This window comes from Rutilus rutilus, assembly GCF_951802725.1.
Source record: "Rutilus rutilus genome assembly, chromosome: 15".
Lineage (NCBI taxonomy): Eukaryota > Metazoa > Chordata > Actinopteri > Cypriniformes > Leuciscidae > Rutilus > Rutilus rutilus.
In genome coordinates this window covers 33,852,250-33,924,338 of record NC_140220.1, presented here as the reverse complement: position 1 = coordinate 33,924,338, position 72,089 = coordinate 33,852,250, and the positions used below count along the sequence as shown (strand labels likewise).

The following is a 72,089-nucleotide window of genomic DNA, read 5'->3' as shown; positions in this document are numbered from 1 at the left end:
TTGTCTGCTGAAGGAAGCATGAAGTGCTCTGAAGATGTCCTGGATTTAATAAAGCACAGTGGACCAAAGTCCTCTTTTCTGATGAGAGCAAATGTTGCATCTCATTTGGAAACCAAGGTCCCAGAGTCTGGAGGAAGAATGGAGAGGCACACAATCCAAGATGCTGGAAGTCCAGTGTGAAGTTTCCACAGTCTGTGTTGGTCATCGGCTGGTGTTGGTCCACTATCGTCTACCAGGACATCTTCAGAGCACTTCATGCTCGTCGGTTTCATAAGCTGTAAGCCATAATCACCAAAATTATAACAAATAAAGGCTTGAAATATCTCACTTTGCATGTAATGAGTCTATATAATATATTAGTTTCACCTGTTAAGTTGAATTCTTGAAATAAATCTACTTTTTGATGATATTCTAATTTTATGACCAGCACCTGTACATTTACTCCAAACTCACTGAAGTGGAGGACAACAGGTATGCCATTAAAGGGAGTTGTATCTTCTGAAATGACTATTATGACTATAATGACTACCATATCAGTCTGTGTCCAGTTTGTTTCTCTTTACTATTGCAATATCAGATGAGGAGATTTCAAGTATCTAAGAATGCTCAGTTACCATTACTCAGTTACCATTACCCATGAACCCACTGGAGGCAGGCAGAGGCAGCAACAGTGGAGTCCATAATGAACAAGTCTGCACATCCTCTCTATAATGAGCACTGTAATAATCTGGGAACACCTTTAGCCACCAGCTTATTCTACCATGATGCTGTAAGAAGCACCACAGGTGATCCTTCCTGCCTGCTGCTATCAGGCAATACAACACTGTCTCCTCCTCTCCCCACAGTCCTCGGCCACACATTACACTTGACAGTAACCCCCATGAGGAGTGACAACATGGCACCGCACCGACAGTTGTTCTCATTTCAGGGCACAATGGCATTACCAGATAATTCACTCGCATTTCGCATTAAAGTGTAATGCAAATGCATTTGTATTTTGCACACATGCCATGTCAGTGTACACTGTTTTGTCTTGTATGCATTGTGGTGTTTGTTTTACTTTATGTTTGATGCATCTGTTGTTTTGTGCTGGAATTGCTCCTTTATCTATTAATTCATCTTATCTATCCAAGTGGAACAATACAAATTCTATGAATAACAACAGTCAATTTATTCTTTGAGTACCTCTTATATCAGCAAGAACCACAAAGAATTTGATTTTTTTTTTTTTTTTTTTCAGAATTAGTCTCATCACTGCCTGCAGTTTCTACTGTCGTCAGCAGAGGTCACAGTTTCCCAGATACTGCTATTTATATAGAGATATAGATATAGATATAGATATAGATATAGATATAGATATAGAGGAGATAGAGATATATAGATGAGATATATATAGAGATAGAGAGAGAGAGAGATAGAGAGAGAGATAGAGAGAGAGAGAGATAGAGAGAGATAGAGAGAGATAGAGAGAGAGATAGATAGAGAGAGATAGAGAGAGATAGAGAGAGAGAGAGATAGAGAGAGAGATATAGAGATACACAAATTATTGTGTATATACACAACCCTTATTTATTTTATTTTATAAATGTAAAATATACATAATATTATAACAATTTTCATGTTTATTTCACCAGGATTATAAAGTGTATTTAGCCACGTAACAATTTTGGTAATGGTTGTTTTAATTTAAACCATATAAAACTAATAGAAAATGAAACATCTCATAAGATTCGGTTTTGATTATTCAACCTTATGAACCTTTCAAGGACTATTTTTTAATGAAATGAAATTAAATTAAAAATAATGAAATTAAATGATAAAATACTATTAGAAACCCAGTCCACTGGTTGATTATATGATAGCTGACTAAATGACTATTAAAAGATACTTTTGATGTCCAGCCTGATATCTGACTTTTATCAAATTGATTGCAATATCAAAGTACCTGTTGCTGCAAACAAAACATTGCACCCGATGAGAAATGAGATGTGACCTTTTGTTGTCAACATGCATTAAACAGTTTTTCTCTGAATTCAAGCAGAGATCTATTTACAGTAATAGTGGAAAAACCTGCCACCTGCATGCTTTTCTTGTTAAAAATATTGCTGGGTTATGCAGTAGTAATGTATCCGTACACAGCTGTATACAAATTGGATTAGCATTTGTTTTGCTCAATATAACAAAAAGCATAAAATATTAACATAATGACTGAATCGCAGATAAACCTATCAGTAAGAATATAATAAATATGTTCAACTTGATCTGAAGCAAACCTCACACTGTTAAAATAACAATACACTCAATAGCCAACGAGGTTTAAAATGTGCTTGTCAAGGATGATAAGACAATAGCACCCTGTCTCAGTGCATCACAACCCTTTACACTTGCTGTCATAAAAGACGGCTTTCCACTGCGCAAGCTAATATTAGTGTTTTTGTTTGTTCCCATTTGGCTTTCCAGTGCCATACAACATCCAATCCTGGAAACTGCTCCATACTTTACCTCGTACTGGGTTGACCTTTGAGAAACAAATTGTTTGTGGACCAAAGTTTATAAAGTTTAAAAAAATGAATTATTCATTTTTATTAATAAGTTTTCAAGGTTAAGACTTGAGACATGACTAACGTCATGATTGCACCCCAAATATTATGTTACATATGTTATAGGCTTAGTCAAGATTCATATTTGCTAGGCGGGTTAAAGTCAAATGTGCACTACTATTTCTATTTTGCCTGCTACAATAATTCTCCTCTGTTTAACATGCCACTATTTTTTATATATGTAATATTGTTCGCGTTTTGAATTTCCCTTTGTGGTTGATTGTTACAGTGGCTGCCATTTTGTTGTTTGACACTCTAATTTCCTCCATTATACTCAGTAATATATTCATTATTAGTGCAGAAAGATTCTGCACTGTTATCGCAGTGTTCTGCTCTCAGGGAGTTTATTTAAATTGTTCACCGTGAGTTTAAAAGGTAATCAATTTTAGTTTTAGGAAAACTTCAAAACAGGCGCAGTCCTTTGCAAATAAAACAAAAACCTGATTTATGCAAAATAAATGTAAATGCATGGTAATTGCTATACTTTGCTTTTTAATTGAGATATTAATTCTGCTGTCAGTGTAGAGCATTTTAAAGAAGAAATATAACTTTATAGGAGTTATCTCCTTTTTTTTCTTTCTTTATAATAAAGACATTCAGAGGAAGAATATAAAAAGCCAGAATGTCTAGCCGGACTGGATAAGGATTAATGAATTCCATGTTGGCATATAGAAAAAAAATTTTGAACAAAGATATTATGGTGCTGGTGTTCCTACTTTTGATATCCTTTTGAAAGCCTTCCAGTCACAGAAAATTTAAACATTTAACGAGTGTGTTTGCACAGGGAGGCTCAATTTCAGAGATTTTATTGTCACACTAAAAAAAATAAAAATAATTATTATTATTTTTGCCTTTATTTCCAGTAAAAAAATAATAATATTTGAACATCTTTAAAAAAAAAAAAAAAAAAAAAAAAACTAAAATTGCATAAGATTTCCTTTTTTTTTTTTTTAAATAATATTTGAATTATTGAATTTTTGTACCTCAATATTTTTTTCTTTCTTATTTTAAGCATGAACAGCAATTAACAATACAATATAAAGTGAGGTTTATTCTTAAAAATAAGAGAAAAATGCAATGCAGAATAAGTCACACTAACATGGACGGGTCCCTTCTAAATAGTACTGGTCTGAATCTGATTTACTAATGTCAGAGTCACTAACGTTTTCAATTTAGCTTTGCAGGTAAGGCGGAGAGAAGGAAGGGTTTACCTTTAAGAAACCCATTACCCGTTTGTCCACTGTGGCAAGGTAATGGAGTGAGTGCATTATAGCAATTGCTCACACACCCAAGCACCAGATGTCAGGAACCCCCTCAAGCACAGCCTATCAACCCCCCAGACAAAGTGCCTTAAAAAGTTTCTCCGACAGGCCAGCCCCAACTGGATATATTTATATGTTTTATTAATAAGTATAGATGTTAGTGTTATGTGAGTTTATATTGAATTCCAAATGTGCCATTTCCTCGCGAGGTGGACGGGAGGAATGTGTTTCAGCCTGTCTCCTGCCCGTTGAATTAGAACCTTCTCGGCACACTGCGGTTTTGCCTTGGTGCTCGTGGACCACAAGGACCTCGCCTGTGTGTAGCCACACATCCCATTCCTTCCAGGATCCCGCTCCATTCTCATCAGGGAGATTGGGACGAGATAGAGGGGTAATAGGGTGTGAAGAGAGGGGAAATGCACCACATCTCACTGCTTCTCTAAAGGGAAGACTGGATTTTTCCATCTGCCTCCAGATGCCTGTCAGATTATGGTCTGTTTTCCATGTCTCCGGCTAAACATTGGAGGACTGAGGTTGGGAATCTAATTAAAAGGGTTTGACTCACACCAGACACCACTATGTTCATAGCGCAGGCGGGAGTTGGAGAGCCAACGTCTGTATCATGGGATGGAATTGTTTTCAAGCAGTTGTTAAAGGATAATTCCGGTATTTAGCACTTTGAGTCTCTTTTCTGGTTTGTTTTGGTGGTGGACATAGAAATTTTGACGATGGGTCCTGTCTCGACTTTTTGACTCGTTTATAATCGCCTTTGACCGCTTCAGAGTGGCTGTCTTATGCACGAACATGTCCTTAAAACAACCCTTAACGTTCGTTTTCAAAACCGTGCAACTCACCGAGTGGTTAGTGATGTTCGTTGATGATTAAAAACAAATATATCGGTGCAATGTATGATTTCAATCTGTGTTATTTGCTATATTGGAACTATTTTTTCAGATACCTCACAACCGCGTATAAACTTCCGCTCGATATTTGAGTCTGAAGCACAGTAATATCAACGAGCAATGAGTCCTCCAACAGAAATCAATGGGATTTTTCAAAATGCCAAATAAAACACGACAGAAACTGTATTTCGCTACGCTTCTTGTTTTGGAACATCAACCAATGTTGTTTTCGTCAACGATGACGATAACGAAATGATTTCGTTGACGCACCTTTTTTTTATGACGATAACGCGACGATGACTAGCTAAAAATGTCTCTAAGGTGACTAAAACATGACGAGACGTCGAGTTTTCGTTGACGAGACGAGACGGAACGAAAATGATTATAAGTCTGACGTTCACAATGCATATGTCATTTCTGCCTATTTTGCGTGAAATCTGTCTGTTTTGAGCTAAAAAAGTATCAGCAATGCTGCCGCTTCCTATCCTTGTTTTGGGTAGGCTACGGCTACGTCCACCACCCGGCTGCCGCCATGCCGCACACCAGATTCCACACAACAACAACACACCTGCGGCTGCGGCTAGTCACTCACCACACATCTTCGATATGAGAGGCATATCGGACTGGACAAAAGCGAAACGAACTGCGCGAGCGAGCGACAGTGCGCGAGAGAGACCGAGTGTGTCTGCGCGCGAGAGAGACCGAGTGTGTCCGAGCATTAGTTTAGTAGGCTAATTGGTACAAAGTAATATATAATTATTATATAACTTAGATTATAACATAAATTATTATTTAACTAATTATATAATAAAGCCACAATTCCCAAAGTAAGAATGTTTTTATTCCTGGCTTTTTTGGAGTAAAACAGTGATTCCACTGTTACCACTTTATCTGTGTGTAACGTTGTAGTAGCTCAAAGTTTTTTGCTGTTTAAACTGTAAACCATTCCTTTATTACTGTGATTACTGGTGAAAATAGCCAATGTGATGAAATTTTAGAAGAGCATCAATTCATGGAAAAAATATAACTTGAAATATGGGGATAAAAGGTTTTTGCTCAATGCAACAATGAAGTACAGCTTGGCAGCACTGCATCTCCATCAATGAGAAAGTCTAGTTTATTATACAAAGGTTTTAAGGTTAACTGTTGTTTTATGAATTGCAACACTTGCTACAACCTGTCAAACCTAAGCCCATTTCCAATACTTTTTAACCTAAATTAATTTGATAAAGACTACTTTTTTTTTTTTTTTTTACTAAAATTGACTAAAACTTGACTAAATCTATCAAGTTTATAAGTGACTAAAATGTGACTAAAACTCAAAAGCATTTTCGTCCAAAAGACTAAGACTAAAACTAAAAGGGCTGCCAAAAACAACACTGACATCAACGAACATCACTAACCACTCGGTGAGTTGCACGGTTTTGAAAAGGGTTGATTTTAAGGGTTGTTTTAAGGACATGTTCGTGCATGCCCGTAGCCGGACCCATCGTCAAAATATCTGTGTCCACCACTCTAGTTCATCCAAAACAAACCAGAAAAGAGACTCAAAGTGCTAAATACCGGAATTATCCTTTAAGGAGTAAATCTGAAAATGAATCATTTCAAGTGCAAGTCATACATTGACAAAAAGTCTTGTTTAATACAGTAGTACTGGGCTATAATTTTAATCAGCATTGACAAGCAAACAATGCTTTGTTTTGTTTTGGTTTCATTAAAATGCTAAATCACAATGCTTCATAAAAGCTTCTAAGGTGGTCTGAACTACTTTGTTTCTTCTAGCTAATATTCACAATATGCGGAGATAAACATGATAAATGAAAAAGAATCTGTAAGGGAAAAAAATGCTGTTCTGCAACATCCCAGAGTCTCATCTGTCAGTGAGTGATAAATGTGATATCTAGAGGCTATATGCTAGGCTAGCTCCTTTTGTACCACACAAGATTAATCACTTTGAAATCGAAAGGGAATACTACAGATTTTATGCTGGTTGATTGGTGTCGAGATTGAAAATATAAATATTTAAGCATAACTATAACTTTTTGTAAATTGTTATGGGTAAATATATCCCTATGCAGTGCTGTGGGAGCAATGAGTGTTTTGAATGAATGAACAATCACAAGTAGGGCGGCAGCATCAAATGCAAACTGAATGCAAGCCTACTGTGAAGACTAACTAAAATACTCACTAATTTGTAGCTATAACAAAGTCAAATACATTTAGCTAAACTAAATATTTTATTAAAAGGCGTAAATAAAATGTAGCTACAGAATCAATGAATCTGAATCTTTTCATTTAGACGCCCTGTCCAAATGAACCAACTGAACTCACTAGAATGATTCGACTTTCCACTGTGAATGAGAGTTTTTTATTTTTATTGTTTTGTCCAATTCAACATTTTGAGAGTGAGAGCAGCATTTCACTAGGAGGAATCAGACCTGTCAGCAATCGTTTATAACGAACTAATTCACTAGAATAAATCGGACGTTCCAGTGAATCATAAGAAAGAAAAAAAAATTGGCATGAAGAAAGTTAAGCCTCGAAACCACTAAGATTTTTAGCATTGTGATATTATTTGTGTGACATTTAAGCATGTTTTCCCCCAAAATATTCTTATTATAATAATGTAACTTTTTTCTACTGTTTTGTCAATGCACATTCTCAATGGTAATTCTTGTTACTGTAATATATATATATATATATATATATATATATAGGCTACACATACATATATATATATATATATATATATATATATATATATATATATATATATATATATATATATATATATATATATATTATATATATTACTTTATTACAATGCAATACTGTAATTCAATACTTTTCATATTAGCATGCATTAAAATGAATGTTTTTTTTTGTGTGTGTGTTTTTTTTATTTATCTATCACACTACCTTAATGGAAATTAAATTTGTTTTCATATTACTGATTTTTTTTCCCCTTTTTTTCACAATGGCAAAAATTGTAATGATCTTAAGCTTCATTTTCTTTAGGCAAAACATTTATTTATTTTTTGAGAGAGAGAGAGAGATTTTTTCAAAGTCAAGTCGCTTGCACAATACAATGTATCATTCAAAACACTGAAAAAAACCCAGCTAAAAAAAGTAGCTTGTTCTGGAAAAGCAGCTGAGCCATGTGTCACACACACTATGTAGTATACTTAAGTAAAGTTCAAGTATATTTTAAGTACATTTTCTGTAGGAAGTATTATATACTAATATCAATACTAGAGGTATAGGCCTACTTGTAAGTTTACTATTTCAAGATTATGGACTAAATTGGCCCACTTTTTAGGGTATAAAAGTATACTTTTAAGTGTACTTTAAGTGTTACAGGTTGAGTACACGACTAGTTTATAACTGTGTTTTTCATTTGTACTGCAACTATCCTACAATTGAACTTAGCCTATGATCATTTACTAGTTAAATATAGCAAATTTTTTAGTTTACGATTGTAGTTTTATACTGTAAGCATACTTTTAAGTTTTCTTTAAGTGATCTTAACATCATACTTATAGTTTGCTATATGTATTTTTATTTTATTTTTTGCACTTTGAATATATTATATGTTCCTATTTAGGAAGGCTATTAATTTTACACCCGCATTTAAAAAAAAATCTTTTTTCACAAAACTTTCATGACCCCCAGAACAATTTGTTGTATGACTATCTGAACATACCGATATCAAAAGAAAGAACAGAGCCTTTTAGTTAAAAGGACAAAAGAAATATTCTAGCTTCATGCATTCTTTTTCATCAACATTATCGAGAATGTGGTTAAGTTTCATAAAAAAATTTTTAAAAAGCAACATTTTGAGCAAGAAGCGGAGAAAATTGTGTTTTTGTACAAGGCTAAATCTGTATGGGATTCAGAATGATGATCAAAGCACAGAAGGAGTAGATCGAGTCCATCAACACCCCTAAAGCTTCACAGTCGTTTCCTCTTCATGGAGGAATACATTTCATTCAGTAACGTTAGGCAGTTTTATTTATATGCTGTTTAATGTTTAATGATCGTGTTAGCTTATACGTGCGTAAGCAATGCTTATAACTGCAGAACCACACGTCACAGCAGTCTGTTTTCTTTATAAATCAATATTTTCAAACAATGTATGCAAGTAAAACTATGTGAAAAAAGTGTTTAAAAGGCGTATACACTTAGAATACTTAATCATAATTTAAGTAGATCTCGATCAAAATATTGAGTACAAATAGAGGCTAAAAATACTTAGACTTAGACTAGATAGTGAATGTTATACTGACATACTTAGACTGTCAGTATAAGTCAAGTATACTTAGGTGTAATTTTTTGTATATTTCTGAGAAGCTACTTATTTTTAGTTTATAAGAAGTATACTAATAGCACACTTATAGTTCTTATAGTTCACACTTATAGAATAAAGTAATTTTTTGTAAGGGTCCCCACCACTCCTTAAATGTAAATGCCAAAGTTGTTTTACTTATAGTCTTTGGTCCCTATTTAAGAAAAGTAGTGATTCTTTTTTGAAAAGTAGCGATTCTTTTTTGAAAAAGTAGCGATTCTTTTTTGAAAAAGTAGCGATTCTTTTTTTTAAAGTAGCGATTCTTTTTGTAAAAGTAGCGATTCTTTTTGTAAAAGTAGCGATTCTTTTTGAAAAGTAGCTTTTTTTAAAGAATCTTAAAATCTTTAAAAGAATTTTTGAAAATGTCCTCACAAATTCATTCACTATTTGAACTGCTTCCATTTAAGGGGAATGCCATAAACCCTTCAAATAAAGGTGAGCCATTATGCAAGTCATGTTTAATCTACATGTACTGTTTGCCCTCTAACACCAACCAGTGTGCAAAGATACTCTAAATTTAAAGCATAATAAAAAGCCTCTAAAGGTATAGGAGACAGATAAGGTGTGTTGGAACGGAATGAATTATAAACAGGCAGAGATAAGCAAAACCTTCCCCACAGGGCTTTCATATCCCGCAGTTATTTTCTACCAGCCTCTGTAACATGAATCAGTATTTTGAGACTCTGTGAATCATCGGAGTTTTCCAGACATGCTCTCGGGGAATACCGAATGTGTCACGCTGTTATTGCTGTCGGTTTCTTGATTATGCCTTTGAGTGATGGACAGCTGCTACAACTTCCATTTGTGAAACAATAACACAGACATGTACTGAATCACCACGCACATGTTTGGATGCACATCCTTTTCTGCATATTTTACAGCTAACATTCTTGTAAATCTGAAGCAATGTTATCAAACCGATATTCCCGTCATAAAGCTCTGGGGTCAGGAAAATGAAATGACAGGTGCCAAAAGCATGGGTTATTTTGGGATGATTGATTTATCATGACTCAATCAACCATCAGCTCCACCCCTCCTCTCCTGTATCTCTGCGCAGATTAAAAAGATAGAAAAAAATTGCGAGTGTGTGAGGTGTGGATAGAACGAAGGGTCAGATATGATGGGAGTTCGTGTGGAGTAATAGAGATGTATTATTTTGGGCGATTGGAGAATTGCTTTTTATCCCTGCTGATTGAATTCGAGGCAGGGAGATATTGATCAAATGAGCCATCTTTTTTCTTGCCTCTCATATTACACTTTCCCTTCATTTTCTTTGTTTTTTCCTTTTGAAAAGAGACACTATAGATTTCTTGATTCATTTAATTAAAACAACACTGACCCAGTGGCGTTTTGGAGAAAAATACTTTTATTTCTACTTTCGTTCAATTACAGTAATTCAAGTTTGATCCGTCCATTGAGTTGAAGGTCGATAGGAGCGTTCTTTTAATAAAAAAAAGCATTTATTTACAGACTTTTCCCCTCAAGCTCTGTTTAAATGGACATTTTAAGGGATTAACCCATGGCTCCTAACTCATAAAGGTATTACACCCTGAAATGTAAAAAAACAAAAATTCTATATACTAACGGCATACACATTTTTTTCTTTATCTTCTCAAATACAAGAAGACCATCAGAGGTCTCTGTCTTACTAGCCCATGTTTCACACCGTCGACAAAAAGTAGAGAATCTTTCAGTGTGTGTGTGTGTGTGTGTGAGAGAGAGTATGTGCAGCTGTCCACTGACAAGCCTATCGCAGCATGAATTCATTTATTTATTTTGACAATAACACTATTTTACATGTTCTGATTTATAGTATTACAAATCTTGTACATGTGCTGTGTATTTCCTCGCAAATTTCACACTGATAGCGGGAGACAAGAAACAAGAAGAGACAGACCAAGAAAAGGAAAGAGTGGAGCTGATGGAAGAGGGAAGGAGTTTGCTAATTGATTTGGATGTGTTTCAAAAGGGAATGCCAGCACCAACTGGGATTGTGGCGACACGGCACAAGTCGAGTGAAGACGGAGAGGAAAAGGAGAATGTGACAGGAGATGATGCAGAAGTGGAGCAAAGGACGAGGTGATGTAAAGGGACATTACTAATGGCAAACTGAGGAAATGTTGCGAATATCCAGAAACCAAAATCTAGAAAGATTTCCAAATAAAGGGAAAAAGAACCCATTTTATTATGTACTTTACTCTTGTGTCATTTGAAACCCATCTTTTTTTTTTTTTTTTTTTTTTTTTTTTTGCAAAACAAAAGGAGACATTTCGAAGAATTGTTCCATTCGCGAACTGGTGCATAATTTGTCACCCCAGTTACAGTTGTTTAGGGGAGGAATTTCATGATTACCTTTTTTTTTTTTTTTTTTTTTACATCTTATGTTTTTGCACAATTCATATGAAATCGCCACAATGTAAAATTTTCCTGTAAGATCGAAATCCCATGCAATTACAATGAAGCTTTCAGGCTTAAAAAAGGATGCAAAACCATCTTGTAAAAGAGCAACCAGGACATTCTTCAAAAACTGTGTTCTGCAGGGGGAAAAATAAAGTCATACAAGTTTTGATTAAGACTTGCACTTATGTACTTACCAAAGTATGGTTAATATAAGGTAACTACATTGGTTAAGTTTAGGTTTAGGAGTAGGTTCAGAGTAAGCCCAGTTATTGTAGTAACTATAATAAGTACATATGTACATGTGGAATGGGACGGTAAAATAAAGTGTTACCAATTTCCACGCTGTCTCAGTATTTGTTGTCATTATAAGTACCGCATGAGTTAACTTGTACCTCAGACTTAACACACACTACTAATCACAGATGTGATCTCAGTGACCTTTACAATATTTTTCCAATATTTCTATGATGTTACTTTTATTCTTTTTCCTCCCTCTCTCCTTCTTTTAGAAGTACATCCTTCTCCAGGGCAATCTCTGGAGAGAGATAGAGAGAGACAGCAGAGTCTCTGAGTGGCAGAGATAAGCCGGCATCAATGCTACAGGTTTAACCACAGCCAGACACAAACCAAAGAGAGACAACCGCGGGGCAAACAAACGATTCACCCAAACATGTTTGACGACGAGACGCTCGCTCTCCGGTTACATTCCTCACACTTTGAAGTGCAAATGACATTGACAGACAAACAGGCATGTTCAGGGACAGCTATATTTATTTATTTATTTATTTATTTATTTGGACTTACTCGGGTACGGGATGAGAAGAGAGGCCTGATGTTCTGAGATGATTAGATGTTCGAAGGTTGAGTTGTAGATTTAGCTGACTGCTGCGGTTAGATAAGGCGATTGGCATGGCATGGAAGGTTGGTCCTCCTGACAGACCCTTTCATTCTGTTGAATACGGGCATTCATTTGAAATGCATGAATGTGTGAGTTGTCGATAAAGAGCGAGAACTGTAGAAAAACCTAAACATTGCCTCAAATCCAACATATTGCATCATCATTTTATTCAAAGAAGCTGTACAGGTGAAATGTCTAATGACACCACTTGTATTACCAAACAAGTAATGACTAAAGTAATTACTTCTTTTTTTTTTAAACAGGTTTTGTGAATAGTCCCCCTGACTGCCATTGATTTAAACTTATTAAATCAACCTGGAATGTGAGAAAGTATTTCACATCATCTTTATGAAAGTATAGTCAGAAAAAGAAAAGAAAAAATCTACTTTTTGAGCTTAAATGACAACAAAGAATGAAACCAGGTTAAAAAAAAAATGTATATATATACACACACATACACTGTATAAATAACTGAATTGCATATATATTAAATATTATGAAAACTATTATGAATCAAATAATATTATGGTAGTGAGAATTGTTATAGCGGGAAATTGAATCAATGTGATTTTAATAATAAAAGCACAGGTTGCCTATATAAAAATGCAAATAAATATCAGTTCCCACTCTAAATATTAGTAAAATGACATTTTTTATATTAATCTAATTAAATGTATTAATAATGTTTTATTGTGATGGCTATATTAGTTACATTATATATAATATATAAAGCCCGCACCGCTTTAAAAAGGTTATTTTGTCTTGCTTTCGAAGCCGCCCGTCAGGGTGGGTTTTTCCTTTCAGTAATTAAATAATTAAGCCCCGGCTTCTGTGGTGAGAGATAAGTGCTAGAGGGAAAGTTTTAGCATATTAATTAGCAGTGATTTAGTATCTGCTCCTGCTCCAATAAAGACCTGAAATCAATCGCCCCCTCACAGAGGACGTACTTAGTACCAGTTCTCCCTATACACACACTACCTAAGGGACATAGCATATAAACATCGTTTTTATATCATGCTAATTACAGTGCAGATTCAACTTTAACGGAGTCATGTGGAAATGTCTTTTTTCTGATACTGGTCACTTAAACCCTATTGTAATTGTTAACATTTCCAGGGATCAGCATTCTCCCCTAAAAGTGATCAGGCAGACCAAACTGTAAGTCGGGTTGTTTTTTTTAAAAGCTACTTTTGTGCACTAGTTCTGTAGGCTTTTTGCCCCGATCAGAACCAAACCAGTGCAGCAAGATTCTCTGGAGTCTGGTTTTCAATAATTATAAAAAAAAAAAAAAAAAAAAGTATTTCCTTGGTAAACTGCCTGTATTAGCTGTAAATAGTCTTTACCATCTATGATCTAAGTGAATACATGACTGCTAAATAAAACATAATGGCCCGGTTTCACAGACAGGGCTTAGACTAAGCCAGGAATAGGCTTTAGTTCAATTAGGGCATTCAAGTAGCTTTTATAAATGTGCCTTAGAAAAAATTGTTACACTTTATTTTAACGTGTCAGTTTTACAGTGTAATTAAGTACTGAGTAATAATAATTAACTACATGTACTTACTATAGGGTTAGGATTACAATGAGGGTTAGGTTTAGGGTTAATTGCATGTAATTATGCATCATTTATAGCTATTACTACAGTTATGTGTAACATATGTAACAATGACACTGCAAAAAAAAGTGTTACCAAAAAAAAACATTACTGGTTTGCATCTTTAGACAAAACAATGGCAGTGACATATTTTAAGATGTGTTAGTGCAAGTTTTTTTCAGCTCAAACATGCATTTTAGTCTGGAATAAGCTTAAGCCTTGTCTGTGAAACAGCTATATATTCGCTGCTATATTTGTCTGGACTCGGACATCATGCAGTGCAGCAGACAAATTGCTATGTGGCTTCCCAACGAAGCTATCATCTGAAGCAGAGAAACAAAGAAAGGAAGACAATGTGCCCAGAATGAAGTAGTAATTTGTAACATTTACTTATTTAGTCTTGACAAACCAATAAAGTCATAAAAACAGAGTCCAGATCTCTGGGTTCAATATTAGTAAACTGTGTTTCTTTAGAAATGCCCCATGATGAAATGTAATTTTCAGTTTGTGTCAGTAAACATCAATAATCAACACGTTCTTGTGCATGGTTTAATGTGTAACACATTCCTGTGCAGTCGTGCAAGTTGTCCTGTGAATCCTGCCAAGTGCTTTAAAAAAAGAAATAGTGTAAAGTTGGTTCATTTAGAGAATTATTGAATCACGTATTTGGAAAATCATTTCAGCTGTGTGATATCTGACAGCTAGATGTTCATAAAGCACTTCCCGCACTTTCATAAAGCATTTATTTAGCTGTGTCAACGGAAATTTGGATTTAATTTAAATTGTCCTAACTGGCAGTTTAATGTTTTTAAAGGGTTTTTCTTTACATATTTACAGGTGCTGGTCATAAAATGAGAATATCATCAAAAAGTTGATTTATTTCAAGAATTCAACTTAACAGGTGAAACTAATATATTATATAGACTCATTACATGCAGAGTGAGATATTTCAAGCCTTTATTTGTTATAATTTTGATGATTATGGCTTACAGCTTATGAAACCCACGAAATCAAAATACCAGAAAATTGGAATATTACATGAAATCACACAGTAATTACACAGTAATACCATGGTCATTGAACCAGGTTTTGGTTCTTTTGGCAGTGTGGGCAGGTGCAAATCCTGCTGGAAAATGAAGGAAGCATCTCCATAAAGCTTGTCTGCTGAAGGAAGCATGAAGTGCTCTGAAAATGTCCTGGATTTAATAAAGCACAGTGGACCAAAGTCCTCTTTTCTGATGAGAGCAAATGTTGCATCTCATTTGGAAACCAAGGTCCCAGAGTCTGGAGGAAGAATGGAGAGGCACACAATCCAAGATGCTTGAAGTCCAGTGTGAAGTTTCCACAGTCTGTGTTGGTCATCGGCTGGTGTTGGTCCACTGTGCTGTCCACTCAACGCAGCCGTCTACCAGGACATGTTCAGAGCACTTCATGCTTCCTTCAGCAGACAAGCTTTATGGAGATGCTGACTTCATTTTCCAGCAGGATTTGCCTGCTTAGGCTAGAGTGCTTATTAGGACCCCAAAATCAAAGCTTTATCTAAAAAAAACAAGGGTGATGGCTGTTTTGGACATGACTGGAGCATATGTTTCTAACTGAGGCCTGATTGTCCAAGAGGTTGAAGTTAAAAAACTCCTACGGTTCCCTGATTTCCACTGAGAGTGATTATGTGGCCCTTATGACTTATGTGGCCCTTTAAACATTCATGGCTCAACAAAGCTTCATGAGCCTGATTAGCCTGGCTCACACTCCACGGCAAGTCCCTTTTTGCCACATAAAATGTTTTGGGGAGGCAGTATAGGCTAGTTTTTTTGTTAACCCTGAATCCCTTCCAATTACGCCCAATCAGCCATTTCGCAGTGTGAGAGCTCTGCGTGTCCCATGGTAATCAATCTGAAAAATACCTCACCGCTGGCATGCCGCTTAGCTTGGGACTCATGCCGTCTCTCCCCCTCTCTTTTGTGAAATTGTATTTATCATTTTCCATATCGTTCCTCCCAACCACTTTGTTGCATCCATCTCTCCACTACAGCACGCCACCTCTCTTAATTTGAATTTTCCATGCTGTTTTCTGGCTCTCCGCATCCGTTTCCCTCGCTCTACATCATCATGTCCTTCTCGCTCTTTTACTATCAGAGCTGTCATCTCTCTTTGTCTCCAAACACACTGATAGTGTTCCCAGTATGTTTCTTCAAGCCCATTACACAGACTGTGTGTGTGTGTGTGTATGTGTGGGTGTGTGGAGAGATGCGATACGAGAATGCAGTTGCACAGTTTGGAGGGTCTAACAGCTGAGACGCTGTTAGATAGGCCATTTGGGGAGGGCGATGAGAGCTAACTGGTGTTCATAAGATGTGGCTGTCAGACACGATGTTGATGAATGAGTGTGTACAAGAGGTGGCTGAGCAGGATGGGTTTTAGGCAGTTGATAGAGAATGTTTGATGGTTGCTGAGATGAAGTGCAGTTGTTTCAAGCCGATTGTCGATCGGTAATGGGTTGGGTGGGCTGATATGACTCAAACAGACAATAGAGGAAGGCCTGGCAGAGTTATTTGCAGTGTGCAAAGGGCAATATGGACTGTGAAAAAGGACCGAGAACTAGTCAGGTGCAACCTCACTAACAAACAGCGTGCATGGAAACGCTATGAAACTACTGAAGAAAGTAAATCGATCAACACTTGTTGATGGGGGAATTATATTTAAACCAGTTCGATGTGTTTTGGCACACACACACCTTTATCAAGATTTAAAGATTACAAATGAAGACAAACCTTTTAATTAGAAAACAATAGGAAAGTCCAACCATCGAATAAAGGCTGACCTTTTCTTCGAGGCAGTTCCTTTGACCTCATGATTCTCATTTGCTCTGACATGCACTGTGAGCTGTAAGGTCTTATATAGACAGGTGTGTGGCTTTCCTAATCAAGTCCAATCAGCATAATCAAACACAGCTGGACTCAAATGAAGGTGTAGAACCATCTCAAGGATGATCAGAAGAAATGGACAGCACCTGAGTTAAATATATGAGTGTCACAGCAAAGGGTCTGAATACTTAGGACCATGTGATATTTCAGTTTTTCTTTTTTAATAAATGTGCAAAATGTCAACAATTCTGTGTTTTTCTGTCAATATGGGGTGCTGTGTGTACAATAATGAGGAAAAAAATGAACTTAAATGATTTTAGCAAATGGCTGCAATATAACAAAGAGTGAAAAATGTAAGGGGGTCTGAATACTTTCCATACCCACTATATATATATATATATATATATATATATATATATATATATATATATATATATATTAGGAGTCAGTTTTTTTAATACTTCTATTCAGGATGCATTAAACTGATCCAAAATGAGAGTAAAGACTTGCGAGCACTCTGCCCGGCCGGGCGGAAGTGCTCGCAGGCGCCGGCGAGATCGTAAACAAAGGCGGGGGAAGCGCGGAGGACTAAGAGCTAAGCTAAAGCTAACACCACACCGGCTCTCTTTACCCAGCATTTTCCTTGCCAATGTACGGTCGCTGTTGAACAAAATGGAGGAGATTCGACTCAACATCACATACAGCAAGAGACTTTTGAACTGTAATGTTCTAATTTTCACGGAAACATGGTTAAACAGCGGAATACCGGACAACGCTATTGAGCTAGCGGGACGCCATACATTCCGGGCGGATAGAACATTACATGGCTCCGGTAAGACCAGAGGTGGTGGATTGTGCATTTACATTAACAAAGCTTGGTGCACAAACTCTGCTATTGTTGGGAGACATTGTTCAGCTAACCTTGAGTTTCTCATGGTTAAATGTAGACCGTTTTATCTACCGCGGGAGTTCACTTCCACTATTATAACTGCAGCCTATATTCCCCCGGATGCTGATGCCAAGTTTGCTATGAAAGAACTTCACGCAGCCATCAGTAAACAACAGACCGTTCACCCGGAAGCTGCGTTTATTGTTGCGGGTGATTTTAATCATTCAAACTTAAAGTCAGTGCTACCGAAATTTCACCAGCATGTTTCCTGTCACACCAGAGGAAACAAAACCTTAGACCATGTTTACACAAACATGGCTGAAGCTTACGTCGCGACACCCCTCCCCCACTTGGGACAGTCAGATCACCTTTCTTTGTTCCTCACCCCCAAATATGCACCTCTGATCAATCGCGTGAAGCCATCAGTGAAGACCATCAAGGTGTGGCCTGCGGGGGCAGATTTCTCACTCCAGGAAAGGTTTCTACACACAGACTGGAGTATGTTTGCTTCTCAAGCCACCAGTGGCTCTCACACGGACATTGACTGCTACACCTCCTCTGTACTGGATTACATTAATACCACCATTGACAGTGTTACAACCCAGAAGCAGATCACCACATACCCAAATCAGAAGCCATGGATGAACAGGGAAGTGCGACTCCTATTGAAGACACGCAATACTGCCTTCAGATCAGGAGATGCACAAGCCTATAGCACATCCAGAGCAAATCTGAAAAGGGGCATCAAAGAGGCCAAGCACTGCTACAAGCTTAAGATAGAGGGACACTTTTCCAACGCTGACCCTCGGCGCATGTGGCAGGGCATTCAGGCCATCAGTGACTACAAACCCTCTCACTCCACCCCCGCAGCCACTGATGTCAACTTCCTGAACGAGCTAAATGACTTTTATGCTCGCTTTGAAAGAGACAACAGAGAAACTGCCACCAAGCTCAAATCCTCAGCTGACCACCCACCGATCACACTCTCCTCCACAGATGTCTGCAATGCACTGAGCAGGATCAGCGCGCACAAGGCTGCTGGACCAGACAACATCCCTGGACGCGTACTCAGGGCATGTGCGGAGCAGCTCGCTGGGGTTTTTACAGACATTTTCAACCTGTCTCTTGCCCAAGCAACTGTACCAACATGCTTTAAATGCACTTCCATTGTGCCAGTGCCAAAACACTCCAGCCCGAAGTGCCTTAATGACTACCGCCCTGTAGCACTCACACCCATCGTAATGAAGTGCTTTGAGCGGCTGGTCCTGGCACACCTAAAAGACTCTCTACCATCCACATTGGACTCACACCAGTTTGCCTACCGTAGCAATAGGAGCACAGAGGATGCAGTCTCCATGGCACTGCACTCTGTGCTCACACATCTGGACAATAAGAACACTTATGCACGCATGCTGTTTGTTGACTTCAGCTCAGCATTCAACACTGTCATCCCAACTAAGTTAATAGCCAAACTTGGCGACCTGGGCTTCAACACCTCCATGTGCAACTGGATTTTGGACTTCTTGACCAACAGACCCCAGAATGTTCGATCAGGCCCCAACTGCTCCACATCCATCACACTCAACACTGGTGTACCACAGGGCTGTGTGCTAAGCCCGTTCCTCTACTCCCTCTTCACCTCCGACTGCAAGCCTGTGTACGGATCTAATTCCATCGTCAAGTTTGCGGACGACACTACGGTGATTGGTCTCATCAGCAACAACGATGAGACTGCCTATAGGGAGGAGATCAAGCACCTGGCCACATGGTGCACCGAAAATAACCAGCTCCTCAACACCACCAAAACGAAGGAGCTCATCGTGGACTTCAGGAAAGTGTCAAGAGGCACACACGACACCATCCACATCAATGGAATGGCTGTTGAGCGTGTCTCCAGTTTCAAGTTCCTGGGGACCCACATCTCGGCGGACATGACCTGGACAACCAACACCTCCAGCCTGGTCAAGAAGGCTCACCAGCGCCTCTTCTTCCTGAGGACACTGAGGAAGAATCAGCTTTCCTCCACTATCCTGGTGAACTTCTATCGCTGTGCAATAGAAAGCATCCTGACCAACTGTGCTACAGTGTGGTATGGGAGCTGTTCTGTTGCAGAGCGCAAGGCACTGCAGCGGGTGGTGAAAACCGCCCAGCGCATCACTGGGACTCCACTACCTGCCATCGAGCACATCCAGAGGAAACGCTGTCTGCATCGAGCTCGCAGCATCCTTAAGGACTCCTCTCACCCAGCCCACAGACTGTTTTCTCTCCTGCCTTCCGGCAGGCGTTTCAGGTGCCTCCGGACCAGGACCAGCAGACTAAAGAACAGTTTTTTCCCCAGAGCTGTCTCTTTATTAAACTCTAACCCTCATTGATCCCACTCCCCTTATATACTGATTGACTCTCCTCTCCCTCCTCACACCTGCCTCCATTTTGTTATTTGCAATACTATAATGTTCATTTGCACTGCTGACTGTTATTACAGTAACAACTGTTTACATATGCATCTTGCACTACTACCTTGACTGGAATATGCTCATTTGCACTGCCGACTGTTTATTTACAGTACCGACTGTTATATATACATTGCAATATCGTACCCTAACTGTAATATGCAATTACTTTCCACTGCACTCACTCGGATAGCTTCTGTCCAAACTTTATTTGCACTACTTTAAATCCATTGTTATACTGCTCATTAGCCTAACTTATACATATATCTATTTGTAAAATTCTGTTTATAGTAATATCCATCTGTATATTATGCTCACATTCTGTTTATAGTAACAGCCATCTGTATATATATTCATAGTACATATCTATCTGTAAAATTATGTTTATAGTAACAGCCATCTGTATATTATATTCAGTACATATCTATCTGTAAACATTCTGTTTATAGTAATAGCCATCTGTATATTATTATATTCAGTACATATCTAGCTGTAAATTCTGTTCACAGTAATAGTTATCTGTATATTATATTCATAGGACAATCTATCTGTAAATTTTTGTTTATAATAGTATTCAACTCTATATTTATTCAGTACATATCCATGTTCTGCACTTATGAACCACTGTATATCCTGCACTTGCTGCTATTGCACTTCTGGTTAGACCTAAACTGCATTTCGTTGCCTTGTACCTGTACTTGTGTAATGACAATAAAGTTGAATCTAATCTAATCTAAATTTCAAATAAATGCTGTTCTTTTAACCTTTCTATTTATCGTCAGATCCTGAAAAATATGCATCATGGCTTCCACACAATATTAGGACAATTGTTTTCAATTGTGATAAAAATAAGAAATGTTTCCTGAGCACCAAATCATCATTTAAAAATTCATGTAAGCTGTAACGACTGAGACAAGTCAGACACAAGTATTTGTTATAGTTTAACAAATGATATTTAGAGCTCACTCTGGGATCTGTGGCCCCATTCCCCCTAAACAGGGCAAGAAGGTCTTAGTTACCATGACCACGATCAGATAAGTTGGCTTTATGACTCTTAGCAATGTGAACGGGGCCACAAGACCTACAGATATTAGAACAGACTCTCCTGCATTCATTTATCGATGAACTGATTAACATGAAATGAACATGCATCCCAGAACTTTTTGTGGATGATTTACTATCTTGTGTTGTGTCTTTTGATACTATTATCTCTTTGATACTATGTATTTTATTATAGAACCAACGGTCAAGGTATCCTCACCTATACCATGTTTGGTCTCTATAAATTGGTACTTTGAAGATCGAAATGATTGTGTACATGATATGCCGATAGCCGCGCAACATATTAGTATTACAAGAATCTTTCTTAGTTTCGTCATCAGAAACCAATCCAGCTGCCATTGCAAATGAGCACGCTTAGAACAAAGATTCATAAATCAACCACAGAGGAATCTTCCCGCTTGGAAATTCCACCCTTCTCATTGGTCAAGCAAACCCGGAGAGGTGGGGCCTTTCTCAGGCTTTATTAGAGACAAATCCACAGTGACTCCCCTCTCTCTTCTCTTCTGGCCTCTACTGCGGCTTCTTCAGGTTGATTGTCTGTGGGGACCCAGAAATTTGTAAAATTGTAATTAAATTTAAAAATATTACTGTTTTACTCTATTTTTGATCAAATTATTGCAGCCTTGATGAGTATAAGACTTTTTTTTTTAAATCGTATGTTATAGATTAACTGTTTCAAGGCTGAAATTTCAGAATAAACTGCTTATAGCACTGGTAGACAGATGAGTCCGTTCTTAATGCTTCTGTCTTCCACATTTGTTCTCGCAATTGATGCCACTATCCTTCATAGCTGATTATAGCTTTAGGGTTAGACTTACTGCAGTGGGAAAGGTGTTATGTTATGGTGAGTGCTCAACCTAGACAGCACACATTACTAGCCGCTATATGCCAGCATAGCACATTTTTCACAGCTTGCGTATCAAGGGCCTTTTAAGCTGTCAGAGCACTTTTTCTATCCAGCAGCACAAATCTGCAGAAAGGCTGAATTCTAACCTCAGTTTGATACCGTCCAGTGTGCTAAAAGCGATTGAAACAAGCCCTATTGGCCCTATATGGCCTCTCTCTCTCAAGCACACAAAGGCGCAGACTTCACGGGCAGCCAAATATACCTGCATTCTTCCTTCCTCCAGACATTTTCTCAACAAATGCCTATTTGGTATCGTGGATTACTCCGATCCTCTCAGGTGTATGTGCACACACTCGCAAGAAATTGGGTTTCATGTCTTTTTGAAAAAGATTTGTGAGAGGAGGTGAGGATATTTAGCAGGGTCATATGCAAAGGGCAATGGTGCTCCAGAGAGACACTTGGCAGGCAATCGTGAGTCTGGAGTGAATGGGCCATGGCAAGACATTGCCGCAGTTCACAGACTTGGCTGCACAAGCATGTACGCACACACACACACACACAAAAGTGAGAAAAAAAAGGCACTTTAGAAAATCTGAGATACCCAACATGGCCAAAGGTATGTGAACACCCCATTCTAATTAATGGCTTTGGCTATTTAAGCTTTAACAAGTGCATAAGTCAGGCATACAGCCTTAAACATTTATAGTAGAATGGGGAACTTTTTTATTCTTCTGTGAATGAAACAGGGTCTCAGAAACAGAAATGGTTATGGGTATGGTGTGGAAGACCACATCTAAACCTCACTGAACACCTTTGCAATGAACTGGAGCAGTCAACTGTGAGCCTGACCCCATTAACGAACATCAATGCCTGACCTCAGTGATACTTTTGTGTCTGAAAAGAAGTAAATGCCAAGTGAAACTGGAAGCTGTTATAACAGCAAATGGAGGACCAGCTTTCCTCTTCATGCCCATGGATATGAAATTCAACAAGCATGGGTATGTTCTGGTGTACACTTTCTTTTGGCTACGGATTGCAATACAATATGCATCTCAGCCAATGGTTATCAACTCAAGAGAGTGTTTAAGGTTACAAACATAAATTATACTAAATTATTTGGTTCCCTGACAGCGGTATAACTTTATTTCTCCCATGCCAACTTATTTTACACCTTATAACAATCTCTTTGCTGTTGTAATCTCTGTACGATCTATATATTCTTAAATCTCCACTTCTTACTGACAAATGGAATAAAGTTACACAAATATTAAGTCTCTTGGCATTACAGTGCTAGAACTTTAAGAAACCATTTACTCCCTGAACTGAAAAATAGGGCTGTTATTGGCTAAACTGCACTTTTTTGTTTGCAAGTTTTTTTTTATGCATAAAATGAAATGGATTTGGTTTGGACTATGGGGCTATATTTCTTGTAATTCTGATTAAGGTTAAATAGCTGGCAAAGTACTTGTGATATTTTTAAGTCAAAGACTGATATTTAACTTTAATGGTGTGGTTTTTATATCACACAAGTACATAATGTTGAATGTATTGGCCAGTTATGATTTAATATGACCTTTTGTAAAATATGCTCAACTGAACTTTGCATATGTTGTTGAGTAAATCAAACTGAACTGAAAACTGAACCCTGCGGAACATCCCATTTAATAATTTCAGCATTCGTTGAAAATTGCCAGGAATTACAATAATACAATCAAGTTAATTACAGAAGCCTTCATTTGCACTGTAATCATTATTTTAGCCTCGTTTTCCTTAAAGCTACACTGTGTAATTTAAGTTGATTCTTTGTAAAAAACACTCTCTTTCAAAATGATATGTGCTCATTAATGTGTAATTACTTCTACCAACTAATCAAGTATTCTCGTAAGCGTAGAATCTGCCATTTAGAATACATACCAGCGAGTCGCTCGAATGGCGGCAGCCATGTTGCGCCTCCATCTTGAAAATACATTAGCCAAAGAGGGACATACCTGGAAATTCAAGCTTTGCCTTTCGCGTTTTTACACTCAGTGGCACCGTGACGAATGCGAGGGGGAGATTACTCCCGACTGCCGGCAGATTTGAAATAATACGGCCACCGTAGGAGTTAAAACGCCCTCGGAGTGGGAGGGGCTAGAAAGTAATATTCAGTTGGTAGTCATAAACTATTTCACCGCTAGATGGGAGAAAATCCTACACAGTGTAGCTTTAAAAAATATAGTAACATCCTTAGAATGACTTAACAACTTTTAGAATTAACTTCACAACTTTTCCCAAAAATTTGACAGGCTTCAACCTTTCAGAAAACTACCCTGCACCGCACAACTAACATAATTTCCCAGCAGTCCACACTATCCTTTCTGATCATGTCCTCTTTTTCATATGTAAATTTAAAGCTGAAAAGCTGACAGCTAACACAGTGTTTTAAGCTCAAATGTAAATTTCCTTTAAGTAACTCCCAGAACACAGAACAAGAATGCTAATTTCTTTGACTTGGAAATTCATAGGGGTTATTTCATCCATAGATCCCAAACTCCCAGCCCAGGGATCGGCTGTTGGGAATAAAGCGAGGCCTACCTCAGCCATCGCTCCCACAGGCGCAAAAAGGCAAAAATTGGGGGCTGAAAAATTGTACCTGTCATTCTCACACATGTAGGACAGCTTCTTTTTGGCATTTCAATTAAGCTGGAGATGGGGAATCTCACCTAAGCTGTCGGTGTGATCGTTGCTTGGTCTCCGGGAGGATTTCAGCACTCTCGCTCAGTAGCAGGACATTCCTCGCAGACTTCATTATTGAACTGCTGCTCTGTGGCTTACAGTCAGAGCATATAGATAATGACAACCTACAGCTGAATCTTTCCCCTCTGTAGAGATATTATTAAAATGTCATATCTGTTTGATGAAACATCATATTTTAATACCCGTTGCACTGATAAATGTGGCTTTATTCCCTTTGCAGCTATAGTGAGACTAAAGTGAAACACATATGTAGTCAATATCTTCTGTACACAAATACATTTGAAACATTCTTGTGCGAACAAGTACATGCATTTGAAGAAACTGCACAAGTGATGCTATCATTAAATATACATGAACATTTAAATGTACAATTTACTTGGTTAAATACCAAAGACACATTATAATAATGCAAGTCCCATTCTTTCAAGGTATACCACGTAACTTTTGGCCCACTAGCAGTTAAAAAACAAAACTACATGCATTTTGCAGAAGAACATTGTTTTAATTGTGCTTTGTGACTGTGTGGATGAATGTGGTTATTCTACTGCTCATAAATCATTCACTACTAGGCTTAAGAGATATAATCAGTTTAGATGGAAAAAAAGGATCTCAAGCTGACTAGCTGAAGATGTTACTGTAGCTATGCCCATTAATAGACCCAGTACTTCATTGAAAATATATTCCAGCAGAAAGCCACAACCACCATAATAAAAGATAGATAATGCTTTACGATGAACTCTGTTGAGCTACACATCTGTTCAATAAAACACCTTACTCACCTGTTGAGTAATAAAAACACCATCTCTGTGTCCCTTTTCCAAATACAGTTCTTGCCATCTCCAAAAAGCCAAGCCAAAGTTGATTCTCGTTTTATTACGAGCTCAGTCGCATTGTGTTTTTTTTTTTTGTCAGCAGACTCTCCTCAGTCAAAGTAGCTGGAGCAAATTTTCCAGAGATGGGCTGCATCCGAAATCGCATACTTTCCTGCTATATAGGCGAAAAACAGTATGTTACAAAAGTATGTCTGAATTCACAGTAGGCATAAAGTTCTAAAAAGATTTTTCAATATTATAGGGGTGGTTGATTATGATTTCACATTTCTAACTTTAGCTAGTGTGTAATGTTGCTGTTTGAGCATAAACAACATCTGCAAAGTTACGACGCTCAAAATTCAAAGCAAAGGGAGATATTTTATTTTAAAGAAATTGCTTTTTTAAAGACTACAAGAAATGGCTCGTAGGGACTGGGTTAGTGACACCACTAACCCTAAAATTTACATAAACCCCGCCCCCGGAACACGATTTATAGATTATCAAGACAGAAGGTAGCTACACATAAGCTACATAAATTAATCGACTAACCATTCAGAAATGTTGTCTCTTCTTGAGTCTCTCCAACTTTGACTCCGGTTTGAACATCAAAGGCTAAAAGTTTTTGCCATTTTCAGTGCATGTCTGTGTGAGGTAATCGAAGCTGCCAAGAACAAGCCGTTGAAGCTCCGCCTCCTGTGCTGGGAGCAGCAGCTCATTTGCATTTAAAGGGACAGACACAGACACAAAACCATGCTCACCCTCAAAAAGTGACAATTTTAACATGCTATATAAAATATCTGTGGGGTATTTTGAGCTAAAACTTCACATCGACACTCTGGGGACAGAGATTTATTTTATAACTTGTGAAAGGGCATTATACCACCCCTTTAAAGAATAGCAGAGTTCACACCACAACTATAATGATAACGGCACAAACAAACCATATTGGAATCCCTTTCAGAACGATATTATCCAGATGATGAACAATAAAAACAATCAGTAAGACAATCAGAATCCATCCTGCTGTAACAAACTCAAGCAATTAAAGCGGCAGACAAGCAGAATAGAAGAAGGCTTAGAATAAATAGAGCAATTTCATCCGCTGGTGTGGATGCTAATATAGTAGTTATATTTCTTGGTGTAAACAGGCCTTTACAGTGTACCTTTTCAAGTTACCATAAGTATCTTTAGTCCATGTGATTCCAATTCCTTTGCGTTTCTGGTCCTATGTACCAACGGAGAGAGAGAATTTGCTCTCCTGCTCAACCCGGCGAGACGTGTGAATGTGTGGGAGTGCAGAAAAAGTAGATGCATCTATCAGGCCTGGAGCAGCTGTAATAATGTTCAAGATGCAAACTGTGCATCCGTCAGTCTGCCAGTCAAACCCTGGTAACATCATAATTTCAGCCCAACAGACGGCGCAGTTTCACGCCAAATCTGAAGGAACAGACTCACAGAAGCTCCCCTGCCCACTTCTCACTAACTTCGCCTGTCATCTTCTCTGTAATCATGTCTTGATTTAGTTATGTTTCCATCATTTGTTCCTTGGTGCATGTGCATCAAAACAAAAAGCCAGGCTCTGGTAAAACATATGTGTGCATAAATAAATTCATATATACATGACCTGATAACAAAGCAATGTTGCAAGTCCTACTCCAATTGTCATGAGAGAGAGTAAATCAGAGACAAAGAAAGAGACATGATGAAGCAGCAGCAAATAAAAGTGATCTATCTCAATTTCCTGTTGTCTTACAAACTATTTCAGAATAAAATGATTACTCAAACAGGATTTAGAGGAACCCACAGTGAGGGCATGACATATCCCACTCTCCGTCTGTCAAATCCAATAAGCTTCTTCCTTTTTTCTCATATGCTGCTGTCCCCCCATTTAAAAACATCTCCAGACATCTCAACATCTCCAGACGGATGGTGTAGGGAGAGATGAGAGCTTGCTGTGGTATTCAAGGCACACTGCACAATGTTTCAATATCTTTATGTGACATATTTGTGCCAAAGTAAAGCTTATCTCTCTCGTCCTAGAGAGATAAGCTGTATGTACAGGAGAGGCTTGTCTTCAGTTGGTCTGCTGACACTCTTCCATGATCATTGAGATGATGAGTCGACAGATAAGACTACAGCACTCTTCTACAAGGAGCCTGCACTGCTGTGGGCATGTTTCCCTAAAGCTTTTTCTTTCATGTGTTACGATATACACTCAGGTTCAAAAGTCGGAAACTACATTGAATATCTGGATTAAAAAATGTATTTAAACCTTGAAATATTCATGGCAATTTTTCTGTTCGACTTTCAAAATGATTATCCTGACGATATAATTTGTTAAAAAAATAAAATAATTATAAAAAAATAAAATAAAAAAAAGACTAAAATGTAAATATTAATAATAATAATAATAATAATAATAATAATTAAAGCTGCAAGCAGCATTTATCGGGGTTCAAGCATTTAAGGCCTTTAAGCACAAAAGCATCAAAAGTTATTAAGTTTTATTTAGCAAGCATGTAACCACTGACATCATAGATGGAAAAGACCATTTACAGCCAATACAGGTGATTTACCATAGGAAGTACATGTTTTTTTAAAGCTTTTTGCCAGCTATGGCGCCACCGATCGGGCGAAAAACCAGGGACTAGTTCGCAAAAGTAGGTTTTGGACAAAATTCGACAGCAGGAAATTTTTCCTATTCCTATTTCCTAAATCGAAATGGGAGATACCACATCAAATGTTGTCCGCCTCAAGCCAGGGATAACAGTGGTGTAAGACACTTGAGTCTTGGACAAACGGTCTAAGAGTTATGAGCGATTTTGTACTTTTGGTTGCTGTAGCGCCACCTATGGGCCAATCGGGGTCATACTCTGATAGGTTGTCCCCAAATTGAGGCCTACCATCTGGCCAGGTTTCAAGTCTCTAGGCCTTACGGTTTGTCCTGCACGATGCGTTTTACGAATCCTTACAATTACAATAGGGTTTCAGCATTTCATGCTTGAACCCCTAATAAAGATGTATTGATGTCACAGTCTAGGGTTTAGACTGAACATGTTGAGTGCCGTTCAGTTGAATTGAGATCACTTTTTAAAATTCCAATTCAGTTCCTGAATTTGAATTGAGACACCAAACAGGAAACAGAACTAAGTACAAATTTGAATGTAAGGAAGTAAAATTAACATAAATTGATGCTCAAATAAATAAAACTATAGTTTCTAACTATAAAGCAAAGTTTGTAGACAGACAGACAGATAGATATAGATAGACAGATGGATATATAGACAGAAGGATAGATAAATAGACAGATAGGTGTTCAATAGGTGATAGCTTTCACATAATAAAGCTTTAACACACTCACACTCTCTCTAATATTTTCTTATCAAGCACACAAACTGGAAATATATATTTCCAGATTTTCACATTATAGCACTTCATTCTATGTGAGGTTATGTTTACATTTCCAATGGTGTGAAAGGGAATATTCTATAGTATACCATGGTCTGTCTGAATACTCTATTCTGATTGGCTGGAAGGTGTGCAATAAAACCATTTTATGCACAGGTAGTTCCAAGTCTGTTTTATCACCGTTCTATATTAAAGCAACACTAAGGAACTTTTCCTCTTCGGTCGCCCTACAGGTTGGAAGCGGAATTGTCCATTACCGCTGTCGTAAATAATTTCGCCTCCCGCAACCTACTGTCGTGCACGCTCGCTGTTTATCCAGCACCGGCTTTGGAATGAACGATGTCCACACAGACAGGGTAGAGTATGTTGCATGATTTCATGAAAGAATGATGTATTGCGACATCAGAAACGAAGAAAAACTAAAGAATGACTATTGTAACGCTTGACGTAAAGCAAGTCAAATTTGTAGTTTTCTTATGTCTCATTCGAACTACAGAAACGCGACCTGGTTTGGCAAACTTGTATAGTGTGGTTATAGCAGATATAGGGCTGCAAAGCGAATCCAGAAGTGCATTTCACCCTGTTACGACTTGAACCACTGATATGATTTTGGAAACATTATTTTAAGGTAAAAAAATTTTCCTTAGTGTTGCTTTAATGCACTGTTTTCATTGAAGCGCACATACGTCACTCGCACACAGGACGCTGCCCTTGCGTGCGCACGCGACTTTTAGCAATAATCGCTACATTTAGCAATGAAGGGGTTACATCGCTATTCTTAAAGCTACACTGTGTAGGATTTTCTCCCATCTAGCGGTGAAATTGTTTATGACTACCAACTAAATATTAATTTCTAGCCCCTCCCATTCCAAGGGCGTTTTAACTCCTACGGTGGCCGTATTTCAAATCTGCCGGCAGTCGTGAGTAATCTCCCCCTCGCATTCGTCACGGTGCCACAGAGTGTCAAAACGCGAAAGGCGAAGCTTGAATTTCCAGGTATGTCCCTCTTTGGCTAATGTATTTTCAAGATGGAGGCGCAACATGGCTGCCGCCATTCGAGCGACTCGCTCGTATGTATTCTAAATGGCAGATTCTACGCTTACGAGAATACTTGATTAGTTGGTAGAAGTAATTACACATTAATGAGCACATATCATTTTGAAAGAACAAAGTGTTTTTTGCTAAGAATCAACTTAAAAAATTACACAGTGTAGCTTTAAGTAATTAAACTCACAGCTTCAATGTTAATAGAGAGAGACGCTGAAAAGACGCAGGTACGAATCTCTCATCTCTCTATAATTAATTCAAATAAATGCTATAATTAATTCATTCAAATTAATGTAATCTAGCGCACTACTTCATCTCTGTGTCTGATTCAAAGCGGACAGAATACTAGATCTAACAAGCCATAACTGACGGAAATAACCGTAAATGTTACCCTTCCGGTCAAATATTACGCTGCAAACATCAATAACAGCTTAAAGTTGTCTATGCTGGCAAATGACCAAATGTATACGCGGGATGATGCACGGTTAGGTGAGCATTAAACGATTTTAATGCACTTCGCGTCGGGCGGTTCTTTGCCTCCACGTTGTGTATTAAAATCGTTCATGCACAGCTAGCCGTGGATTATGCCTTACATATAGCCTACTCTTTCTGCAATATTCTATAAAAAAAAAAAATAAATCTTCATGCCTTTGGGGTGCACATTTTATCTTTTCAACATTAATTTAAGAGCTTCTCCAGAATCTCTAGACTCTATATTTGGTTTACCGTTCAGAAACACTTGGCCAAAGGCACATTGGGTTTTATTTGGTGGGGAGGAGGTAGCGTTGTTTGTTGTTCCACTGTTGCATGTTGAGTGCTTCCCCTTCAGCATGATACACATTCATTTCAGTTGCATCTGTATTCTATGGACACTCCAGTTTCAAAAAGATTAGAGCGAGCCTGACCTGCCCTCTCTGATTCTTGTAATCTTTTTTCTTGTGCGTGGGTGCTCTTTGATGCCATCAAAATAACAGACAATAATAAAGAAATTTGTGAAAAAAGAACAACATGTACACTCATGATGTGTATTCTTTATGTAGCACTCAGGTTAAAACCTCCCTGCCATGAAAACATGCGGTGAATGTCAACTCGTATCTATTATACTCTGTCCTGCCTGTCACGCAAACAGCAGAAAATAAAGTCAATAAAAAAATAACCATAGCTGAAAAGCTATTTAATTATCATCATGTATGCATGGATTTAAATTCTATGCAAAATAATTGCACAAAATCTGATTGCATATATTCAGATTATGACACTTATTAACCATTGTGGTGGTCTTTTTCTTTTTTCTTTTCAGAAATAAGTATTCCAAAACACACCATGGGAGTGTGAGGCGACGGAGCAAAGCATGATATATTAGCCCATGTTTTGTTATAGCTGTTTTTACACACAGCACATTTAAGACACAATAGTGCCACCTATATGTAGAAGATAGTCAGCACATCACAACAGGACAGGTTATAATATTAGGCAATATTTAGATTTCCAATGTGTAACAGTTATATGGAGGACTAGGATTGCCACTAATCAATGTATTAATTAAAATTAAAATTAAATAAAACATTTAAGTGTGTATAAACCGTTTTAAACTCCTATTTATGCAAACTGGCATTATTACATTTAACGATATTTTTAAACATTTACTAAATATTTTTAAATTATGTTAATTGTCCACTTCAAAATGGCTTTATAATTCACTTTAAATGTTTTTAATCAATTGCACATGTATTCCCTAATATAGGGTTAAGATTAGCTTGTTTTTAAGTATCAACCTTCCTTTCTTTTTATCATGAATACACATCACAAATATCACATTTTTCTTTGCCTCAGTTGATGGCAAGCTTGAGATGATCATCCTTTCCTTCAATACACACTAAATCTGGACAGTATGTAAGAAAATTGTTTTGTACAATGAAACCTGTAAAAAAACTGAAAAGTGTCATTACCTTGAATTTGGAAAACTGCCACATGAGAATGGCTATATTGTGTATGAAGATGTATGGAGTTGGGGAAGTGTTATTCAACATGCTCTGAAGTCCAGAAATGACTTTATTAGAAAAGTTTAAGAATGGCCTTGAGCATGGAGCAACATTTATATGCATGTTCTGGCTATACCGAGTTGTGTCTGTCTACACAAGAGCAGCGCTATAGGGATACAGGAACACTCTTATACACTCTTAAAAATAAAGGTTCTTTATGGGCATCTGTGGTTCCATGAAGAAATTACTTCCCTGGAACCTTTCCATTGCACTAAAGATTCTTTATAGTGAAAAAAATGGTTCTTTTAGATTATTAAAATGTTCTTCACAGGAAAAATGTGTTATTTTAACCCCTTAACTCTCACCCCCCTTTTTGAGAATGGACATTAAAATGCACTATTCAAGCTTAAATGGTTTTAATTCGAGAATGCTTTGGGAGTATAGACCTAAGGTCTTGTTTTAAAGGGAAAAAATAGCAGATTATTGCTGAAGTGAAAGCACTTCAAAAAATTAAAGTATGAAAAAGTTATGGAAGTTTAAATTTACATTAAATCAAATATAATTTATTTCATTCTTTTTTTTGTATATAAAATATATATTTTACAAAATATTTTTTACTATAAAATCAAAGCCTTATATCTAACAAAGTTGTGTTCCAAATTTGAAGTTGATATCACAAAAATTGAAGTTCCCATGAGATTTTGTTTAGGCGCAATACCAAAAATAGCCACCGGGTGACATTGAACTTCATTGAATTTAATTGTATGCATTCTGCCGTAACAAATTAATACATTTCTGTCCAAATATCACTTCTGTCACAAAATATGGAACCTTGAGACTCAGACCTTTCTGACAATATGTGTTTTGTCAAGATTAGAAAAGATTTTGATAATAAATTATGAAACGTCCAATTTCAAAACAGTTTTCGCAGGATGAATTCTGAGATCGTAAGCTTTCAAATGATACCTAATTTATGATAACTACTAAAATATGTAATGTAATAAAAAAGGCGATAAAAAAAGATACTATATTTTAGAGGATAATATATATATATTATACTTTTTAGAAGATAATATTATTTTATATTTTTTTTTATTGACAAATACTAGATTATATGTTTTCTTATGAAATTTTAGCATGAAAACCAACATTTCAATTATTAAAAGTGTGTGCGTCGACTTTTTGTGACAAAGGTCAAAACTGTCGATTTTTTGAGGTGCACTCTTGTCATAAATTCATCTATTTCTGTTCCTGAATAATTTGTAACAAAAAAAAGAGTCCTAAAATATCTATTTAGGAGTCTTAGACCTTTCCAACGATATATAGTTTGTCATGAATGATTAGATTAGGATTTAATTGTAACATAGTGAAGTAAACTTAAACGTCCCGTGACACTTGTTTACTGAAAGGTTCTTTAGTGAACCCAAAATGGTTCAATGGTATCGTTACAAAAACGGTTTTTAATTAAGGCTGAAAGAGTTGTTCGGAAGCTTGATTGTGGTGACATTGAAGTAGTTTGTTTATAGCCTAAGGTTCGATTTGTATTTCTGACGGTTGTATTTAGGCTTCAAAATTCATAAAAGTTGTGTTGATCTTGATGGACAAAACGTTAAGTAGGCCAATCATAAACTTTTGTTGATCACAGAGCTTATCTTCTGTGATAATTCAAAAGCCTATGGAAAAATCCTCCCTGCACCACTCAATAGCCACGTATAGATTTACAAATGGAGTTCAGTAAAGAGTGCTCATAATGCTTTATTCTAACTCTTTCATAATGCTCTATTATGCCTGTCGTTAGTCACGAGAGTTCACAACACTGAAGCCTATCTGAAGAAATAAAGCAAACCAACCATAAAATCATATGCATAAAATCATTATTCGTTAAATACACAGTCATATTATAGCACCAACATGAATGGTCCGTGTTGAAGTCCCCCGTTTTCCGTTAAAACTCTTTTGTGAGCTGACAAATTTAAAGTCTTACATGGGACTATCATCGAGAGCAGCATTCATAAATGTACTTACATTTTCCGTTATATATCAAAAATGACAATGAATGACATGTTGCGGAGGCAAACGCAAACCTGACATATGAATGCACACAAAACGATCCAGAAGTGAACTGAAGAATAGATCATCCATAAAAAAAGCCCACTCATATTCCTGACACAAACACTGGTAATATCTTGACGGGAACATCGGAGCCGGTCAATGTCAGCAGAATATCTGTGCGAGGTCATAAACAGTCCAAAACATTATGAAAGATTGTTATGAAAGTGTCAAAGCTTCCTACATTTTAAGTGCAGCCATAAAAAAATAATGCTTGCAAACATGTTTAAAAGCTCAGTGCTGCTATTACTCAGTTAAAGGGCGTTTAAAACCAACAAGATACTCCCATTGTTTGAGTACATGAGTGGAAATAAAAAAATAAACAATAAAAAACGGTCTGCTTTTAAAGCTAATACAAGAGTTTGAACATCAGACATGGGTAATATATTTCTATAATCTTGGGTCTCTGTGTTAAAACCCAAACCCTTTTTGTTTATACCTTTGAACTTTTTCCAACCAATCAGAAGAGACGTAAAAAAATGAATACGCTTCTTTTCAAATCAGTAGATTCACTTATAAAGAGCCCTGACCTCTTAACGTAGCACCGGATTTAAGAGCTCACTGATTAATTCCCTTTTTTCTGGTGTCACTGTTTTTTATGATTCTCCTCTTACACATTTTTCATTTAGAAAGCTATTAAACCCAGGACAACTGGTGCTACAGAAAAAAAAAAAAAAAAAGATAAAAAGTGAGGGAAAAAAAACAGACCACTTAAACAGCCTCCCTGATGCAAAATTATAGACAACGATTCTGTACAGATGCAAGTCAGCATAGCAGTCGCTTTAAGAGGCAGATCGTACAACAATGAAGTCTAGCACAGCACAGCTGGTTACATGTTAAAGCTCTATGTGTTCATTGGATGATTGAATCTAAACTGTTTTTTTACATAATTTGCTCTTTTACTTTTGAAATTGTAAATTTAATCTGTGGCTACTACATAAATTATTATATTTACACATGGTTGCAGATACAGAAATGTTGTACACTTGGGTGTAATCCACTTTGGGAGATGTATGACATCATCAGGGCAGACTTAAAGGGATAGTTCATACAAAAATGAAAAAATTCTGTCATCATTTACTCATCGTTCCAAACCTGTATGACTTTATCTCTCGTGTGGACATGAAACGACATGAGGGTAAATGAAATATGACAGAATGTTCATTTTTGATGAACTATCCCTTTAGGTTCACCTGAAAAGCAATACAGTAATTCTGAATGCCATTTGTGCAAAAAAATTAAATTATATATTATATATATATATATATATATATATATTATATAAAAAGAAGAAAATAACAATAATAAAAAGGATAATAATAATAATAATAAAATAATTTCCTGAAATGCCTCAGGAGACTAAAATGACTCTTTTAACACATTTTTCACAAAAGAAAGCAAGCTGCAGTAATTGTTTGAAACCTAGCTCAAATGTAACTGTTAAAATAACATTAGATCAGAGAAGTACCTCTAAAGTACATCAGCTTGCGTGCACGTATACACTGTACATTTATGAACGAAAATCCACGTCTAATCCACAGTCAAAATGTTAGTGAAATAAAGACAATTTACACAACTTAAAAAAAAAATGGGTTGAAACATGCCTACAAAATTAGTGACAACGCTACAATAAAGTTCAGTTTGTTTCGATTTGTTAATGCATTAGGTATCGTGAACTAGCAATAAAAACATTTACAGCATTTATTAATCTAGGTTAATGGTATGTTCACCAAGGCTGCATTTATTTAATAACAGTAAAAACAGTAATATTGTGAAATATTTATTACCATTTAAAATAGGCGTTTTCTATTTTAATACATTTTAAAATGTTACTTATTCCTGTGATGGCAAAGCTGAATTGTCAGCATCGTTACAGCAGTCTTCAGTGTCACATGATCTTTCAGAAATCATTCTAATATGCTGATTAAAATTTTAAATTTAAAATTAAAATTAAAATTTTAAATTTAAATGTAAATTTAAATGTAAATGTAAATTAAAATTAAAAAATAAATTAAAAGCATTTCTTTTAATTATCAATGTTGGGGAAAAAAGTGCAGCTTAATATTTTTGTGGAAACATTGACTCTTTTTCAGGATTCTTTGATGAGTAGAAACTTACTAAAATGTATTTTAATTGATTTAAAAAAAAATAATAATAAAAAAAAATAATATATATATATATAATTTAAGTGTTTACTGTTGGATCAATTATGCATCCTTGAAGAATTTTGGACAGCAATATGTAGAAGTGATTATTAACCTAGACATAAGTATCATTATCAAAGTTCTAGATATCAGAATCAAAGTTCATTATACCCAATGTATTGAATATATTGAACCTTATTGTAAAGTGCTACGTATTTTGTAAGTAAATCACAAGTTGACATTTGTGTAATATCAGAGCAGCTTTTTAATATGAGGCCTCTGCTCCGAAAAGAGAGAAAAACAAGAAATTTTGGGACTGATGAGATTTTCAGTGTATTTGGTCCACAGTATGACATGTATAATACCAGTATAGTTGCTTTTAGTTAAACGTGACCTGCTGGTTGAGAAACAGCACCTGGTGTGCATTACTATGCTTGCAATGCACCATTTTTTACTGAAGCCTTGTAGTGCATCCTGTTTAGTTCTGACTCTGGTTGGCTGGGAGGCTTTCCAAAGACATGACTGGTGGTCCATTGCTGAATAGAGTTGCATTTGTGCCTGTTATTTGCTGGTTGCAAAGTGTAACTGTTCATAGTTGTACCCTGCCAAGACTGTGTGCACACTTGTACCGGTTTAGTCGAAAAGCACAATGCTGAATTCTGTTAGTAACTGATCTCCCAGGTTATCGGCCTTCGAAGTAGCTCTCCGCAAAATAAGAAGCTGAATGGTTCCTGGTTAGAACTGGGGGTGTCAAGTGTCACAGAGTTGCAGTGACTCCACTTCACCAGCAGGTGGCTGAAGTTCACAGGGTTTTAGTCACAGTCCATGGCTCTGTAAAAACGGGAGCGAGTTCGTCAGTGACCTAATACGTTTGTTACAACTCCGTCCATTTGAAGAAGGGTGATTTACAGTTATAATTCATCTGCACTCTCACTTGAGGATAAAAACTCAAATCCCAGAAAGCAGCTGAGATGACTTGCCTTTTGATTAGAGCAGTGTTCAGATATCAAGTAATCAATAAAACGCTTAAAATTAGAACAAGCAAATGTTCTGGTCAGTGAAATGTCCCAATATACAGGCAGACGAACCACACAAGTAAAAAAAACAATGGTCTGGTGCTTGTCCTTGAATGACCAAAGAATGGGCGATAAAAACGTCCAGTACTACAACAAATGAGTGAGAGTAAATACTGTGAGTGAATCCATCTGTGTGTGTGTGTGTGTGTGTGTGTGTGTGTGTGTGTGTGTGTGTGTGTGTGTGTAAGGTGCAGAGACCGGTCAGAACTTGTTCTGTTTTAGCTTGTCAATGTGGTAGCAGAGCTTGAGAGCCGGGCCCAGTTTGAGTCCCAGGTACTTCATGATCATGTCACTCTTCAGGAGAAGAAGAGCATCCCCATCAATCTCCTGAAGAAGTAAATCACAATGTCCACAACAGAATGCTTACAAGTACACATGAAACAATGTTTTACAGCGTTTAAGGATATTAGAATATTCTGAGTTGGAAAAACACATGCACAAAAATCTGGCCCCAAAAACTACATTAGATTTAACAGAGTGTTAGCAGTCCAGAGTTGAAGCAGAGCTTAACAACTAAAATGTTGATGAACTTTGCACAGAAGTAGTAATTGCAGAATGCTTTGGCTCCACTTGCTCTGACTTGAACTGCTCATTCTACCTGGATAACATTATAATAATCTCTATTTATATTATAATGATGATCTCCCCCTCTATTTCTTCACTTGTAGCAAATGTGGTGAACCTGCAGTGCTTTCCAATTACAATTCACATGATAAACCACACAACCACCAAACTCAGAGCACATACTGAGATGGATTGGACGTATTTCCATAATTAAATCACAGCCTTTTTTGCACTTTAATTGTGCGGCCCTATGTGGAAGATTTCATTAGATGGTGTTAAATTGCACTTTGCTTTTTGTTCTGTTTTAAATAAGCAAAGATTTGAAATCTTTTCCATTTAACATTCAGCTCAGGTGGTTATATCACCAATCATGTGACCTTGAATTGATCTGGTTTTCTAACTTGAGACTGAACTAATGTTACCTACACAGGGATTAGTTATCTGACAATATGTCCAACACATGGTGTTTGTTTGCCGCTTGTAAATAAATGTGTCAGTCAGACTCACATGTTTTCTGAAGAGATCCACGTGCGGGCCCAGCGCTTGAGGATCTGCATCTTTGATAAACCACACCACCTCATCCACGCTCCACCTGGAGGGATCCTTACTGGGTGGGGGCTTCGCCTCCCCTCCATCTGGGGATGGACTGTAGGCTAGACAGAGAGAAATCAGGTTCAGACAAGGCTAGGATTATCCTTCTTGGTTGAAGCTAGAAATATCACTAACACTTTCTATGAAGCCTGTATTTACAATGCATTTTAAGGGTATGCTTAATGCATTATAATACATGCACAAACAACCTTATAATATGTTATATATTTTAAGAGTACAAACGCATTATAAGGCAATATGTGTGCCTTGTAATGCATTAAGAATACCAGTTTGATGCATTATAAATACAGGCTTTATCTGGTGTTATAATGCATTATACTCTTAAAAGTTATAACCACAAATAGCCAAGTATTTTAATGTATTGTAACTATTGTTATGATTATTTATCAGATGATACAACACATTATAAAGTTGTTTATAAGGCATTATGCATACCCTTAAAATGCATTATAAATACAGGCTTCATAGGAAGGGTTACCAAAATGTCATATATGCAGTAAATGTGGTTCTTAACCTTTTTATACTATATTTTTTATAAAAATATAATGGGACGGGACGATTACCGGTTTCACTATAAACCACGATATATATATAAAAATATAATGGGACGGGACGATTACCGGTTTCACTATAAACCACGATAAAATGTACTGCCGGTTAGTATTATCATTTAAAATTGAATTATCATTAAAACCGTGTTTGATTATCGCGATTTTAATAACTCACTTAATAACAGGCTGACGCAGGCGCAGCGCGCAATGTTGTTGTTTTTTTATTCGAGAAGGAATGGCGGAAGGCAGATTAATGTTTTAAATCTTACATGATCACAAAAATATTATCAAACTCAGTAAACAATAAATCAACTCTGATTTCATTTTCAATACAATCGAAAACGGAGACGCAAGACGGCAAGTTGTATTTGAATGAAATGAGAGCGTCCGTTGTGATGCATGTGCGCCGTGTTATAATGCGTTGTTATTGACGACGGTCATTTTAAGGAAGGAAATGCCACAGAATATAATCTTGCTTTAAAAAAGTGCATAGAGCTGCTTGTTTTATTTGTTGTTTGTTGATTTTCAAATATAAAACTTGTTGAAATGTTTTCAGTGTGAGCATCAGTTATTTTTGAACACTTTCATCTCGTTTTAACAAAACCGTGACAATATTGATAATCACGATAATTTTGGTCACTATTATCGTGATATTAAATTTTCATACCGTCCCATCCCTAATATATTTGTTGTTTAAATAATTTGAAGTCATCTTGAGACCTCCTAGTGGGCTCCAACACCCCCTTACTTGAGAGCCATTGGTACTTTACATACCATTTAGTTTTCAGTTTTTTGATTATCTCTTGGTATCTTCTCACATACATCTCATTTGATTAACATGGTTTTAAAGTACTGCAGAAACTCTTTTTCTGCTTTATTGTATAAGTGTTAATTTCCTCTCTCTTACCACTTCTGTTTCCTTCCTGGAATGTGCTGGGACTGGCTGCCTGCCTGCACACACCTCCAGAGTAGACGGGGCCAGAACGAAAACCATATGCAGGTTTACTCGCCGTGTACGGTGAGGACATCGCTCCAAAAGCCGAGTCGCTGGGGTCAACAGAATAGCGCTTAGGGTCCATTGAGTCGCCATGGTAATCATCCACCATCGAGTCTGCTGCACAAAAGGAAAAGCAATTTAGGGAAAATAATGCATGTTAAGCATTTGGCTCAGGATAATTATTGCTTTTTTTGAGTGCAGATTGGCCTGTATGGATTCATCCAAACCAAATGATATACATATGCAAATGATAAGCAAACACATCTTTCTATGTGTTTCTGCATTAAAAAGCAAACATACAGAATGACTAGTGTAGTGCGATTCACCAAAGTGGAAATCTTAATTCATTAAGAAATTCATTCTTTTAATGAATTACACATTATGAGATTGTATTATTAGTCTCTTCACTGAATAAACTCTCTGAATACTTTGTCATGTCTGACTCAAAATGTTAGTTGATTATACAGACTGTTCATTATACTGACTATTTGTTCAATAAATTAAAAAAATATATATAAATTATTTTTTTAAACCTGAAGAATAAAAAAAATTAAATTAGTTCAAATTTAAAATTAAAATAATATTTTTAATGTAGTCAGAATGAATTATAGGTAGCTGGTAGACAATGAGATCACAGCCGTCTGTAGGAAACACTGATAAACATACAGTGTTGAGGAACGTAGGCTCCCCCTGGAGTGGGTTTTCCTCTCTTAACCACGGTTAACCATTGACATGGGATTAAGTCACAACACAACCTTTGCCTATGTAGCTGAGCGCTGTGATATTGTGTCATACTGAAGTTAATGCTCTAATCTCTAGAGCTCCCAAACCACATTCATGGGGGGAAAAGAGAGAGAGAGAGAGAGAGAGAGAGAGGTGGAGCCAGCAACACTCAAACCACAGGCCACTCACAGAGGCACTCAACCTTTCACTGCCACTTAAACAGCTCAGCTTGCACTAAAGGCCTCCTCTGCATTTTCAGAAGGGCAAATTGGACAGAGACAGAAACGAGTGCAGATCCAAATCAAACAGCCAAATTACAAAACATCCAAACCAAAAATTGACAAAAACAAGAATTGTCTAATATAGAAAAGTTCACTTCAACTGCAGGCTGTGTAGATATAGACGGAAACACAGCTCAAGTATTTAAAACAGGGTAGAATAACAGAGCTTGATGAGCACGCACTTGACTTGGGCTGTCCGTCTGAGTGCTTTTCAGCGTGGAATGAGGAAGAGGAGGAGGGAGACGATGAAGGAGCGATGGGCTGGTCACTGAAGAGGTTCTCGCACATCAGGCTTCGGCACAACTTCTTGAGGAAGCGGAGAACATAGCCTACGCTGTTGACCACTGGCAAACTCAACAGATGCTGTTTACCATCAAAGGTGGCTGATGAGGAGAAAGAAAGAGTGTTTAAACTCAAGTAAATTGCACACTGTTGTAAATGGCGTTACAGTAAATACGAAAATACGGAATTCTCCCACGTTAAAAAATAAATCCGACCTCACGTTGCGTCAATCACGTTTACATACTGCCTCCGAAACTTTCGTCCATCATGAAAAATTCGGATCGGGTTCGTTTTTCGCATCCGTAGCAAGACTTTTGAGCGGTGTTTTGACAAATCAGAGCCACCGAATGACGAATATGAAAAACCGCATACGAATATTTCAGACTCCGTGTGCAAGGACCGTAGGACTTTATTTTGCAGTGTCTGTGTTATCCGCATTACATGCTCCTATAAATGGTCAATGGCTGATGCTGACACCAGATATAATGCTAATATATATATATATATATATATATATATATATATATATATATATAAATAAACATTTGAAATAATATGCACCACAATTGCTGAAATTAAATTTAAACTTAAACTTAAACATGAAAACAGAAAATGTGGTAAAGACGACAGTACCTGTAGATTACGTTACTGTTACAAAAACAAAATGTAACTTCTGATAATTAGCCAAGTGGGCATAGTTAATGGCCGATGACGATGACCTCAAAATGGCCAAATATTGACAGATTAATCTGATCTGGAGGATATCTGTCAATCACACGTTTCTATTAATTGAAATTGCACAATTACAAGTAGATTGACAAAATAATTATACAGCAAGTATAATTCCGTAATATTTCTCAGTGCTCACTTCTATACACATACATACACATACACGTGCGTGCGTGCGTGCGTATACATGTACCTTTACAGTATATTTAAAAATGTCCCATAAACCAGCACTAACTTTGTGCTAGATCATTACTTTGTAAATTGTACACTACAATTTAAAATAAAACAATTAATTCAATTAACCATGAATTTTCAGTTGCAGAATTATTCCAGTCTTCAGTGTCACATGATCTTTCAGAAATCATTCTAATATGCTGATTTGCTGCTCAAACTAGTAGTGCAACAGTAGTGCATATATGTATATACAGAAGCCAGAATGAGAATCAGAATGGAGGCACGCATTAGGGTGGCTATGCAAATGAACCTGAGATCTTTTCTCCTCCGTAGCCCTCTGTAAGCAAGGTGAAGACGGCTTTCTGTTGAAACGCGCTGTCGATGCAGCCCTGTACCGCCTGCTGCAGCACCACGGAGGGCCTGGCGGGACCCAGGTGATCCGGCAGCTGCAGCACCTTCTGCCTGTCCAGGTTAGGACCCGTGTTCACCTGCTTATTCACGTAGATACACACTGGAATAAAAAGGACAGAGAGAGAGATTTTAAAATTAGCATTAGCTGCTTTCAGCATGCATTTTTAACGGAATAAGCACAATATGAAACTGCTGGATTTGCTTTTTTTTTCTCAGTTCATGTTATGGTCTGACTAAGTCTTGGAAAGCTAATGGAGGGTAATTCGTTGGTTTTGAGATTTTTTTGGTATTATGTACTGAAAATATAAGTTTATACTGTTTGCTTAAAGGAATAGTTTAGTTAAAAATGAAAATTCTGTCATCATTTACTCACCCTCAAGTTGTCGAGTAACATGTCGGTAACCAGACGGTTGATGTACCCCATTGACTACCATAGTAGGAAATACTATGTAAGTCAATGGGGTCCATCAACTGTTTGGTTACCGACATTCTTCAAAATATCTTCTTTAGTGTTCAGCAGAAGAAAGAAATTGATTCAGGTTTAAAACAACTTGAGGGCGAGTAAATTATGACAGAATTTTCATTTTTAAGTGAACCATTCCTTTAAGTTAATAAGTAATTTTAAAAGCAAAGCAAAATCAATAGCACTAACAGAATCACCACCGTATTCAAAAAATTAATCCATGATCTGTAAAGACAATGCCAACATGTAATTGTACACACACACACACACACATTGGCACACAGTGCACGTCTTCCTTATTGACACTACAAAATGGCTTGTGGTATTTGTCAAGGAATCTTCAAACATTTGAGGGCACATTTATAGATCGTTTCGTCATGAGACCCAAGAGACGAGCAATGAAAGAAAGAGAGGGCAACAAAGGAGAAACAACATAGAAATAAAAAAATAAAAAAAACTCAGTGCTTGTGACAGCTTAGGGTGCTTCAGTCATGTGCTATGTACTGTGCATTTCAGTAATTGCAAACCTCATATAAACATGTATAAAAAAATGCTCCTCTTCTTAAAATAATGCCATTAAACTAGACCGCATACTGTAAATCACACCTAAAAAGCATCTGTGGTTTTATGAGCCATCCAGAGCCAATAATGTTTTGATTACCCTAAAAAACAACAACCCTTTATTAATAGGAAACATTTCCAATTCTATGCATTTATTTATCCCAAGTGACTTACGAATATCAACGTTTAATATCAACAACAACAATACAGGTACATAACAGAAATAAAAAGAGTGAGTGAGTGAGTGAGAGAGAGAGAGAGAGAGAGAGAGAGAGAGAGAGAGAGAGAGAGAGAGAGAGAGAGAGAGAGAGAGAGAGAGAGAGAGAGAGAGAGAGAGAGAGAGAGAGAGAGAGAGAGAGAGAGAGAGAGAGAGAGAGAGAGAGAGAGAGAGAGAGAGTGTGAGTGTGTGTGTGTGGGAATCCACCAATCACTCGTCCCCCTCCCATTTCCTCCCACACAATCTGTCCCCACTGACTTCCCTCGCTCGTCTGCAGCATGAGGATGCCTTAATCTGACAGATTGCCCTGCTAAGGGATTTCCTTCAGCGTCTGTCATCTAGAAGCACCATGACCAGGAATCAGACACACACACACAGACACACACACACACACACACACAGACACACCTAAAATAATCTCAAGAAGTAGCCTGTGCTATGTTTGAGAATGTGTAACAGGATAAAGTCAATGAACAGCAAGTGTACAGAGTACAGAGATAACACACAAAGTCTTAAAATAGATAACCAATAGCAAGATTACTGACATGCCAGACGTGTAGGCTTAACGACGGTGAAAATGAACCACCCTCAGGAAAGGCAATATAATTTAATTGCAAGCAGTCATATACAAACACGTTTTCCGAATAAAACAAAACACCAAAGCTGTTAACAATGACCTGAGGTCATTAAGGTCATGACCTCGACAACAACTCCCTCGGCAACACCCTCACATCGGAACGCAGGTTTGCGAGCAGCACCGAGATGCGTTGTCAAATTTCTCTCTTAAAAGAATTGAAGACAAAACGCTGCTGTCAAACATATCATGAAGGCAAATGACCCTGAACAAAATGAACATGGTTGTTGAAATATAGGAGAGGGACCAAAAAGAGAGCATGACTTTTCCATTGCAAAAAGAATTAAAGTCTAGAAACCTGGTGGGCAGACAAAAGCCTCTTGTTCAGCAACGACTCCCTACAGCAAACGGATTAAGCTTTGAGAACTCAAGATGGAGTTCAGCCATACGTCACAACTTCTCATGTTTAAAGTAGACCTTGAACAGCATTGAGATGCAGTCCGCATTCATTTTGAATGGCATAATTGAAAAGTACACATGCTAGTACAGGTGTGATGTGAATTCATTCTAAGCTCATATTTTAAAAATAGTACGATTTTTTTTATTCCATTAAAAAGGCAATATAGCAGAACAGCACTGATCTCTCCATTGTAATGAAGAGATAAATTGGATGATAATGCCTCTAAGGCTAGAGCAGTCAGGTTCCTCAATAATGTCCCTTGAGACTTTCACACCTATTAACCTTTGAAATAAGAGATGTAACTACTCCCTTCTCTCCGTTCCCTTTCCTTCTAGTCATGGATGTTATTGCCAAACTGGATGAGCAGCCCGTATGGACTGAAGGGTCCTGACCCCAAAGATTAAGTGTGTCTAAGCCTATGCCGTATGAAATCTTTACTGGCTACATTCACACATACTGAGTTTAGGACTGACAGATCTATTATTATATAAGTCTTATATAATATTATTATTATAAGTCTTATCACAAATGACACAACAATGTTTGCATGCTTAATTTGTACTTGCACAGATTTGTATATGGTTACAAAATATTTATTTTCCAAATAAATGCTGTTCTTCACAATCACTGATCACAATTTGCAACAGTTTTCAACATTAATACTGATAAGAAATGTTTCTTGAGCACCAAATCAGCATATTATAGCATATTAAAGGGATAGTTCACCCAAAAATGAAAATTAGCCCATGATTTACTCACCCTGAAGCCATCTTAGGTGTATATGACATTCTTCTTTCAGACGAATACAATCAGAGTTATATTAAAAAATGTCCTGGCTCTTCCAAGCTTTATAATGGGAGTGAATGGGTTTATGTCTTTGGAAGTCCATCAAAGCGCATCCATCCCTGATTAAAGTGCTCCACGCGGCCCAGGCCCAGGTTAATAAAGGCCTTCTGAAGTGAAGCGATGCGTTCGTGTAAGAAAAATATCCATATTTAAAACTTTATCGACTAAAATAACTAGCTTCCGGCAGACGACCTACGCAAGTCGACTTACGCCAAAAGAGTAACACTTGACGACGTATGACGTATGACGTAGGATGTAGGAGTAGCGTAAGCTTTGACGCCTCTCGTGGTTCAAACAAACAGGGCTGGCCAACCACGTTAGTCCGTTAGTACGGCCGTCTGCCGGAAGCTAGTTATATTAGTTGATAAAGTTTTAAATATAGATTTTTTTCTTACACAAGCACTTTTATCATGAATGGATGCGCTTTGATGGACTTCCAAAGACATACACCCTTTCACTCCCATTATAAAGCTTGGAAGAGCCAGGACTCAATAACTCTGATTGTCTTCGTCTGAAGGAAGAATGTCATATACACCTAGGATGGCTTCAGGGTGAGTAAATCATGGGCTAATTTTCATTTTTGGGTGAACTATCCCTTTAAGCTCTGCCATCGCAGGAATAAATCACATTTTTAAAATACGTTTAATAATAAAACGTATTATTATTTACGTTTAAATAGTAAAAAAAACTATTATTTTAAATTGTAAGAATATTTCACAATATTACTGTATTGTTTTGAATCTAATAAATGTAGCTTCTTTCAAACACTTAAAAACATCTCACAATCTCAAACTTTTGACTGGTAGTGTATAATATGGAAATACATTTCTTCAATAAATTCAATAGGAGTATTGAATTTTAAAGAACTTTCTATCAGATAAGAAAAGGACGGAGAATGAGTACAAATGAAACCAAACAGGCAAAACATTTTCCATTGGAATAGATGTTGTCTATTTGGATAGCTCCCCCAAAATAGTTAGTCAATAGATAGGTCTGTCATCATTTACTCACCCTCAAGTTGTCCCAAATATGTATGAGTTTCTTCTGTTGAACACAAAAGAAAATATTTTGAAGAATGTTGGAAACCAAACAGCTGATGGACCACATTTTTAATGGAAGTCAATGGGGTCCATCAACTGTTTGTTAACCATATTCTTCAAAATATCTTTTGTGTTCAGCAGAAGAAATACATTTCTATAGGTTTGGAACAACTTGATGGAGAGAAAATGTTAATTTTTGAAAAACTATTACTTTAAATAAGATAAGGAAATATATCTGGTCTTGTTATAAAGACAGTGTTGGTGGTCTTCTCTCACCCCTGAGACGCACATCCCATCATATCATTTTGATAAAAAATAAAAAAAACAGCTATCATAATTCCGATATAAATGGGTAGAGTTACAGTCCCTACTGGCCACTAAAAAAAGAATGAGACAGTCATAATGTGACTCCTCTGAGGACAGTGATTCTCTAATGCTCACATTTTATTATTCCCTTAATAGTTAGACCTGGTTACTAGTTTCTGGGATTGGCACGGCAATACTTCAGACTGTAGATAGTGAAACTGGTAATCTACGGATGTGTGTGTCCGTTACCTGTGAGGACCTGCGGGGTGGCTGAGTGGGGGATAGTAGCAGCGTCCTGGGGGATTGAGCTCATGTCTGGCTCTGGGGTGCTGCTGGGAGGAGAGATAGCCAGGGGCGTCATCAAGCGAGACTTCAGCTGGAAAAAAATTTATATTTATTATTATTATTATTATTATTATTATTATTATTATATAATTGATTAATACAAATATATTAAGATATGTATAAAATATATATTTATGCCATGTCATATTTTATATTATGTTTTATTACAACTACAAATACAATAAAGTAAACTAACAATTACGATAACAAACTATATCTGATATACACTGATGAGCCAGAACATTATGATCAGTCACAAGTGAATATCGTTGATCATCTCCTAACAGGTCCACTTATTAAGGTCTGGGTAGATTAGATGGCAAGCAAACAATCAGTTCTAACAATCGATGTGTTGGATCGGATGCAGGAGAAATGGGCAGGAATGAAGATCTAAGCGACTTTTACGAGGGCCAAATGATGACAGAATTTAATAGCAGTACATTTACTTTCCTGCATCCTAGCTCAAAATCAATGCTTTACTGTCAAGTGCATTTCTTTGTGACAAAAATGCAATATTAAAAGGTGATTAATAGGTGATTATCTGCAGTAAAAAAAAAAAAAAGTGTTATGCTGGTTGAAAGGCTTCTCCTATCCTGATAGCAATCACTCTGAATGTATTTTTATAAATATATGTCTGTGGAAGGTGACCATTAAATGTTCAATCGTTGCGTTCGGTCCGAACGATGTGTTCCCTGTCGGTCAATGTGTGTTTGCGTACCACTGCGCAGGCCGTTCACGCAGATGCAAGTCATCAGCGCGTTCACGTACGCTGTGCAGATAGAGCGAGAATGGCCTAACTTTCCTTCTGAACCGACAACAAGTGGCGCTGGCAAAGGATCTACGATCTATCTATCTTACTCGGAGCCAAACAGACTCTTCATTGTGGAAACCCTGTCATGCAAGAAACATTATTACACACGGACAAGTTTTGCTAGCTAAACTAAACGAAAATATTCTGTTTTTAAGAATTTGTTTTACGTTTGGTATTGTAGTGTTACTAACTGTACTAATAAAGTTTTCTCACCGGTGAATGACACATGATATTGGTATTACAGTAACGTTGTCTCCGGTCTTCTTGGCTGTGCGCGTTCATGCTTTCAGGAGGCGTGGCTTCGGACGGCGATTTGCAGGGAGGGTGGGACGTACGCTTTTAGTGCTATCAGTGCTAAAGTTAGCATTTTCCCAGATGTCCTACAGCACCTTTAAACGTACAGTATGGAATTTTTCACCGCTAGGGGTCGCTAACCTCTTTACAATAACAAAGGCGTAGTTTGATGACGCAACATTTGCAAAGAATTATGGATCTTGTCGTCAACGTCAAGCCGACCGATCTAATAATGTTTATGGATGAGTGAATACATCGATGCTTTTATCATGACTGTGATATGAAGCAGGTCGGGATTGCTAAGAGACAGCGATCAGCTCCACACGCGACGCGAGTCCCGCGGATATAAAAGGAATAAGGACATTTCATTCTACCGAACTACACGCAAGTGCAGAATTACAACTCACAGGTCAGTTTATTAGACAAATTAAACTTGTGAGGTAACGCAGCGCTATTTCACTTAGTCTAACATTACACTAGCACACTAAACTGCATTTGAATGTGTTGAAATGTATGTGTTAGTTTGTCTGTATGAGACTAGCAGTAAGCTAGATCAACATTAGAATAACATACAGATCATATTCTAACATTTTATCATTGTTGAACTATATAACATTGATTAGTTTTATGTAAATGTGCTCACCTGTTTAATAAAGTACATGTAGGAGCGGTCGAAGTCTCGGACGTGGAGCTCTCGTTTATATACTGTCTATGGGAGCTCTAGGCATCTCGAAAACACCGCACTGATATTGATTCTCGTTTTAGTTCTCCTTTTTTATCCAAAGTCTGCTTGCCATGGTCCATAATGTTTGAACGAAACAACAACAGCGTGCAAATAGACATTGCGAACTACACAGTTGTCCACGTCAGTCGCCTTGGTTACTATCAGAGGGCTCTGGTTGCTATGGCAGTACGAGCGGAAACCAGGGACAACGCGGATATGACGCCATTGATGGCGACAAAACGGAAATAAAGAAACGGGACGTGTCTTCGAATTAAATTACAAATTTCTCCTGGTTTGAAAGTTGTTGGAAACAGTCGGGATAATGTAAGTACACAACTAAAACAACTATATAACATAGATATAGTGATTTTTGCTATTTTTCAAGCAAAAAAAAGTTACATATTGTGCCTTTAAGTTTGCTTAACTGCATTGTATAATAAATCTATAATATCTATTATTATTTGTTTCTGTGCTGTTTTATTGTATTCATTCAGCAAAACATTCCCAGATGGGCTGGATTTGTCCAGGGCCGAATTTTAGCCCCAGTCCAGCCCTGCCACAGGACAACTTCAGGGGTTCTTGCAAAGTCCACGCCCCGGTGTTTTGGCCGCACGCAGAAGACCAACAGCATATCAGGCAGGTGGTCATAATGTTTTGGCTCATCAGTGTACATCCGGTAGAAAATGTCTTTTTTATTTGAAAGTCTTGCAAGGATGTTTACTGCAAATCTCCTAACATGCACACACATTGTGGTAGCGTGTAGCTCTTTAAATCAGCAGCAGAGACATTATGAGGCCTGTGCTCAGGCACACGGCTAAAAATAACTCCGCAGCAGCAGACTGCAGATACATCAGTCAAAGAACAACCACCTTGTCCCCTCCTTCTCTCACAGTCAACATCAGACGGGCCTACCTATATACAAACACACACAAGACATTACTCTGCTCCTCTAGCTACAATAAGCGTTATACACACGCACCAGTATGCATTTAAATGCACCACTTGATGACATTTATGCAATTGGCAGACACTTTTGAACTATGGATAGGCCTTATATATTTGTGGCCTACACATATTTAAATGAACACACAAACACTCTGATGTTTACTGACCTTAAAGCCAGGCTTCCTTCCTCTTTTCTTAGGCACTTTGATGGGTGGGAGGGATTCTGGATAGCGACTCTGATATTCCGGGTGCCTCTTCAGGGGTGGGCGACCCCTCTTGCGACCTGGAACTTTTCCACTTGGGGGCGGGAGGAACGAAGGGCTAATGGCCCCAGGTGATTGCATCTCTCCGCCTCCTGACTGAACTGACGCAGCAGCAGGAATACTCATCAGACCTGAGAGAACACCACAATGTCAATGTCAGAATGTTGCATTTACAGTGATATTTAATCATTTTTAATACTGTATGCTGAATATTTTTCTTGATTGAATGTAAACATATTGATGTGTGTACTGTTTCGACTGCATAATGTGATGGAGATTTTTCCTTTTAAAAATACTTTAAATTGTATACTATGTCTTCTATGTGAACTTTCTGGTTTGGGTTTCATTGGATAATTCAAAAGTTATAAACAGCAACAAAAGACACAAACCACAACTTTTGTAATTCCCAACCATCAATTCATCTTGTAACTCTCCAGCTCACTCACCAACTACAACAAGCACACACACACACACACACACACACACATATGTGTAGTCAGTAAGAAATTTTGGGCTCCCAGACCTTTTGACCAATGAATTTCCATGACTTTTCATTCGTCAGTCATTCGTGATTACTGGATAATTTTAGTAATCTGAAAGAAAAAAAATAAAATAATATAATATAGCAGTTTTAGCTGATGAAAATTTTTGAAAAGAATAAGACATCAAAAATAGTAAAAGAAACGAAAATGGAAAATACAGTCCTGTTCCGCATGTACATACTATATACTTATTATAATAACTGGTTAATAAATAGGTACTAACCCTGAGCCTACACCTTAACCTAACCTTAAAGGAATGGTTCACTTAAAAATGAAAATTCTGTCATCATTTACTCGCCCTCAAGTTGTTTCAAACCTGTAAGTATTTCTTTCTTCTGCTGAACACTAAAGAAGATATTTTGAAGAATGTCGGTAACCAAACAGTTGACGGACCCCAAGTCAACGGGGTACATCGACTGTCTGGTTACCGACATTCTTCAAAATATCTTTTCATGTCTAGAAATCACAATTTTAACATTCCCTGATATATATATTACATGTTTTCAATGACCACGAGAACCCTGCAAATTGCCATTTAACTTAATTCACAGAAAATAAACATCAAACCAACCAAAACCAAAAACAGTTTGTTTGAACTCAAATGACGGTCGATGCTTTAACACACTGATTTTGAGAAAGCAAAACTAACAAAACGCTAGAAGTTTAACTCAAACACATGACCACGGCCTAAACGCTGCAACTTGTAGTTCAACCTGCAAAGCTGCGGTTCTTGGAAACATCACTAGTATAAATAAATATATATAAAATATATTTTTTTTTTTGTAAAAACCACACGTTCTGACCATAATTACACAAAGGAACTTTTATAGTCATTGGATAAATAGCGGAAAAACATGCTCAAAACATACAGATATGAAATTCTCAGCAAACTGGGCAGGAAATATATGAAGCACAAAAGCTGTGAGGTGGCTTACACTGTGCAGAGGGTGGAAGAAACAGACACGGTGCCACATAAAAGCATCTTCACTATCCTCTGCTCTTCCAACTCTCTCTCTCTCTCCGTCAGTCCCCCTCCCCCAGCCCTCATTCACTCTCATCCCCTCCCCCTCCAGCTGTGGCGCCTGGCCTCAAGATCAGCCCTGACAGACGGCTTCCCCTGCTCTCATCCAACCTTTTTAACTAAGTATTCCCTGGAACTCTGTAGGACCTGGACCTTTTGAGGTGAAATGAATTATTATGATTTAATTACGATTTCCTGGAAAAAGAAACTCGTAAGACACATTGTATCTCTACCTACAATTAAAACAATGATAATAAAATAAAATAAAAATCAGGTTAATCAATTATTGGTATTTTTACTTTATTTTATATCCATCATGCTGCATTATAATCTTCTGTAATCGAATAGACAGAACACACTACTTTCAAATTCAGGGTTGTTTTTTTTTTTGCAAATAAATATGCTTTGCAATGTGTGAAGTGCATTCGCTGTATAGTGTGCACACAGACAATAGACAGTTTGAAGCTCGGCTGTTAAAGCAGAGGTAATAAGAAAGACATGAATCTGCATCTGCTTTTCCAAGATAAATATGCATAAGACTAAATGAGGAATAGAGTGAATACTTTATAAGAATAAAGTTATTTGCCCAAAGCATCAGGTAACATGTCATGTGACATATTATGCCGAAATATAAAGAAATGGGTCATTTTAATAACTATTATTTGTCTACAAGATAAATAGGGATGACCCTGATTCAAAGTTATTTTCCTAGCCACTTTCTAAACATCAGATTATTTCCGCTCACCTGCTCTCTCTCTCTCTCTCTCTCTCCCCATGCATCAGACAGGCCATGCGTAATTACATTAATCTATTTCTCGAGCACTGTGGATTCCTACAGATGCATAAATCCATTCTAATTCCGATGAATTTATGAACCGGTGCACAGCAAACCGTTCAGAAAGCAGAGCGAGCGCGCGCCATTAAAAATAGAGCGTCAAAAATAGAGCACCGTTCCTCATGCGCGTGTTCATGTTTACGAGCCGTGTTGCATTGCGCGAGGTCTTCCTTCCTTATTTCCTAATCTCACCGCGAAATCAGCGGCACGCAAACGCATTTTTTTTAATGTATGAGCACTCACCGACCACTCAGCTCTGGAGCGGATTCGTTATCAGCAATGTCAAGAATAGCGTATCGAGCGCGCTTCCACAGACAGACCGGCCGCTTCTGAAACCCCCGCGCGCTCTCGATACCACCGCGCGCTCCGCAGTCGCTACCTCGTCCCATTTCTGTCGTCATGGCAACTGGGCGCCTAACATCCTCCCTTTGCCATAGTCATATGCTGATGCGGAGCCTGCGGAATAATTTACACCACAGCCAAGACTCCCAAAACGCAATCCCCACTGCCAAGAGCTAATGGACCGAATTTTGTTAGCTGATTAAAAAAATAAAAATTATTATTAATGATGTAACCAGCTTACAGCTTACAAAAAAAATTCATTACACGTACTAATTAATATAATACATAATTAATAAATGACTAGATGATTTTAAAGAGCTGGCGAGTTGTTTTACAACAACAACAAAAACACGAAAAAACCTTAATAGTAGTTAAATATTTGGGGCAATTTTAAATGCATAAAACTGAATTTGCAGATTCTCACTGTATGTTTAAATCTACAGGCTAAACTAGAACAAATTGGAAGTAGTGAGATTAATATAACATTTAAAACCCTTCAAAAAAATATATATGTATGTGTTCTCACATAATTTGGACAGAAAACTGATTTCAAGGTTTTTTTTTCTCTATGCTTAAATAATATAAACAATTCTGCGGACATAATAACACTGCAAAGAATTTGTAGTTTTAATAGATTGAAAACGTAAAAAAGTTAGTACTAGCCTACATTTAATTGGTTAACTGTTAGATTACCTTATATGTAGGCTAGTATATTATATTTTAAAAGATAAAACAAACACATGCAACTAATCTAAAATACTGTTTAAAAAAAAGTAAAAAGCATGAATTAGCTATTAATTGAGAACATTTTATCATATTTAATAAAAAAAATACAATATATGGGTGAAATTATATTTTGTAGGCTAATTAATCTTTTATTTAAAACTGTTCTGTTATATTATTATCACATTTTGCAGACAATTTTTAATAGCTTAAATAGGGTGGGATTATATTATTTACTGACATTGACCGTTATGAACTCATGATGCAAAATAATTGTTTGCATTTTAGGGGTAAACAAACAATAATATAAACAAATATCTAGTACCGGTCAAAAGTTTGGAAACATTACAATTTGTTACTAATAATAATGATAATAACAGAGTATCAAATCATCATATTAGAATGATTTCTGAAGGATCATGTGACATTGAAGACTGGAGTAATGGTTGATGAAAATGCAGCTTTGCATCACAGAAATAAATTACAGTATAAATGTAAATAAAAAGTAAAAAAAAAATAAAAAAAAGAAGCACATTTTTTAAAACTAGAAATCTTTTGTAACAACAATATACACTACTGGTCAGTAATTTTTTTCTTTCTTTTTTTTGAAATAAATCAATACTTTTATTCAGCAAGGATGATTTATATTATTAGAAAATATTTTTTTATTATAAAATAAATGCAGTTCTTTTTAACCTTTTATTCATCAAACATATTAGGCCAGCAGAACTGTTTCCAACACTCATAACAAATCAGAATATTAGAATGATTTCTAAAGGATCATGTGATAGACTGGATGTCACATGTGACACTGAAGACTGGAGTAATGATGCTGAAAATTCAGCTTTGCATCACAGAAATAAATGATAATTTAAAGTATAATAAATTGAAAACCAATTATTTTAAAATGTAATAATATATCACAATATTACTTTTTTCTGTATTTTTGATCAAATAAATGCAGGCTTGATGAGCAGAAGAAACTTCTTTCAAAAACATTAAAAATAGTAATGTTTCCAAACTTTTGGCCTGTACTATATCTTAAAGTATATTCAAATAGAAAACCATTATTTTAAACTGTAATAATATTTAAAAAAAAAAAAATTCTGTATTTTCGATCAAAAAAATGCAGGCTTGAGCATATGAGACCTCTTTTAAAAACATTAAAAATAGTAATGTTTCCAAACTTTTGACCAGTACTGTATATTAATCTCCAGCTCTTGAATGTTCTAGTCCCTTTCAGATTAATTAATAATCGTATACAAAGGATTTCAAGCTGCATAGTTTTAAACACGCTTGGAGGACTTTATATAACCTCTTTTACTAAAATTCAGGTACTTTATAATAAATCAAGACCAAGTTGCATTTTTTTTTAATTAGACTACTATGAGAATTAATCACAAATGTTACATATAAGTGTGTCAAAAACACAAACAGCACAATACACTCCAAGAAAAAGAGCAAATTAAAAACAACACGAAAACCCATATTAAAGGCAAACCAGAGGAAAGACTAAATTCACCTCATCAACAACACAAACACTGAACCAACAGCACATAACAGAACGCTTCTGAGCTCTCAGCCCTTATGAGACAGGTTATTATCATCAGTTTAACATTCACTCATCAGTGATGGTGCTAGTCACTTGTCAATAGGTCATTGAAAAGGTAGCTTCATTAACCATGCATCTGACCAGACAACCCTAAGCAGATGATTTCACGAGGCGCACTTGGATAAAGCCGCCCATTCTTGGCCTGATAACTGAAGGAGTTATGATTGGAACTACAGGATAAACACTCTGAGTCCTAGCACTGTACAGAGCTGGACGAAGCCTCCTCCTTCCCTTCCGACCCCCCTCGGAAGAACGCTGGGAATGTGTAGCACTCCCTAAGTCGGAGGTGGGGAGGGGTCTGGCTCATGTACCACACACACACACACACACACACACACACACACACACACACACACTCTATCACATGCTGGCGAGTGTACAGACAGCGTAGTCACGTATCTGCTGACTTGCTCTGTGCAGGAGAATGCTGTTAAATACACAGGCGAAAGATTAAGCACTATGTAAGCTGGACAGTGAAATAAGATTCAGGAAAAGTCTTTATATGAAAAGGTTAAACCATTGGGCAGTGAGGCAATAAATTACATTTTTGGCCCCTTCTATCTCAGCACTTTGCTTTTACAGTAAATCTACAGGCACTATGAAAGTACACTCGTTTCCATCACACAAACACACAACTGGGACTTCTTCACACGCCGTCTATCAGACAGACCTGTCCTTGACCTCCCACTTGGATACTTGCATGTGATAAACTGCTTCCAGGTCAACAGAAGGTCAAGCCAGTTGTCTTTCAAGTCCCACCACACACACACACACACACACACACACACACACACACACACACACACACACACACACACACACACACACACACACACACACACACACACACACACACACACACACACACACACACACACACACACACACACACACACACACACACACACACACACACACACACACACACACACACACACACACACACACACACACACACACACACACACACACACACACACACACACACACACACACACACACACACACACACACACACACACACACACACAGGTCTTCATACACACCAAAAAACTGAACTGGAATAAAATTATTAAAGTTCAGCATCACCATGTCATAATTTTCAGTGGAATAAAAAAAAAATATATATATATCTTTTCTTTTTTCTTTTTTACAAGTCCTTTACAACAAAGAGCCGCATGCTTTGAACACAACAAATGGATGAACCCGTGAACAGAAACAGCAGCACCAAAGTTCAAACTACAATAGATGTACACAAAATCAAATGGGTCATCAGCAAGATCAATACCCTATGTGGGTTGCTATGACAACAGCACTTGCCAATGCAAAGATAATAGCGAAGAAAGAAAGACAGAAAGGTTATTTAAAGGGACTTGTAAAGACTCTCAGAGCACTAGCAGAGCACAGAACATCACATCCGCTCCCGTGGATGAAAGACAGTGGTTTCTGGGGAGCCGTCTTACTGGCCACTAAGAGGAAGCGAACTAAAAACAATGAGCAAACTCGTGAAAACTGTGCTAGAAACCCAGATGGTCTGCCACAACTTATTCAGAAAAACCAAAGTCTCTATACAAATCCCAGCACTGGTTCAACTAGTTTTGATTTAGGACCCATTTAATACTAGAACCAAATGGTGACTGACCCAACATAGCATCCAAACTACCGTACGGACCAGGCCCCACGGTTCGGCACGCATGTGATTCGCGGATCAACTGCTAAGTTTAACCATCATAGAGTGAAAGTTTATCTTGCCAATTTACACATTCAAACGATTTTAAACGCGGAAGAAGAGGTGAAAATTGGGACTCACACGCGGTTATCTGAGAGAGAGAGAGAGAGAGAGAGAGAGAGAGAGAGAGAGAGAGAGAGAGAGAGAGAGAGAGAGAGAGAGAGAGAGAGAGAGAGAGAGAGAGAGAGAGAGAGAGGCACGTTTCAGACAGCGCTCGAGCACTGAACTGATTCCTCTTTCGCGTTTACTTGCTCTTGAACGGACACATACACAAAATGATGTCAAAATCTCAGCAAGTATTCTCTTGGTTATGTCATGAGTGAACAGCTGAGAAAGAAACTGGATGTGTGTCAGTATATTCAGTCTACGCATGCGCTCTTTATGGGATACTCCACTTTTTTTGGAAATAGGCTCATTTTACAACTCCCCCAGAGTTAAACAGTTGAGTTTTACCGTTTTCGAATCCATTCAGCCGATCTCCGGGTCTGGCGGTACCACTTTTAGCATAGCTTAGCATAGATCATTGAATCGGACATGACCATTAGCATCTCTCTCAAAAAAATGAGAGATTTAAAACTATTCTCTTCTGTAGTTACATCGTGCACTAAGACCGACGGAAAATGAAAAGTTGCGATTTTCTAGGCTGATATGGCTAGGAACTATACTCTCATTCCTGCGTAATAATCAAGAAACTTTGCTGCCGTACCATGAGTCCAGCAGGCGTAATGATATAACGCAGCGCCTGAAAATAATCCCCAGCTCGGTAACTTCCAACGTGACCGGGACTAAGTTTGTCTAACCTATTTTCAGGTGCTGCGTCATATCATTACGCCTGCTGGACTCATGGTATGGCAGCAAAGTTTCTTGTCTTAGTGCACGATGTAACTACAGAAGAGTCAAGTTTTAAATAGGAAAAATATCGAAACTCTTTGGTCATTTTTTTGAGAGAGATGCTAATGGTCCTGTCCGATTCAATTATCTATGCTAAGCTATGCTAAAAGTGGTACCGCCAGACCCGGAGATCGGCTGAATGGATTCGAAACCGGTAAAACTCAACTGTTGAACTCTGGGGGAGTTGTAAAATGAGCCTATTTCCAAAAAAAAGTGGAGTATCCCTTTAAAGTGACGGCAGCCCCAGTAGTTGGCGATGTCACTTTGTAAAGAAACACTACGCACCTGATGCATGCTCATGACATCACCGTTTTCACAAAGTTACTTTTTTTTTTTTTTTGGTTTACTCAGAGATGATAAAGGTATCGGTTTCAAAAACCTGCACTTTGAAACCCATTTTCAAAACTTTGCATTTTCAGGCCCCCAAAATGCCGTTGTCATGTACATGAACGGCCAAAACGTAATAAATTCCCCTAAAAAACTCCCCAAATATTTGCCAAATTGCAAATATTTGCCATATTACCGAAACCCATCTATTGAAAACCAGTGAAATATAAAACTCAGAAAGGGGACATTCACAGCTGTCTCATTGGACACTCTGTGAAATACATTTAGACAGCCCATTTCACAGCCTGACGCAGAGCCGGGCGGCCATTCACCCATCCAGCGGATCACTATATTTAATTTCTAATTATGCCTGGAATACAGAAGCCAATAAATCAAAAGTTAATTAAAGTCATGGATTCATCTTTAGTGGCAACTCAATCATCTCAAACCCATTAACACTGCTGATGAGGGACAACTACTGTGTGAGTGTGTTCATGTATGTGTCTATGGAAGAGAAGGAGAGGAAGCTGGACAAAAGCCTGAAGCATGCTACAATAACCTCAGTTTAAAAAGGTTTGGGATTTTAATTTTTTAATTCTCCATGACAAATGTGGCATGCACGATGTCAGAGAGAAATATGCTAAAAATTAACCAGAGCATCATTAGAAATAAATGATTTTCTACTAGGGCTGGGCGATATGGCCGAAAACTGTATCACGATATAAGTGTTTCATATCAGTCGATATCGATAATTATTGATATTTTTTATTGATCTATTTAAAATAAAGGACCAGGAGAAAATATATTACATTTAAAAAATATATATTTTAAACTTAACCTTCCTCTGATTATAATCCCCTCAGTTATAAAGGCAGAAATGTCAACACAACCATGGAAAACACTCAAATAATTCAAATGTAATGATAAGTCTAAAATCACAATGAACTTAACAATTATCTCTTAACATTAAGGTGCAAAATTAAAGAATACGTAAGAAATGCTTAATAAAGTGACTGATAAAAATTATCAAACGTTTTATCGAACGCATTTTTTATTGATATTGATTACGTATCGTTATCGTTTTATCGGCCAGGCCTATTTTCTATCATTATCATCACTGTTCTCATATTATTTTATTGACACTATTTTGTCACTGCATTTTATAATGTTCACAAAATGTCAATAAATTTCTGCTTTGACTGGAACAAAAGCTCTAGGTGAACCAAACAGAGATCGATCATCAATGTCTGGATTCAGTCACATGCAGCCACTGACTGGAAATCATACCTAAAACATATCCCACTGATTACACACACATGCACAAAACATGCAGGCACACACACACACACCTACTAACTCAAACCAAAATAACAATAGAAAAATCAACCATTGTTTGCCAAGTCCTCCAGCCAACGCCTAGCATAGAGGAGGGGGTTTTGTGAAGAAAGAAAGAAAATAAATAAATGAACGTGTTACCCTCTAATGGCAAAAAGTTATTTACTTCATTCATGGCAAGTTGCCATAGCAACAGACAAGGGAAACCTGATACTGAAGACCATGTGATCGAAATGTAAGAAAATAACACCAAAAATGTGTGTATGTGTTAGACAAGTAATACTGTATTCTACCCGAAAAACAACAACAAAGCATTAGAAAAAGCGAAGGAACATATGTCTTTCTTCACACAGCGTGAGAACAGGGACTGCAATAATTAAGAATGACACATTAATCAGCATGAATCTTTCTGGAGTCAAGCAGCGCAGAATCCCAGCGTCCAATGTAATGAACGGAGGATCTTCTCGCTCTCCCAAGCCTTTCTGTCTGTCTTATCCTCTCAAATATTGTATTTTTCCCCCTCTTGTGCCCAATTATACTTCTCTCATATCTTTGCGGTCCTTTTCACCAGCTGGCGAACCATCTTAAATCCCTATTGATGATGGTAAAACCCTGAGTATTCCACAAACAGGTCTCTGTATGCATATATAGCAGTTTATACAATGAAGAACTGACCTTTTTCATTCACGAACAGGACGTGAGGAAACAACATCAAGAGGGATCCTTACAACTAAAGTCAGCAGAGTGCTAGTATAACTCCAAGCCATGCACATAATCCATTGTCATTTCAAACAACACATTGGCAATTCAGGATCAATGGATTATATATTTTTGTGAACTGTAGTTATCATGAATGAATGTCTTACTTTGTGAACAAGTAGGAGGTGTCCTATCACGTATCCGCTGCCCACTCTGCACTTCCTCTCCCAGGTCAACCAGTTGCCAAAGGCCCCTCCCCCTGTCGTCACGGCGATCGAGGCGAAGGCGGAGCCTGACGCTCTGCACACCCAGGACACTTGGTATCCAGGAGACAGTGGAATCCTCCAAATCCCTGCCACGCAGTCTCATTCCCACAGCGACCAAAACATTACACTGGGAGACACAAACACACATCACTGAGGACATTAGACTAGAGTGCATCGAATCATTCTCAGCGACATCTTTACTGTTTCTTTTAAGGTAACAAGTAGCCTAACATCTAATGTGAGCAAAATGACCAATAAATGTTAAATAGCTTGCATCGCTCTCTGAGGAGACTATGCCATTGGCATCTCATTCTCACCATCCATTATTAACACTGGGAATTTAAAGGTTCTTTGAATATTTGGAATCTAAATAATACATTCTTATTTTATTGAACTATTTTTTCCCCCCAAAAAAAGTAGGCTGAAAAAAACCCAACAAGTGTTTTCTGGATAGACAGCTGTCAGTGGAGCAATCTTGTACAACGAAAAATCATTAACAAAAAAAAACATTTTGTTAAAAGAGAAAAATAAGCAGAGCAAAAAGTCATTCTTGACTAAATGTAAAAGTGTTTAATGTGCATTTATACAAGGAATTGTAAATGCATACTATATATTAGGGCTGGGGGTCGATTCGATTTTCGTGGCTTTTGAGAATTGATATCGAATCAACCACATTTAATCGAAAATCAAGGATAAGGAGTGCCTTTGCGCTTTGCTTTTGGTACGAATATAGTGTTGTGCTTCTTCAGTTTTGATCTGGGAGTAAACAGGCCTCATTAGCTTAAATGCACACCAGCAGAAAAAGCATTTGCATCAAGGTGATCCAAGAAACTTTTGGGCAACATCAAGCTTCAAGAGACACATTAAATGGAAAAAAAAAAAAAACAGCTACGAGTTGGATAGTGGACTGAATAGAAGTTAACGATGGCTATAGCAAAAGTCCATATCTGAGGCACACTTGGACTTTGGTAACAAATTCGCACAGCTTTTAATACTACAGAACACCAGTTACACACATACAAAGCACATTCAAATACCTCTTAAAGTGCAAGGGAGGTTTTCATTGACAAGGTATTGAAGGAGTCATTGTGTTAGAAGTTCCTAGGCATAAGCATTTGCTTTTTTTGGCAAAGGAATATATCTTGGCAGCCATTTCTGACCCACCCACTGGTGGGCATGTTTGTTATTCCACAGGGTGGTGATGCAATACATCTTCAAAGTAAAGATGACCCGAAGTGGTCAGGACATCTCACTCACTCAAACACACACACACACACACACACATTGGGTTTCCATGCTTCCATAGACATATTGATTTTTATCCTATACAAACTGCATATTTTATTCCCTAACCCTAAACCTACCTCTAAACACAACCCTCACAGAAAACTTTCTGCAATATAAGCTGTTTTTTATAAAAAAGATTTTGGTATTACTATGTTTGTGGGGACATTTGGTCCTCACAACGTAAGGTTTACCCTACCCTAAATTTGGAGGACAAATCCCTTTAATCAGAATCACCACCAGAATTATTTTTTTCTTAAAAAAAACTACTTTCAGTGCTCAAATTCCAGTCCTTATAACCACAAGTAAACCATTTCCATCCCTCTCAGCATCAAAACAAAATGTGCTTCATTAAAATCAGATGTTGAATTTGGGTTAAAGAAATAAAAAATTTAAAAAAGGCAATGACTTCTACTGACCAAAAGAAAAGTAATCATAATAAAAATGGGATGCAAATTAGCCAACTGTACCAAACAGTACAGCTATTGTTAGGAAAAATTGGACTGGAGGAGTCCCTTCCTCTCCTTCTTCCTGTCTTTTAAAGGGGGTGGTATAATGCCCTTTTCACAAGATGTAAAAATAAGTCTCTGATGTCCCCAGAGTGTGTATGTGAAGTTTTAGCTCAAAACACCCCACAGATATTTTTATATAGCATGTCAAAGTTGTCACTTATTGAGGGTGAGCAAAAATGCACCGTTTTTGTGTCTGTTCCTTTAAATGCAAATGAGCTGCTGCTCCCGGCACAGGGGGCGGAGCTTCAAGAGCTCGTGTCCTTTTTACCTCACACAGACATGCACTGAAAATGTCAAAAACTTTTAACCTTTTATGTTCAAACTGGAGTCAGACAAAGATGGAGAGACTCAAGAAGAAGTGACAACATGTAGACAGCGTTTCTGAATGGTTAGTTGATGAATTTATGTAGCTTATCTTCTAGTCATTGATTCTGTCATGATAATCTATAAATCATGTTCCGGGGTAGGGCTGCAACAAACGATTATTTTGATAATCGATTAATCTAACGATTAATCGACTATTCATCGATTATTTCGCCGACTAATCAGTACGTTTGGAACGATTATTCAGCCTTTTCAATTAGTTAAAACACGGAGTTATACATATTCTAACTATAATATAAAAAAAGAAAATCACTTCAGCTTTTGAAATGGTTGTTTTAATGAACTTCGAGCAACTAAACAGGTCATTCTCTTTAAGTTTTCAGATTTCTGTCCAACTCAAATCACACACAAATGCTCTCTAAGCATTGTTTAAATATTCTGTTCTCTTTCAATAGAAAAATATAAACAAAAAAATGTATCAGCTGCATTACAGACACACTTAAACTGCAAACAATTATTATAAGAATCTTTTTTTTTTTTTAATTGATATGACAATTGAGCTGAGCTGACAGAGACATTCTCATTCACCTTTTAATTTACAGTATAAAAAATTAACTGACATGATATTCTTCATAACATCTCCTTTTGTAAGTCTTCATGAATATGTAAATACAGGCAAGGGATAAGACTGTAATAACGTTACCTAATAGAGCTACAATAATAAAAACAGCCCCGACTCCTAAGCTCGATCAAGCTTTATTCTATGCAAAAATGAATCATCACATTACTGTAATTATATTATTATTGTTAATATTATTGCTATTATTAGTAGTATTGCATTCTCTAAAAAGAGATTTACTGCTAGTTATTTAGCTTCAGCTGGAGAATATTCACCTCTCACCGGCTCGTCTCGTGCCGGGTTTTTCCTCTTTAAGTGTTTTAACATGCATGTTGTGCTCCCGTGAAAAGCAAGTTCCGCCTTGCGTGTATTGCATACGACAGCATTCTTGGTTTGCAGTTTTGTGAAACTTTACACACATTACTAGTTCGGATTCGTTTGCACTCCGTCATAATTCGCGCTGTGTTTTCTTCTACCGCAATAGCATTTGTAACGGCTGCATTACACTTTAGCGCTACAGCGCCGTAGCGGTCAAATCGCGATATTGCAGGCCCTTACATTAGGTCACGTGGGATCAAACGACTACTCGACAACAAAGATATTTGTCGACAATTTTTTATTGTCGACGTTGTCGACAATGTCAACTAATCGTTTCAGCCCTATTCCGGGGGCGGGGTTTATGTAAATTTTAGGGTTAGTGATGTCACTAACCCGGGAGGAAGCTCGTGTAGTCTCTACCAGCCGTTTGTTGTAGTCCTTAAATAACGATTTCTTTAAAAGCAAATATCTCCCTTTGCTTTGAACTTTGAGCGTTGTAACTTTGCAGATGTTGTTTATGCTCAAACCGCAACATTACACACTAACTAAAGTTAGAAAAGTGAAATCATAATCAACCACCCCTTTAATGTCTAATTCAAGCATCCTTTGAGCCATTTCTTTACAGTCTTAAGAGGAAATCTAAGCATGTAAAGCATTCAAACTCATGATGTTTAGAGTGTGCATCTTAATGGAAAAAAGGTATTAAGGCACGGATTGCAGCCTTTGATAGAATATTACACTGTATTGTATGTTTAAAGTAGTTGGATGCTTAAATTGTGCATAACAGTGTATGGAGTGCACAGAAAAATAGTCCTACAATTTGTTTCATTTTTTTGGCCACTCCATTCCTCATTTTAATTTAACAACCAAATCAATGTGGTTGGTCTTTGAATACTATGTTAGTGAGCTAACTCCAGGGAAACACTAGTGTAACACAGGGTTGTAAACAGTGACCGATGGGTGATGTAAGTGAGTTAACCAGGGGGTTGAAGTAATCACTAAAAATGAACCATTCAGTTTAATGAGAGTAATGAAACTCAGTCATATAACACCCTGAGAGTCAGATTACATTTGATGCCTCCTTAGCCTTCAGCACAACAAATCAGTGCAAAAGAGAGCTAGGTTTCACTACCACAAAAAACCTAAATCAAACCTGAACCCTCATCCCTTTTAGCCATTATATAATAAATAAAACCGAGTTTGCATGCTTTGCTCTTAAGGCAGACCGGCAGCTGCCCCCGTAATAATGTCTGCCCTTCCAGATAATCCTTTTAGTGAGGGCCACATTTGGCCAGTGCTTTATTAGCATTCATCCATATTTTATCATATTTATTCGTATTTGCCCTTGTGCTCTGTAGGCTGAGAGAGGCTTAGTCTCCCCTTGAGAAATTACTTTAGCAGCAACCGACAGAATCAGAGACACAGACACATTCAGTATTTAAACATTAAAATTCACTTGTGCTCAGTACAAATAGTGACTCTTGATTCACATTCACCCCCCACACACACGCACACATCCTTCTGAAATGTTAAAGTGTTTAAATGTGTTTAAAGAAATACATTTAAAATCATAAAAATCACACAAGTGGCATAAAAAAAAAAAGCAGTTTTAATTTACATTCAGGGGTCACGTTAGGTTGAGATTACATGTTGGGATGCACAATATTGGCTGATATTACAGGTTTTTTTATGCTTAATTCCCCTATTTCTACATTTAGATTACCTCTGCCATCATCTAATCCTCATTTTTAAAAACACTAATAATTAAATATTAACACTGTTAAATGTAATCTTGATCAAATCTCAAAATTAACATGCATTTTTTCATACTGTAAATTATCATGTGGTGATGCTTAAGTTCACGTATAGTATTTATTTATTTATTGATTAATTTTTTTGAAAAAATAATATAATTTTAATATCGGCCATAGCATGAAAATACTAATCAGAATAGAATTATAATACACTAATCACTTGATATACGCTATTGTTTAAAAGTGTGGGGTCAGTAGCCTACGCTTTTTTAAAGAAATTAATACTTTTCTTCAGCAAGGATGCATTAATTGACCAAAAGTGACAATGAAAATTCAAATAAATGCTGTTCTTTTGAACTTTCTATTCATTAAAGAATCCCGAAAAAAAAAAAAAATTCACAAAAATATTAAGCAGCACAACTGTTTTCAGCTGTGATAATAATAAGAAATGTTTCTTGAGCAGCAAATCAGCATATTGGAATGATTTCTGAAGGATCATGTGACACTGAAGACTGGAGCGATGGCTGCTGAAAATTCAGCTTTGCCACAGCAGGAATAAATTACATTTTAAAATATTTTAAAACAGAAAACAGTTATTCTAAATCGTAATAATATTTCACAATATTACTGTTTTTACTGTATTTTTGATCAAATAAATGCAGCCTTGGTGAGCCAGAGACTTCTTTTAACAACATTAAACCCTCTTACTTTTGAGTGGTTGTGTAATCTCAACATGCATAACATAACAAACAAAACCATTCAAAATTCAAAACCATTTGAAATGCAAGTGAGATCTTATGATGAATTTAACACACACCAAACACAAGCATAAAAACCCTTCCTCTTCTGACCGTGAGGAGAGCGGAGCTCGGACTATCATTGATACTCTGCTGAGTCATCAAAACAAGAAGACTGAATTTCATTCTGGACTACATTCAGTGAGAAATATTCACTTTCTTTCAGCTTTAATGTATGTGTTTCCAGAATAGGAGACATATTTGAATATCTCAGTTAAAACTAAGAGGTTGAGACATGGGGCAAAAGGCAGGATTTAGAAGAAAGAAAGCCACATATAAAAGAGGTAACGGAAACGGGGAGGGTCTAACAATGCTAATTAGTGAATTGTCAAGTGATGTGGGGAAGGTCTTGTAAACACATGGTGGTGAGGATCATCTAAATGACCTTCAGGTTGATCTAAAATGTCACCCAGCTGAATCTCAATCGTAATCATACTCTCAAGAATCACTTCAGAAGATTGCCGAGCTCATAACGGCACTTGGAAAGGTACTATGTCTCTGTCTATGACACACACACACACAAAAAAAAGATTAGCCACTTTTGGGCCAATTACTCCACAATCAAGTCTTATTTCAGGTCCATTTTCAGACCAGGAACCAGGGTGAATTTGAAAGTACCGTGTATGGTGCTCTACACTATCCTGCTGATATCTCTGATGCCTGAACGCAGGGTCAACAGAAAATTATTTATCTATCATGCCGTGGTATTTCCTCACATGAGCATACCATAAACTATAAAAGGGCAGGGCTGTTTGTGCGTGACCCTGAAGGTCTCTGTGACGCCAGCGTGTTTTTCTAACCTTGTAACCAAACACACTTTCACACAGTCCATCTCTAGGGGCTTATTTGGTTCAATAATAAAGAATGTGTGTATCCACTTATTCACTCTGACACAGTGCCTGAGGGTCTGTTAATACACACACCACTGCATTGTCTATGTGTGTGTGGGTGAGCGACCTTCCACAGAAGACATTTCAGACGTGCTTAATCCCTGAAGTTGCTTTTTTTTTCCCTTCCAAAAACATTACTGCGGGATTAATAATTATCCCAAAATGATGACTGCTAAAAATCATGACTGCAAAGTTGCATGCCATTAAAGTCCAGAAGAATAAGAAAGTATAGCCCAACAAATGGCTCTGACAATACACTAAACCAATTTTTTTCTTGCAAAATGTAGCTCTGAATGCAATAAAGCAAACCATATTCAGCTTTCTTATTCTCACATCCCACCAGGCTGAGATGCAGGCCTTTAGTAGGCTACTTTAGGGAAATTGCCAGCAAAACAAGAGCCAGCACAGGTGGGGCAGATAGGTTCTCCCAGCGGAGTAAAACACATAAACAACCCTTCCCAGAGGAAATGTTTTTTACCCTAGAGGTTCCTCTTTCATAAATCAGGAGACTGTTGTTTCATTAAGGTATCAACTTCGCCTCAGAAGTTTCCAAATTACACATTTAATGAGGATTCGTACATGGATCTCAGATAATTTGATGAGAAATCTTTGAGTTCATATCAAAATCTCTGGCTTTTGATTGCAGCGTTTGGTATCTTGCCAGTTCCGAGCACAGTGTGAGACATTGCTGAGATCTCTTCTGAAAACTCTTTCCTGGGGTCATTTTCAGGAGAATTAAGCATTTTTCTCCATTTAATCTCATTGCTGTATAGGATAAACACCTCATCTTTGACTTTTCCTACCTGTGGGTGTAATTAAAACTGATCTTCAGATAAAAAAAATATAATATGTAACATTTTATATTATATTTCTCAGCATTATTAGAATGAAATAAATAAATGAGCTTTGCTGCAGATTCAAAGTTGCAAACATTCAAAGACCTCATTAAAACAATGTCTTGTAGCCTATAGCGTCTCAGCGATATCAATATTAAGTGCAATCTTATCTCAAGATACTCTTATAAACAGACAGATATGCAATGAACAGTAAGTTATCAGAATTATTATACACAGTCTAATTAATCACCAGTCGAACGGCATCGCAGTGACCATTTCACATTTGCATCGATGAACTTGGCGTCTCGAATGACGCTGACAACCGCAAAGATCCACTTGGAAAAAGCAGCTAATGCCGAAATGATTTACCTCTGCTTGTCGGCGGCTGCAACGCTTGGATGGTCGTCAGTCCGAGTCGTGCTGAACACTTTACCCCAGCAGCAGCAGCTGGACTGCGGGCTCGATTTTCTCCCCGCGCCGCCGGTGCAGGAGTGAGTTCGCGCGAGGACCGCGGCCAGGGCTCCGGGAGCAAGAAACAAAACAAAAAAACAGCCGGTTTCGCTTGCACGCAGACACGGTGCCAAACTGATCCGCACCCCGGGGATCTAATTAGATGGCTAGGCACCGGGGGCGTATGGTGAAACGTTTATATATTTCGCCTAGGGTATGCAAAACGATGTAGGGTAAAACACCCACACAGGATATCCGACTGTATCCCAAAATCTATTGCTTAAATACTGCATGTGTGTGTGTGTGTGTGTGTGTGTGTGTGTGGATGGAGCTGGAAATCTCTCTTCGGTTCTTGGGTTTTGGAACAAACCCACTTGAACTCACTTGAAGCTTGTTTGTGAAATTCCATGGAGGATTGTGAGCTAATTTAAACAGTGTTTCCGATCCGGTTATTTGCGCTAATAAAGCAGTGTTCAACGTTTATGAACTTTAGTTGTTTTTTTTTTAAACAGTTGATTTTATATTGTCAGCTGACTCATGAGGAAGAAAATACAGCAGAATCGGTGTAATTTTATTAAAATGTGTTGCATCAACTGTCCTAAAAGCCCACTGCACAAGCTCACTATAAATAAATTAATCAATTTCGTGTTTTTTTTTAATAGGCCTACATAAATAGCTTGTTTAAAATAAGTTCACTGCAAATTTTATTTAATATTACAGTAAGCTCAATTTACCAACAGTCGTCTTACAACCCCTTCTGCCCGCATTCAGCTAATGTAAAATCATTAATAGTAGGCCTATGTTTAAGAACTCAAATGATTTTTTTTTTTTATTCTTGCAAAAAAAAAAAAAAAAAGAAGCGTTTAATTTATTGTTGTTTCGTGCATTGAGTTGATTAGCCTATATTCGTCTTTATTTATTTGTTTATTTATTTTTTTTGTTCTGAAAATGTATGTCACTGTTCTTTGTGGTCATTTAGCCTACTCAAAGCTATTCAAAATCAGAATGGGGGTGAGAGAAAAAAATCATATTGGATTTGGGTGTTGAATATGTATCGCAACCTGTTCGGGAAGCCACTCAAGGTCATGGGACGAAAACTGATGTTGGTTTCGCACTGCAGAAATACAGCGAAAGCATGGCAGTCATAGTGTTGCTTGGTAAAAATTAGGAAAATACGGCACATTTATGAGCATAGCAACTCACAGAGCCTATATTATCACGGAAATCCGTTTAAATATCGAAAGCATGGCACGAATATAGTTATTGTCTATCTATTATAGAGCGAATATTGTCCACATTAGTTTATATATATATATAAATAGCCTAATAATAACATGTTGACGTGTCAGCGCGTGAAGTTTGGACTTTAAGCTGCACACTTGACTAACTTATTGGTTTAATACGTTCAATTCCTTACAACGGCAAAAATATTTATAGAAAGGCGAAAATGTCGATGAGTAGCCTAAATTATGTAGGAATATACTCAGTATTTAAAAAAAAAATAATTACACTGTAAATTGTGATTTAACATCTAACGTCTAAAATCTAGACATTTAAATGCATTTGTTTCTCGTTTAATTCAAATAATTAAATTCAAAGTCCTAATAGCAAATTTGAAAGTGTGTGTAGCCAAACCCATGATATATGAACCTCATATAGACGTTTCAGAAAATAAACGGGATGCTGATGTATAGACTTTACAGACCAGGAACAATAGGCTGAAGAAAAAGCAGGATTTGAAGCACTTTAAAGTAACTTTCATTCTCTTTTTTATAATATTTAACAAATATTTCTTCAAAATGTTTCTGAAAATGTCATGGAAAATTAGATAAAAAAAAAGAAAAAAAGAAATCTCCAAATGGCCCCATACCTTCAGACAAATAAAGCTTAGTAAACTCTTAAGTCTATAAAACCATGTATTTATCAAAGAATGATGCAGATTCAGAGAACATCTCAAAGTTCAGTCATGTGTAAATCAAAAAGAAAATCATTTAAAAAGTTATTTTATTTGAAATTATTTAAATACAAATAATATATATTTTCCATTTACAATGACAGTTTTCTTGTAAACAAAAGTGGCAGATACTGTTTACTAGGCAATTCACCCCTTTGTCTGGCCGGTGGGTTTCTCTGTGTGTGTTTCGGAGACGTTTCTCATGATCTTCTGTCACAGCATGAATTCTGAGGCTACAATCTTTTTTTTGGAGCTATAATACTAAAAATGTCTATTTATCTGTAAAACCTTTATTATTCTATAAAATTGGTTGTGAATGTGTGAGTTACATGCAGCCAGAATATGACACTTTCCCTATATGTCAATAAAGATTACATTGTGTTTATGCTAATGAACGCGAGGGGAAATAAGTCAAATCATTTTCTACGGATGTTTGCAATTTTCCAAATGTAACTATAAAATACATACATTAGCTATTGGGAACAAACAAGAAAATCCAATTTCCTGTCATAAATTCATGATAAACAAAAAAATTTAACAATAATCATTTCATTCGCATTTCTACATTTCAAATAATTTCATATCAGTCACCTCTCCCAGTTGATAAATAAAAAGACCAGACTAGTATTTTCACAACCACTAAATCAGCACTTCCAATACGCCGTCAGACCTTCCACTGGTGCAAAATAACATTTAAATGGAACGAAAATCATATCCAAAAAAATCTCCCCTTAATTTTAAGCCATTTATGCCATCCTTCCATGCACACACACACACACACAGAAAAAAAATAACCTTACAGAAATAAACACTGACCCTCAATTATTCCCATCACTTATATTGGTGTTTTTGCATCCCAAACCATTTGCAATATTTGTGGCCACTACAAATTTTATACATTGAATAAGGCATTCATATTCGATGAGAGTGGAATGTAAAACAATTATATATTATATATAAAAAATAAATAAAAAAAAAATCAAGCTAAACTATCAATAATTGAGGAATATGGGAAGCCAAAAGACCTGTACGTCATTTGATCATTTTTTTTGGTTTAAATTCCACCCGCCTGTCTTTCAAAGCCCTATGTGGCCAACAGATTGATGGGAAAAGACCTGTACCTGTGTACACTCACGCTAGAAACACGCTCTTTGTAACAACTGCAGTCAGCAACAGTGGGGAATTTTCTGTTTCCAGTTCAAAAAGTCAGTGGGATAAATATATAAGAAAAAAAAAAAAAAAAAAAAAACATTTTGAAACTTGAATTGTCCTAGAAGGAGTAAAAAAAAAAAAAAAAAAAAAAAAAAAAAAATTTAGGCCATGTTAATACACAGCGGCAAGAAATCAGTCTATCTGTCTATTTGTGAAACAGCGGAACAATAGTTATAGGTAAAGCAACATTAAATCAGGACTGGACAGTAGACCTGGC

General features: G+C 37.1%; 1 protein-coding gene across 5 annotated transcripts; it reads right to left on the bottom strand.

Moving 5' to 3' along the window:
- Positions 1-36,595: 36,595 nt before the first annotated feature.
- scml4 (Scm polycomb group protein like 4) lies at positions 36,596-69,003 on the bottom strand. Of its 5 annotated transcripts, none has more exons than XM_084433169.1 (9): positions 68,626-69,003; positions 60,824-61,049; positions 50,505-50,731; positions 47,468-47,594; positions 42,651-42,851; positions 41,338-41,538; positions 40,062-40,268; positions 38,499-38,644; positions 36,596-37,754 (listed from the first exon to the last, which is right to left on the bottom strand). In XM_084433169.1, exons 2-9 carry the CDS (start codon positions 61,023-61,025, stop codon positions 37,629-37,631), a joined length of 1,437 nt encoding a protein of 478 aa, XP_084289295.1. In that variant the 5' UTR covers positions 61,026-61,049; positions 68,626-69,003; the 3' UTR covers positions 36,596-37,628. The 5 variants fall into 5 exon arrangements, with proteins under 5 accessions (XP_084289295.1, XP_084289296.1, XP_084289297.1 ...); XM_084433170.1 differs by having other exon boundaries at positions 40,062-40,265; positions 68,626-68,997; XM_084433171.1 differs by lacking the exon at positions 68,626-69,003 and adding an exon at positions 51,124-51,193 and having other exon boundaries at positions 60,824-60,961.
- Positions 69,004-72,089: the final 3,086 nt, after the last annotated feature.

Bases quoted from the DNA above. Each gene is read 5' to 3' on its own strand.
- scml4 (XM_084433169.1), bottom strand. From the start codon at position 61,025: ATGAGACTGCGTGGCAGGGATTTGGAGGATTCCACTGTCTCCTGGATA. The intron at 50,732-60,823 runs GTAAGACATTCA...GTGTTCTCTCAG, and splicing joins ACCTCCTACTTGTTCACAAA to GTCTGATGAGTATTCCTGCT. The intron at 47,595-50,504 runs GTCAGTAAACAT...ATTTTTTTCCAG, and splicing joins GAAGGAAGCCTGGCTTTAAG to CTGAAGTCTCGCTTGATGAC.